A 66,566-nucleotide genomic window follows, 5' to 3' on the forward strand; every position below is an offset into this window, starting at 1 on the left:
GCGCGCCGTCGCCGTCTCTGTCGGGCTGTCTCCGTCGCTGTGCGCCGTATCCGTCACTGCGCGCCGTTGCCGTCTCCGTCGGGCTGTCTCCATTGCTTTGCGCCGTCTCCATCGCCACGCGCCGTCTCCGTCCTCGTCGGGCCGTCTCCGTCGCCGTCTCCGTCGCTGCGCGCCATCTCCGTCCTTGTCTCCGTCGGGCCATCTCCTTCGCTGCGCGCCGTCGCCGTCTTCGTCGGGCCATCTTCCTCTCCGCCGGGCTGTCTCCGTCGCCTCACGACGTGGCCGTCCCCTGCGGGCCGTCTCCGTCGGTCCGTCTCCGTTGCTGCGCGTCGTCTCCGTCGGGCCGTCTCCGTCGCTGCGCGCCGTCGCCGTCTCCGTTGGGCCGTCGCCGTCGGGCCGTCTCCGTCGCTGCGCGCCGTCGCCGTCTCCGTCGGGCCGTCGCCGTCGGGCCGTCTCCGTCGCTGCGCGCCGTCGCCGTCTCCGTCGGGCCGTCTCCGTCGGGCCGTCTCCATCGCCGTCGCTGCGCGCCGTCCCCGTCACTGCATGATGTCTCCGTCAGGACGTCTCCATCGGGACCTCTCCGTCGGGACCTCTCCTTGCTCTGTGATGTCTCTGTCGGGAAGTCTGCGTCAAAACGGCTCCTTCGCTCCATCGGACCTCTCTGTCGGGACCGCTCCGTCGGGACCTCTCCGTAGCTCCGTCTCGCCGTCTCCGTCGCGCCGTCTCCCTCTCCGTCGGGCCATCCCCATCGGGCCATCTCCGTCGCTGCGCGCCATCGCCGTCCCCGCCAGGCCGTCCCCGTCGGGCCGTTCCCGACGCTGCACGCTGTCTCCGTCCCCGTCGGGGCTTCTCCGTCGGGCCGTCTCCGTCGGGCCATCTCCGTCGCCGCGCGCCGTCTCCGTCGCTGCGGGCCGTCTCCGTCGGGCCGTCTCCGTCTCCGTCGATCCGTCCCCGTCCCCGTCGGGCCGTCCCCGTTGCTGTGCACCGTCGCCGTCCCCGTCGGGCCGTCCCCGTCGGGCCATCTCTGTCGCTGCGCGCAGTTGCCGTCCCCGCCAGGCCGTCCCCGTCGGGCCGTCCCCGACGCTGCACGCTGTCTCCGTCCCCGTCGGGTCTTCTCCGTCGGGCCATCTCCGTCGCTGCGCGCCGTCGCCGTCCCCGTTGGGCCGTCCCCGTCGCTGCGTGCCGTCGCCGTCGGGCCATCTCCGTCGGGCCGTCTCTGTCGCTGCGTGCCGTCGCCGTCTCCGTCGGGCCTTCCCAGTTGCTGCGCGCCGTCGCCGTCTCCGTCGGTCCGTCCCCGTCGGGCCGTCCCCGTCGCGCCATCCCCGTCGCTGCACGCCGTCGCCGTCCCCGTCGGGCCGTCTCCGTCGGGCCATCTCCGTCGCTGCGCGCCGTCACCATCTCCGTCGGGCCGTCTCCGTCGCTGTGCGCCGTCTCCGTCGGGCCGTCTCCGTCGCTGCGCGCCGTCGCTGTCACTGTGCGCCGTCTCTGTCGGGCCGTCTTCGTCGCTGCGCACTGTCTCCGTCGGGCCATCTCCGTCGCTGCGGGCCGTCTCCGTCGCTGCGGGCCGTCTCCGTCAGGCCGTCGCCGTCTCCCTCACTGCATGATGTCTCCGTCAGGACGTCTCCATCGGGACGTGATGTCTCCATTGGGACCTCTCCGTCGGGACCTCTCCTTGCTCTGTGATGTCTCTGTTGGGAAGTCTGTGTCGAAACGGCTCCTTCGCTCCATCGGACTTCTCTGTCGGGACCGCTCCGTCGGGACCTCTCCGTAGCACCGTCGCGCCGTCTCCCTCTCCGTCGGGCCGTCCCCGTCGGGCCATCTCTGTCGCTGCGCGCCGTCGCCGTCCCCGCCAGGCTTTCCCCGTCGGGCCGTCCCCGACGCTGCACGCTGTCTCCGTCCCCGTCGGGCCGTCTCCGTCGGGCCGTCTCCGTCGCTGCGCGCCGTCGCCGTCCCCGTCGGGCCGTCTCCGTCGCTGCGCGCCGTCGCCGTCCCCGTCGGGCCGTCTCCGTCGCTGCGCGCCGTCGCCGTCGGGCCGTCTCCGTCGCTGCGCGACGTCGCCGTCGGGCCATCTCCGTCGGGCCGTCTCTGTCGCTGCGTGCCGTCGCCGTCTCCATCGGGCCTTCCCAGTTGCTGCGCACCGTCGCCGTCTCCGTCGGGCCGTCCCCGTCGCTGCGCGCCGTCGCCGTCTCCATCGGGCTGTCTCCGTCGGGCCGTCCCCGTCGCTGCGCGCCGTCGCCGTCTCCGTCGAGCCATCCCCGTCGCTGCACGCCGTCGCCGTCTCCGTCGGGCCGTCTCCGTCGGACCGTCTCCGTCGCTGCGCGCCGTCTCTGTCGGGCCGTCTCCGTCACTGCGCGCCGTCGCTGTCACTGTGCGCCGTCTCTGTCGGGCCGTCTTCGTCGCTGCGCGCCGTCGCTGTCACTGTGCGCCGTCTGTCGGGCCGTCTTCGTCGCTGCGCGCTGTCTCCGTCGGGCCATCTCCGTCGCGGCGCGCCGTCTCCGTCGCTGCGGGCCGTCTCCGTCGGGCCGTCGCCGTCTCCCTCACTGCATGATGTCTCCGTCAGGACGTCTCCATGGGGACGTGATGTCTCCATCGGGACCTCTCCGTTGGGACCTCTCCTTGCTCTGTGATGTCTCTGTCGGGAAGTCTACGTCAAAAGGTTTCCTTCGCTCCATCGGACCTCTCTGTCGGGACCGCTCCGTCGGGACCTCTCCGTAGCTCCGTCGGGCCGTCCCCATTGGGCCGTCTCCGTCGGGCCGTCCCCGTCGCTGCGTGCCGTCGCCGTCCTCGTCGGGCCGTCACCGTCGGGCCATCTCTGTCGCTGCGTGCCGTAGCCGCGCGCCATCGCCGTCTCCGTCGGGCCGTCCCCGTCGGGCCGTCTCCGTCGCTGCGCGCCATCTCCCTCTCTGTCGGGCCGTCCCCGTCGGGCCGTCCCCGTCGGGCCGTCCCCGTCGCTGCGCGCCGTCGCCGTCCCCGTCGGGCCGTCCCCGTCGGGCCGTCCCCGTCGGGCCGTCCCCGTCGCTGCGTGCCGTCGCCGTCCCCGTCGGGCCGTCCCCGTTGGGCCGTCCCCATCGCTGCTCGCCGTCGCCGTCTCCGTCGGTCCGTCCCCGTCGGGCCGTCCCCGTTGGGCCGTGTCCGTCGCTGCGCGACGTCGCCGTCTCCGTCAGTCCGTCCCCGTCGGGCCGTCCCCGTTGGGCCGTGTCAGTCGCTGCACGCCGTCGCCGTCTCCATCGGGCCGTCCCCGTCGGGCCGTCTCCGTCGGGCCGTCTCCATCGCTGCGCGCCGTCGCCGTCCCCGTCGGGCCGTCCCCGTCGGGCCGTCTCCTTCGCTGCGCGCCATCGCCGTCTCCGTCGGGCCGTCTCCGTCGGGCCGTCCCCGTCGCTGCGTGCCGTCGCCGTCTCCATCGGGCCGTCCCAGTCGCTGCGCACCGTCGCCGTCTCCGTCGGGCCGTCCCTGTCGGGCCGTCCCCGTCGCTGCGCGCCGTCGCCGTCTCCGTCGGGCCGTCCCTGTCGGGCCGTCCCCGTCGCTGCGCGCCGTCGCCGTCTCCGTCGAGCCATCCCCGTCGCTGCACGCCGCCGCCATCTCCGTTGGGCCGTCTCCGTCGGGCCGTCTCCGTCGCTGCGCGCCGTCGCCGTCTCCGTCGGGCCGTCTCCGTCGGGCCGTCTCCATCGCCGTCGCTGCGCGCCGTCCCCGTCACTGCATGATGTCTCCGTCAGGACGTCTCCATCGGGACCTCTCCGTCGGGACCTCTCCTTGCTCTGTGATGTCTCTGTCGGGAAGTCTGCGTCAAAACGGCTCCTTCGCTCCATCGGACCTCTCTGTCGGGACCGCTCCGTCGGGACCTCTCCGTAGCTCCGTCTCGCCGTCTCCGTCGCGCCGTCTCCCTCTCCGTCGGGCCATCCCCATCGGGCCATCTCCGTCGCTGCGCGCCATCGCCGTCCCCGCCAGGCCGTCCCCGTCGGGCCGTTCCCGACGCTGCACGCTGTCTCCGTCCCCGTCGGGGCTTCTCCGTCGGGCCGTCTCCGTCGGGCCATCTCCGTCGCCGCGCGCCGTCTCCGTCGCTGCGGGCCGTCTCCGTCGGGCCGTCTCCGTCTCCGTCGATCCGTCCCCGTCCCCGTCGGGCCGTCCCCGTTGCTGTGCACCGTCGCCGTCCCCGTCGGGCCGTCCCCGTCGGGCCATCTCTGTCGCTGCGCGCAGTTGCCGTCCCCGCCAGGCCGTCCCCGTCGGGCCGTCCCCGACGCTGCACGCTGTCTCCGTCCCCGTCGGGTCTTCTCCGTCGGGCCATCTCCGTCGCTGCGCGCCGTCGCCGTCCCCGTTGGGCCGTCCCCGTCGCTGCGTGCCGTCGCCGTCGGGCCATCTCCGTCGGGCCGTCTCTGTCGCTGCGTGCCGTCGCCGTCTCCGTCGGGCCTTCCCAGTTGCTGCGCGCCGTCGCCGTCTCCGTCGGTCCGTCCCCGTCGGGCCGTCCCCGTCGCGCCATCCCCGTCGCTGCACGCCGTCGCCGTCCCCGTTGGGCCGTCTCCGTCGGGCCATCTCCGTCGCTGCGCGCCGTCACCATCTCCGTCGGGCCGTCTCCGTCGCTGTGCGCCGTCTCCGTCGGGCCGTCTCCGTCGCTGCGCGCCGTCGCTGTCACTGTGCGCCGTCTCTGTCGGGCCGTCTTCGTCGCTGCGCACTGTCTCCGTCGGGCCATCTCCGTCGCTGCGGGCCGTCTCCGTCGCTGCGGGCCGTCTCCGTCAGGCCGTCGCCGTCTCCCTCACTGCATGATGTCTCCGTCAGGACGTCTCCATCGGGACGTGATGTCTCCATTGGGACCTCTCCGTCGGGACCTCTCCTTGCTCTGTGATGTCTCTGTTGGGAAGTCTGTGTCGAAACGGCTCCTTCGCTCCATCGGACTTCTCTGTCGGGACCGCTCCGTCGGGACCTCTCCGTAGCACCGTCGCGCCGTCTCCCTCTCCGTCGGGCCGTCCCCGTCGGGCCATCTCTGTCGCTGCGCGCCGTCGCCGTCCCCGACGCTGCACGCTGTCTCCGTCCCCGTCGGGTCTTCTCCGTCGGGCCGTCCCCGTCGGGCCGTCCCCGTCGGGTCTTCTCCGTCGGGCCGTCCCCGTCGGGCCGTCGCCGTCGCTGCGCGCCGTCGCCGTCGGGCCGTCTCCGTCGCTGCGCGCCGTCGCCGTCGGGCCGTCTCCGTCGCTGCGCGCCGTCGCCGTCGGGCCGTCTCCGTCGCTGCGCGCCGTCGCCGTCGGGCCGTCTCCGTCGCTGCGCGCCGTCGCCGTCGGGCCGTCTCCGTCGCTGCGCGCCGTCGCCGTCGGGCCGTCTCCGTCGCTGCGCGCCGTCGCCGTCGGGCCGTCTCCGTCGCTGCGCGCCGTCGCCGTCGGGCCGTCTCCGTCGCTGCGCGCCGTCGCCGTCGGGCCGTCTCCGTCGCTGCGCGCCGTCGCCGTCGGGCCGTCTCCGTCGCTGCGCGCCGTCGCCGTCGGGCCGTCTCCGTCGCTGCGCGCCGTCGCCGTCGGGCCATCTCCGTCGGGCCGTCTCTGTCGCTGCGTGCCGTCGCCGTCTCCATCGGGCCTTCCCAGTTGCTGCGCACCGTCGCCGTCTCCGTCGGGCCGTCCCCGTCGCTGCGCGCCGTCGCCGTCTCCATCGGGCCGTCTCCGTCGGGCCGTCCCCGTCGCTGCGCGCCGTCGCCGTCTCCGTCGAGCCATCCCCGTCGCTGCACGCCGTCGCCGTCTCCGTCGGGCCGTCTCCGTCGGACCGTCTCCGTCGCTGCGCGCCGTCTCTGTCGGGCCGTCTCCGTCACTGCGCGCCGTCGCTGTCACTGTGCGCCGTCTCTGTCGGGCCGTCTTCGTCGCTGCGCGCCGTCGCTGTCACTGTGCGCCGTCTGTCGGGCCGTCTTCGTCGCTGCGCGCTGTCTCCGTCGGGCCATCTCCGTCGCGGCGCGCCGTCTCCGTCGCTGCGGGCCGTCTCCGTCGGGCCGTCGCCGTCTCCCTCACTGCATGATGTCTCCGTCAGGACGTCTCCATGGGGACGTGATGTCTCCATCGGGACCTCTCCGTTGGGACCTCTCCTTGCTCTGTGATGTCTCTGTCGGGAAGTCTACGTCAAAAGGTTTCCTTCGCTCCATCGGACCTCTCTGTCGGGACCGCTCCGTCGGGACCTCTCCGTAGCTCCGTCGGGCCGTCCCCATTGGGCCGTCTCCGTTGGGCCGTCCCCGTCGCTGCGTGCCGTCGCCGTCCTCGTCGGGCCGTCACCGTCGGGCCATCTCTGTCGCTGCGTACCGTAGCCGCGCGCCATCGCCGTCTCCGTCGGGCCGTCCCCGTCGGGCCGTCTCCGTCGCTGCGCGCCATCTCCCTCTCTGTCGGGCCGTCCCCGTCGGGCCGTCCCCGTCGGGCCGTCCCCGTCGGGCCGTCCCCGTCGCTGCGCGCCGTCGCCGTCCCCGTCGGGCCGTCCCCGTCGGGCCGTCCCCGTCGCTGCGTGCCGTCGCCGTCCCCGTCGGGCCGTCCCCGTCGGGCCGTCCCCGTCGCTGCGCGCCGTCGCCGTCCCCGTCGGGCCGTCGCCGTCCCCGTCGGGCCGTCCCCGTCGGCCGTCCCCGTCGCTGCGCGCCGTCGCCGTCCCCGTCGGGCCGTCCCCGTCGGGCCGTCCCCGTCGCTGCGCGCCGTCGCCGTCCCCGTCGGGCCGTCCCCGTCGGGCCGTCCCCGTCGCTGCGCGCCGTCGCCGTCCCCGTCGCTGCGCGCCGTCGCCGTCCCCGTCGGGCCGTCCCCGTCGGGCCGTCCCCGTCGCTGCGCGCCGTCGCCGTCCCCGTCGGGCCGTCCCCGTCGGGCCGTCCCCGTCGCTGCGCGCCGTCGCCGTCCCCGTCGGGCCGTCCCCGTCGGGCCGTCCCCGTCGCTGCGCGCCGTCGCCGTCCCCGTCGGGCCGTCCCCGTCGGGCCGTCGCCGTCGGGCCGTCCCCGTCGCTGCGCGCCGTCGCCGTCCCCGTCGGGCCGTCCCCGTCGGGCCGTCGCCGTCGGGCCGTCGCCGTCGCCGCGCGCCGTCGCCGTCCCCGTCGGGCCGTCCCCGTCGCCGCGCGCCGTCGCCGTCCCCGTCGGGCCGTCCCCGTCGCCGCGCGCCGTCGCCGTCCCCGTCGGGCCGTCCCCGTCGGGCCGTCCCCGTCGCCGCGCGCCGTCGCCGTCCCCGTCGGGCCGTCCCCGTCGGGCCGTCCCCGTCGCCGCGCGCCGTCGCCGTCCCCGTCGGGCCGTCCCCGTCGGGCCGTCCCCGTCGCCGCGCGCCGTCGCCGTCCCCGTCGGGCCGTCCCCGTCGCCGCGCGCCGTCGCCGTCCCCGTCGGGCCGTCCCCGTCGGGCCGTCCCCGTCGGGCCGTCCCCGTCGCTGCGCGCCGTCGCCGTCCCCGTCGGGCCGTCCCCGTCGCTGCGCGCCGTCGCCGTCCCCGTCGGGCCGTCCCCGTCGGGCCGTCCCCGTCGGGCCGTCCCCGTCGCTGCGCGCCGTCGCCGTCCCCGTCGGGCCGTCCCCGTCGCTGCGCGCCGTCGCCGTCCCCGTCGGGCCGTCCCCGTCGGGCCGTCCCCGTCGCCGCGCGCCGTCGCCGTCCCCGTCGCTGCGCGCCGTCGCCGTCCCCGTCGGGCCGTCCCCGTCGGGCCGTCCCCGTCGCCGCGCGCCGTCGCCGTCCCCGTCGGGCCGTCCCCGTCGCTGCGCGCCGTCGCCGTCCCCGTCGGGCCGTCCCCGTCGGGCCGTCCCCGTCGCCGCGCGCCGTCGCCGCGCGCCGTCGGGCCGTCCCCGTCGGGCCGTCCCCGTCGGGCCGTCCCCGTCGGGCCGTCCCCGTCCCCGTCGGGCCGTCCCCGTCCCCGTCGGGCCGTCCCCGTCCCCGTCGGGCCGTCCCCGTCGGGCCGTCCCCGTCGGGCCGTCCCCGTCGCCGCGCGCCGTCGCCGTCCCCGTCGGGCCGTCCCCGTCGCTGCGCGCCGTCGCCGTCCCCGTCGGGCCGTCCCCGTCGGGCCGTCCCCGTCGCCGCGCGCCGTCGCCGCGCGCCGTCGGGCCGTCCCCGTCGGGCCGTCCCCGTCGGGCCGTCCCCGTCGGGCCGTCCCCGTCGCTGCGCGCCGTCGCCGTCCCCGTCGGGCCGTCCCCGTCCCCGTCGGGCCGTCCCCGTCCCCGTCGGGCCGTCCCCGTCCCCGTCGGGCCGTCCCCGTCGGGCCGTCCCCGTCGGGCCGTCCCCGTCGCTGCGCGCCGTCGCCGTCCCCGTCGGGCCGTCCCCGTCTCTACGCGCCGTCGCCGTCCCCGTCGGGCCGTCCCCGTCGGGCCGTCCCCGTCCCCGTCGGGCCGTCCCCGTCGCTGCGCGACGTCCCCGTCCCCGTCGGGCCGTCCCCGTCGCTGCGCGACGTCCCCGTCCCCGTCGGGCCGTCCCCGTCGGGCCGTCCCCGTCCCCGTCGGGCCGTCCCCGTCCCCGTCCCCGTCGGGCCGTCCCCGTCCCCGTCGGGCCGTCCCCGTCGCTGCGCGCCGTCGCCGTCCCCGTCCCCGTCGGGCCGTCCCCGTCGGGCCGTCCCCGTCCCCGTCGGGCCGTCCCCGTCGCTGCGCGCCGTCGCCGTCGCCGTCCCCGTCGGGCCGTCCCCGTCGGGCCGTCCCCGTCGCTGCGCGCCGTCGCCGTCCCCGTCCCCGTCGGGCCGTCCCCGTCGGGCCGTCCCCGTCGCTGCGCGCCGTCGCCGTCCCCGTCCCCGTCGGGCCGTCCCCGTCGGGCCGTCCCCGTCGCTGCGCGCCGTCGCCGTCCCCGTCCCCGTCGGGCCGTCCCCGTCGGGCCGTCCCCGTCGGGCCGTCCCCGTCGCTGCGCGCCGTCGCCGTCCCCGTCGGGCCGTCCCCGTCGGGCCGTCCCCGTCGCTGCGCGCCGTCGCCGTCCCCGTCGGGCCGTCCCCGTCGGGCCGTCCCCGTCGCTGCGCGCCGTCGCCGTCCCCGTCGGGCCGTCCCCGTCTCTACGCGCCGTCGCCGTCCCCGTCGGGCCGTCCCCGTCGGGCCGTCCCCGTCCCCGTCGGGCCGTCCCCGTCGCTGCGCGCCGTCGCCGTCCCCGTCGGGCCGTCCCCGTCGGGCCGTCCCCGTCGCTGCGCGCCGTCGGGCCGTCCCCGTCGGGCCGTCCCCGTCGCTGCGCGCCGTCGCCGTCCCCGTCGGGCCGTCCCCGTCGGGCCGTCCCCGTCGCTGCGCGCCGTCGCCATCCCCGTCCCCGTCGGGCCGTCCCCGTCGGGCCGTCCCCGTCGGGCCGTCCCCGTCGGGCCGTCCCCGTCGCTGCGCGCCGTCGCCGTCCCCGTCCCCGTCGGGCCGTCCCCGTCGGGCCGTCCCCGTCGGGCCGTCCCCGTCGCGCCGTCCCCGTCGCGCCGTCCCCGTCGCGCCGTCCCCGTCGCTGCGCGCCGTCGCCGTCCCCGTCGCTGCGCGCCGTCGCCGTCCCCGTCGCTGCGCGCCGTCGCCGTCCCCGTCGGGCCGTCTCCGTCGCTGCGCGCCGTCGCCGTCGCCGTCGGGCCGTCGCCGTCGGGCCGTCCCCGTTGCCGCGCGCCGTCGCCGTCCCCGTCGGGCCGTCCCCGTCGGGCCGTCCCCGTCGCCGTCCCCGTCGGGCCGTCCCCGTCGTTGCGCGCCGTCGCCGTCCCCGTCGGGCCGTCCCCGTCGCTGCGCGCCGTCGCCGTCCCCGTCGGGCCGTCCCCGTCGCTGCGCGCCGTCGCCGTCCCCGTCGGGCCGTCCCCGTCGCTGCGCGCCGTCGCCGTCCCCGTCGGGCCGTCCCCGTCGGGCCGTCCCCGTCGCTGCGCGCCGTCGCCGTCCCCGTCGGGCCGTCCCCGTCGGGCCGTCCCCGTCGCTGCGCGCCGTCGCCGTCCCCGTCGGGCCGTCCCCGTCGGGCCGTCCCCGTCGCTGCGCGCCGTCGCCGTCCCCGTCGGGCCGTCCCCGTCGGGCCGTCCCCGTCGCTGCGCGCCGTCGCCGTCCCCGTCGGGCCGTCCCCGTCGGGCCGTCCCCGTCGCTGCGCGCCGTCGCCGTCCCCGTCGGGCCGTCCCCGTCGGGCCGTCCCCGTCGCTGCGCGCCGTCGCCGTCCCCGTCGGGCCGTCCCCGTCGGGCCGTCCCCGTCGCTGCGCGCCGTCGCCGTCCCCGTCGGGCCGTCCCCGTCGGGCCGTCCCCGTCGCTGCGCGCCGTCGCCGTCCCCGTCGGGCCGTCCCCGTCGGGCCGTCCCCGTCGCTGCGCGCCGTCGCCGTCCCCGTCGGGCCGTCCCCGTCGGGCCGTCCCCGTCGCTGCGCGCCGTCGCCGTCCCCGTCGGGCCGTCCCCGTCGGGCCGTCCCCGTCGCTGCGCGCCGTCGCCGTCCCCGTCGGGCCGTCCCCGTCGCTGCGCGCCGTCGCTGCGCGCCGTCGCCGTCCCCGTCGGGCCGTCCCCGTCGCTGCGCGCCGTCGCCGTCCCCGTCGGGCCGTCCCCGTCGCTGCGCGCCGTCGCTGCGCGCCGTCGCCGTCCCCGTCGGGCCGTCCCCGTCGCTGCGCGCCGTCGCCGTCCCCGTCGCTGCGCGCCGTCGCCGTCCCCGTCGGGCCGTCCCCGTCGCTGCGCGCCGTCGCCGTCCCCGTCGGGCCGTCCCCGTCGCTGCGCGCCGTCGCCGTCCCCGTCGCTGCGCGCCGTCGCCGTCCCCGTCGCTGCGCGCCGTCGCCGTCCCCGTCGGGCCGTCCCCGTCGCTGCGCGCCGTCGCCGTCCCCGTCGGGCCGTCCCCGTCGGGCCGTCCCCGTCGCTGCGCGCCGTCGGGCCGTCCCCGTCGGGCCGTCCCCGTCGCTGCGCGCCGTCGGGCCGTCCCCGTCGGGCCGTCCCCGTCGCTGCGCGCCGTCGGGCCGTCCCCGTCGGGCCGTCCCCGTCGCTGCGCGCCGTCGCCGTCCCCGTCGGGCCGTCCCCGTCGGGCCGTCCCCGTCGCTGCGCGCCGTCGCCGTCCCCGTCGGGCCGTCCCCGTCGGGCCGTCCCCGTCGCTGCGCGCCGTCGCCGTCCCCGTCGGGCCGTCCCCGTCGGGCCGTCCCCGTCGCTGCGCGCCGTCGGGCCGTCCCCGTCGGGCCGTCCCCGTCGCTGCGCGCCGTCGCCGTCCCCGTCGGGCCGTCCCCGTCGGGCCGTCCCCGTCGCTGCGCGCCGTCGCCGTCCCCGTCGGGCCGTCCCCGTCGGGCCGTCCCCGTCGCTGCGCGCCGTCGCCGTCCCCGTCGGGCCGTCCCCGTCGGGCCGTCCCCGTCGGGCCGTCCCCGTCGCTGCGCGCCGTCGCCGTCCCCGTCGGGCCGTCCCCGTCGGGCCGTCCCCGTCGCTGCGCGCCGTCGCCGTCCCCGTCGGGCCGTCCCCGTCGGGCCGTCCCCGTCGCTGCGCGCCGTCGCCGTCCCCGTCGGGCCGTCCCCGTCGGGCCGTCCCCGTCGCTGCGCGCCGTCGGGCCGTCCCCGTCGGGCCGTCCCCGTCGCTGCGCGCCGTCGCCGTCCCCGTCGGGCCGTCCCCGTCGGGCCGTCCCCGTCGCTGCGCGCCGTCGCCGTCCCCGTCGGGCCGTCCCCGTCGGGCCGTCCCCGTCGGGCCGTCCCCGTCGCTGCGCGCCGTCGCCGTCCCCGTCGGGCCGTCCCCGTCGGGCCGTCCCCGTCGGGCCGTCCCCGTCGCTGCGCGCCGTCGCCGTCCCCGTCGGGCCGTCCCCGTCGGGCCGTCCCCGTCGGGCCGTCCCCGTCGCTGCGCGCCGTCGCCGTCCCCGTCGGGCCGTCCCCGTCGGGCCGTCCCCGTCGCTGCGCGCCGTCGCCGTCCCCGTCGGGCCGTCCCCGTCGGGCCGTCCCCGTCGCTGCGCGCCGTCGCCGTCCCCGTCGGGCCGTCCCCGTCGGGCCGTCCCCGTCGCTGCGCGCCGTCGCCGTCCCCGTCGGGCCGTCCCCGTCGGGCCGTCCCCGTCGCTGCGCGCCGTCGCCGTCCCCGTCGGGCCGTCGCCGTCCCCGTCGGGCCGTCGCCGTCGGGCCGTCCCCGTCGCTGCGCGCCGTCGCCGTCCCCGTCGGGCCGTCGCCGTCGGGCCGTCCCCGTCGCTGCGCGCCGTCGCCGTCCCCGTCGGGCCGTCGCCGTCGGGCCGTCCCCGTCGCTGCGCGCCGTCGCCGTCCCCGTCGGGCCGTCGCCGTCGGGCCGTCGCCGTCGGGCCGTCCCCGTCGCTGCGCGCCGTCGCCGTCCCCGTCGGGCCGTCGCCGTCGGGCCGTCGCCGTCGGGCCGTCCCCGTCGCTGCGCGCCGTCGCCGTCCCCGTCGGGCCGTCCCCGTCGGGCCGTCGCCGTCGGGCCGTCCCCGTCGCTGCGCGCCGTCGCCGTCCCCGTCGGGCCGTCCCCGTCGGGCCGTCGCCGTCGGGCCGTCCCCGTCGCTGCGCGCCGTCGCCGTCCCCGTCGGGCCGTCCCCGTCGGGCCGTCCCCGTCGGGCCGTCCCCGTCGGGCCGTCCCCGTCGGGCCGTCCCCGTCGCTGCGCGCCGTCGCCGTCCCCGTCGGGCCGTCCCCGTCGGGCCGTCCCCGTCGGGCCGTCCCCGTCGGGCCGTCCCCGTCGCTGCGCGCCGTCGCCGTCCCCGTCGCTGCGCGCCGTCGCCGTCCCCGTCGGGCCGTCCCCGTCGGGCCGTCCCCGTCGCTGCGCGCCGTCGCCGTCCCCGTCGGGCCGTCCCCGTCGGGCCGTCCCCGTCGGGCCGTCCCCGTCGCTGCGCGCCGTCGCCGTCCCCGTCGGGCCGTCCCCGTCGGGCCGTCCCCGTCGCTGCGCGCCGTCGCCGTCCCCGTCGGGCCGTCGCCGTCGGGCCGTCCCAGTCGGGCCGTCCCCGTCGCTGCGCGCCGTCGCCGTCCCCGTCGGGCCGTCCCCGTCGGGCCGTCCCCGTCGCTGCGCGCCGTCGCCGTCCCCGTCGGGCCGTCCCCGTCGGGCCGTCCCCGTCGCTGCGCGCCGTCGCCGTCCCCGTCGGGCCGTCGCCGTCGGGCCGTCCCAGTCGGGCCGTCCCCGTCGCTGCGCGCCGTCGCCGTCCCCGTCGGGCCGTCCCCGTCGGGCCGTCCCCGTCGCTGCGCGCCGTCCCCGTCGGGCCGTCCCCGTCACTGCATGATGTCTCCGTCAGGACGTCTCCATCGGGACGTGATGTCTCCATCAGGACCTTTCCGTTGGGACCTCTCCTTGCTCTGTGATGTCTCTGTCGGGAAGTCTGCGTCGAAACGGCTCCTTCGCTCCATCGGACCTCTCTGTCGGGACCGCTCCGTCGGGACCTCTCCGTAGCTCCGTCGGGCCGTCTCTGTCGCGCCGTCTCCCTCTACGTCGGGCCGTCTCCGTGGGCCCGTCTGCGTCGCGCCGTCTCACAGAATCACAGAATCGTTTAGGTTGGAAGTGACCTCTGGAGATCATCTCGTCCAACCTCCCTTCTCAAGCAGGGTCACCTAGAGCATATTGCCCAGGATCACATCCAGACGGGTTTTGAATATCTCCAGCGAAGGAGACTCCACCACCCCTCTGGGCAACCTGTTCCAATGCTCTGTCACCCTCACAGTGAAGAAGTTTTTTCTCAGGTTCAGATGGAACTTCCTGTGGTTCAGTTTCTGCCCATTGCCTCTGGTCCTGTTGCTGGGCACCACGGAGAAGAGGCTGGCCTCATCCTCTTGACACTCCCCCTGCAGATACTTGTACACGTTGATGAGATCGCCTCTCAATCTTCTCTTCTCCAGGCTGAACAGGCCCAGCTCTTGCAGTCTTTCTTCCTAGGAGAGGTGCTCCAGCCCTCTAATCATCTTGGTAGCCCTCTGCTGGACTCTCTCCAGGAGTGCCATGTCTCTCTTGTCCTGGGGAGCCCAGAACTGGACACAGTACTCCAGGTGAGGCCTCACCAGGGCTGAATAGAGGGGCAGGATCACCTCCCTCGACCTGCTGGCAACACTCTGCCTAATGCACCCTAGGAGACCATTGGCCTTCTTGGCCACAAGGGCACACTGCTGGCTCATGTTTAACTTGTTGTCCACCAGCACTCCCAGGTCCTTCTCGGCAGAGCTACTTTCCAACAGGTCAACCCCCAGCCTGTACTGGTGCATGGGATTATTCCTGCCTAGGTGCAGGACCTTGCACTTGCCTTTGTTGAACTTCAGGAGGTTCCTCTCCGCCCACCTCTCCAGCCTGTCCAGGTCCCTCTGAATGGCAGCACAGTCTTCTGGTGTGTCAGCCACTCCCCCCAGTTTAGTATCATCAGCCAACTTGCTGAGGGTGCACTCTGTCCCTTCCTCCAGGTCATTGATGAATATATTGAACAAGACTGGGCCCAGGACTGACCCCTGGGGGACACCACTAGCCACAGGCCTCCAACTTGACTCTGCGCCATTCACCACAACCCTCTGAGCTCGGCCATCCAGCCAGTTCTCAAGCCACCTCACCGTCCACTCATCTAGCCCACACTTCCTGAGCATACCTAGGAGGATGTGATGGGAGACAGTGTCAAAAGCCTTGCTGAAGTCCCGGTAGACAACATCCACTGCTCTGCCCTCATCTACCCAGCCAGTCATTCTGTCATAGAAGGCTATCAGATTGGTCAAGCATGATTTCCCTTTGGTGAATCCATGCTGACTACTCCTGATCACCTTCTTGTCCTCCAGATGCTTAGTGAGGACCTCCAGGATGAGCTGTTCCATCACCTTTCCCGGGATGGAGGTGAGGCTGACAGGCCTGTAGTTTCCTGGCTCCTCCTTCTTGCCCTTTTTGAAGACTGGCGTGACATTGGCTTTCTTCCAGTCCTCAGGCACCTCTCCTGATCTCCAGGACCTTTCAAAGATGATGGAGAGAGGCCTAGCGATAACATCCGCCAGCTCCCTCAGCACTCGTGGGTGCATCCCATCGGGGCCCATGGATTTGTGGATGTCAAGTTTGGACAAAAGATCTCTAACCCGATCCTCCTCAACCAAGGGAGAGTCTTCCTTTCTCCAGCCTTCCTCTCTTGTCTCCAAGGTCTGGAATTCCTCAGGACTGGCCTTAGCAGTGAAGACAGAAGCAAAGAAGGCATTCAATAACTCTGCCTTCTCTGTATCCTTTGTCACCAGGGCACCCGCCCCTTTCAGCAGCGGGCCCACGTTTTCCCTAGTCTTCCTTTTGCTATTGATGTATTTGAAGAAGGCCTTCTTGTTGTCCTTGACATCCCTTGCCAGATTTAATTCCAACTGGGCCTTAGCCTTCCTTGTCGCATCCCTGCACGCTCTGACAACGTCCCTGTATTCCTCCCAAGTGGCCTGTCCCCTTTGCCACATTCTGTACACTTCCTTCTTCTGCTGGAGTTTGGCTTTGCTGAACTTCTTCCTCAGAGGGATGCACTGATCCTGAGCCTGGAGGAAGTGACGCTTGAATATTAACCAGCTCTCTTGGACCCCTCTTCCTTCTAGGGCCCTACCCCACGAGATTCCCCTAAGTAGGTCCCTCAAGAGGCCAAAGTCAGCTCTCCTGAAGTCCAGCGTTGCAATCCTACTCATTGCCCTGCTCCCTCCTCGCAGGATCCTGAACTCCACCATCTCATGGTCACTGCAGCCAAGGCTGCCCCCAACCTTCACATCTCCAACTAGACCTTCTTTGTTCGTTAGTACAAGGTCTAGCATTGCACCTCTCCTCGTTGGCGTCTCCACCACCTGGGTCAAGAAATTATCATCAATGCTCTGCAGGAACCTCTTTGACTGTTTGTGCCTAGCTGTGCTGTCTTCCCAACAGATGTCAGGGTGGTTGAAGTCTCCCATGAGAACCAGGGCCTGTGATCGTGAGGCTTCTTCCAGCTGTCTGTAGAAGGTCTCATCGACCACTTCCTCCTGATCAGGTGGCCTATAGCAAACCCCCACAACAGTGTCACCCATGTTACCCTGCCCTTTAATCCTTACCCATAGGCTCTCAACTTGCTCTTCATCCACCCCGAGGCAGAGCTCCATACATTCTAGTTGCTCGCTCACATAAAGAGCAACTCCACCACCTCGCCTTCCTGGCCTGTCTTTCCTAAAAAGCACATAGCCATCCATGACAGCATCCCAGTCATGTGAACTATCCCACCATGTCTCTGTCACTGCAATGAGATCATGGCCCTGCGACCGCACACAGATCTCTAACTCTTCCTGCTTATTCCCCATGCTGCGTGCATTGGTATACAGGCATTTGAGAGAGCCAGTCAAGCACACAGGCTTCCCAGAAGAGGAGCAAGAGGATCCTCCATAGCCATGTTGCATGCTGTCTCCCCTGGTTGTATGCACCCGCTGGAGGCATCCTGACTTGAACGGTGTTTTACTGACTCCCCTGCCACTATACCACTCCCCTTCCCCCATCTTGCCTAGTTTAAAGCCCTCCTTACCAGGCTGGCCAATCTGTTGGCAAAGACGCGCGTGCCCCGCTTGGTAAGGTGGATCCCGTCTCTCCCCATCAGCTGTTGATCTTCAAACAGGGTCCCATGGTCATAGAAACCAAAGCCCTGTTGCCAACACCAGCGGCGCAGCCAGCTGTTAACTTGGAAAATTCGTCTACTCCTCCTCCTGTCCTTTCCCCTCACAGGCAAGATTGAGGAGAAAACGACCTGGGCTCCCAGACCCTTGACCACCATTCCCAGAGCTCTGAAGTCCCGTTTGATGGTTTCCAGTTTGCCTTTCGTGTCATTAGCACCCACATGGAAGATCAGCAGAGGGTAGTAGTCTGATGCATGGACAAGCCTTGGCAGTCTTTCCACGACATCTCTTATTCGAGCCCCTGGCAGGCAGCAAACCTCTCTGGACAAGAGATCAGGTCGGCAGATAGGTGCCTCTGTCCCCTGCAGCAGGGAGTCACCCACAACAATCACTCGCCGTTTCTTCCGGGGGTTCCTGCACGGCACAGGGTCTGCCAGGCCAGTTGCCTCCCTTAGAGCCATGCCCAGCTCCTCCTCGGCTTGGAGGGCACTAAACTTGTTCTTCAAGGGTAAGTCTTGAGGAGGAGCAAGAGCCTTTCTCCTTCTGCGAGAGGTCACCAGCTTCCAGCCCTCTTCAACAGCGTTATGATGCACCTTTACACACGGTGCTGAGCCCTCTGACACCTCCGCTGCAGTCGGGGCAGGGGACTCCCGGAGCTGAACAATCTCCGAGAACACCCTGTCAATCTCCCGCTCATCCTCTCGGATGCTACGCAGCCTACTAACCTCCTCCTGTAACTCCTTTATCTGGTGACGCAACTGGTCAACCACAGCACACCTCACACAGGAGAGCTGTCTGTCAGCCCAGGCCTCGCGGAGAGGCCCCAGGCACTCCCCGCAGCCTGACACCTGCAGAGCTGCATCTGCTGTCTGAGGGTCTGTCTGGGTTGAGGCCTCAGACACAGCCAATGCAGAACCTCCCGCAGCCACTGGGGAACGTGCTCTGCAGCGTGTCATGACCATGCCCGGGGAAGGACACACCACTGTGCAAAATGGAGAGATGCCTTCTTTGCCTTCTGGCGCCCTTCTGCGCGAACTGCTGCGCAAACTGCTGCGTCTGTTCGCTGCCTCTGTTGGCTGCGCTCTGGGAGCTGTGCTCTAGGCCTGGCTCTTATATAGGCCTCTGCCTAGCAGTGACTCACAAGGGTGCTCGACCCACCCAATCAGGAGCCACCTGAAACAAAAGCCCCAACTCCCTCTGACCAGGGCAGCCCAGAGAGCTTGTTAGCAGCAGCCCCACCTAGCTAGAACTTCCCAGGAGAAGTGAAGTCAAGGCCCCCTGCAGGAGTCCTTGCCCAGCTCTCCCTTCCTGCTAGCAGCAAGCACCGTCTAGTTCCTCGGGGGTCCCCAGAAAGTCTCCACAACTTCCAACAAGGCCCACAAAAGGCCCAGGCAGAGCCCCGACACTGCTGCGCAAACTGCTGCATCTGTTCGCTGCCTCTGTTGGCTGTGCTCTGGGGGCTGCGCTCTAGGCCTGGCTCTTATATAGGCCTCTGCCTAGCAGTGACTCACAAGGGTGCTTGACCCACCCAATCAGGAGCCACCTGAAACAAAAGCCCCAACTCCCTCTGACCAGGGCAGCCCAGAGAGCTTGTTAGCAGCAGCCCCACCTAGCTAGAACTTCCCAGGAGAAGTGAAGTCAAGGCCCCCTGCAGGAGTCCTTGCCCAGCTCTCCCTTCCTGCTAGCAGCAAGCACCGTCTAGTTCCTCGGGGGTCCCCAGAAAGTCTCCACAACTTCCAACAAGGCCCACAAAAGGCCCAGGCAGAGCCCAGACACTGCTGCGCAAACTGCTGCATCTGTTCGCTGCCTCTGTTGGCTGCGCTCTGGGGGCTGCGCTCTAGGCCTGGCTCTTATATAGGCCTCTGCCTAGCAGTGACTCACAAGGGTGCTTGACCCACCCAATCAGGAGCCACCTGAAACAAAAGCCCCAACTCCCTCTGACCAGGGCAGCCCAGAGAGCTCGTTAGCAGCAGCCCCACCTAGCTAGAACTTCCCAGGAGAAGTTAAGTCAAGGTCCCCTGCAGGAGTCCTTGCCCAGCTCTCCCTTCCTGCTAGCAGCAAGCACTGTCTAGTTCCTCGGGGGTCCCCAGAAAGTCTCCACAACTTCCAACAAGGCCCACAAAAGGCCCAGGCAGAACCCAGACACTGCTGCGCAAACTGCTGCATCTGTTCGCTGCCTCTGTTGGCTGCGTCGCTTTCGGGCCGTCTCCGTCGCTGCGCGCCGTCTCCGTCGGGCCATTTCTGTCGCTGCGCAACCTCGCTGCGTGATGTCTCCGTTGGGACGTCTCTGTCGGGACATGATGTCTCCGTTGGGACCTCTCCGTCGGGTCTGTCTCTGTCGCTCCATCGGGACCGCTCCGTCGGGACCTCTCCGTAGCTCCGTCGGGACGTCCCCGTCGGGCCATCCCCGTCGGGCCGTCTCCGTAGCTCCGTCGGGCCGTCTCCGTCGGGCCGTCTCCGTCGCTGGGCGCCGTCGCCGTCTCCGTCGGGCCGTCTCCGTCGGGCTGTCTCCGTCGCTGCGCGCCGTCGCCGTCTCCATCGCTGCGCGCCGTCACCGTCTCCGTCGGGCCGTCTCCGTCGGGCCGTCTCCGTCGGGCCGTCTCCGTCGCTGCGCGCCGTCGCCGTCTCCGTCGGGCCGACTCCGTCACGACCTCTTCGTTGATCTGTCTGGAGCGCTCCGTCGTTCCGTCGGGCCGACTCCGTCACGACCTCTTCGTTGCTCCGTCGGGACGTCTCCGTCGCTCCGTCGGAACCTCTCAGTCGTGACCTCTCCGTCCGGACCTCTTAGTCGGGCTGCCTCCGTCGCTCCGCGATGTCTCCAGCGGGACGTCTCCGTCGCTCCGTCGCGACGTCTCCGTCGGGACCTCTCCTTGCTCCGTGATGTCTCCGTCGGGACGTCTCCGTCGGGACGTCTCTGTCACTCCGTCTGGCCGTCTCCGTCGCTGCGTGCCGTCTGCGTCGCTGTCGGGCCGTCTCCGTCGGGCCGTCTCCGTCGCTGTGCGCCGTCTCCGTCTCCGTCGCTGTGCGCCGTGTCCATCGCTGCGCGCCGTCGCCGTCTCCGTCGGGCCGTCCCCGTCGCTGCGCGCCATCGCCGTCCCCGTCGGGCCGTCCCCGTCGGGCCGTCGCCGTTGGGCCGTCTCTGTTGCTGCGCGCCGTCTCCGTTGGGCCGTCTCCGTCACTGCGCGCCCTCGCCGTCTCCGTCGGGCCGTCTCCGTCGGGCCGTCGCCGTCGCTGCGCGCCTCGCCGTCTCCGTCGGGCCATCTCCGTCGGGCCGTCGCCGTCGCTGCGCGCCTCGCCGTCTCCGTCGGGCCGTCTCCGTCCGGCCGTATCCGTCGCCGTCGGGCCGTCGCCGTCTCCGTCCGGCCGTATCCGTCGCTGCGTGCCGTCGCCGTCTCCGTCGGGCCGTATCCGTCGCTGCGCGCCGTCGCCGTCTCTGTCGGGCTGTCTCCGTCGCTGTGCGCCGTATCCGTCACTGCGCGCCGTTGCCGTCTCCGTCGGGCTGTCTCCATTGCTTTGCGCCGTCTCCATCGCCACGCGCCGTCTCCGTCCTCGTCGGGCCGTCTCCGTCGCCGTCTCCGTCGCTGCGCGCCATCTCCGTCCTTGTCTCCGTCGGGCCATCTCCTTCGCTGCGCGCCGTCGCCGTCTTCGTCGGGCCATCTTCCTCTCCGCCGGGCTGTCTCCGTCGCCTCACGACGTGGCCGTCCCCTGCGGGCCGTCTCCGTCGGTCCGTCTCCGTTGCTGCGCGTCGTCTCCGTCGGGCCGTCTCCGTCGCTGCGCGCCGTCGCCGTCTCCGTTGGGCCGTCGCCGTCGGGCCGTCTCCGTCGCTGCGCGCCGTCGCCGTCTCCGTCGGGCCGTCGCCGTCGGGCCGTCTCCGTCGCTGCGCGCCGTCGCCGTCTCCGTCGGGCCGTCTCCGTCGGGCCGTCTCCATCGCCGTCGCTGCGCGCCGTCCCCGTCACTGCATGATGTCTCCGTCAGGACGTCTCCATCGGGACCTCTCCGTCGGGACCTCTCCTTGCTCTGTGATGTCTCTGTCGGGAAGTCTGCGTCAAAACGGCTCCTTCGCTCCATCGGACCTCTCTGTCGGGACCGCTCCGTCGGGACCTCTCCGTAGCTCCGTCTCGCCGTCTCCGTCGCGCCGTCTCCCTCTCCGTCGGGCCATCCCCATCGGGCCATCTCCGTCGCTGCGCGCCATCGCCGTCCCCGCCAGGCCGTCCCCGTCGGGCCGTTCCCGACGCTGCACGCTGTCTCCGTCCCCGTCGGGGCTTCTCCGTCGGGCCGTCTCCGTCGGGCCATCTCCGTCGCCGCGCGCCGTCTCCGTCGCTGCGGGCCGTCTCCGTCGGGCCGTCTCCGTCTCCGTCGATCCGTCCCCGTCCCCGTCGGGCCGTCCCCGTTGCTGTGCACCGTCGCCGTCCCCGTCGGGCCGTCCCCGTCGGGCCATCTCTGTCGCTGCGCGCAGTTGCCGTCCCCGCCAGGCCGTCCCCGTCGGGCCGTCCCCGACGCTGCACGCTGTCTCCGTCCCCGTCGGGTCTTCTCCGTCGGGCCATCTCCGTCGCTGCGCGCCGTCGCCGTCCCCGTTGGGCCGTCCCCGTCGCTGCGTGCCGTCGCCGTCGGGCCATCTCCGTCGGGCCGTCTCTGTCGCTGCGTGCCGTCGCCGTCTCCGTCGGGCCTTCCCAGTTGCTGCGCGCCGTCGCCGTCTCCGTCGGTCCGTCCCCGTCGGGCCGTCCCCGTCGCGCCATCCCCGTCGCTGCACGCCGTCGCCGTCCCCGTCGGGCCGTCTCCGTCGGGCCATCTCCGTCGCTGCGCGCCGTCACCATCTCCGTCGGGCCGTCTCCGTCGCTGTGCGCCGTCTCCGTCGGGCCGTCTCCGTCGCTGCGCGCCGTCGCTGTCACTGTGCGCCGTCTCTGTCGGGCCGTCTTCGTCGCTGCGCACTGTCTCCGTCGGGCCATCTCCGTCGCTGCGGGCCGTCTCCGTCGCTGCGGGCCGTCTCCGTCAGGCCGTCGCCGTCTCCCTCACTGCATGATGTCTCCGTCAGGACGTCTCCATCGGGACGTGATGTCTCCATTGGGACCTCTCCGTCGGGACCTCTCCTTGCTCTGTGATGTCTCTGTTGGGAAGTCTGTGTCGAAACGGCTCCTTCGCTCCATCGGACTTCTCTGTCGGGACCGCTCCGTCGGGACCTCTCCGTAGCACCGTCGCGCCGTCTCCCTCTCCGTCGGGCCGTCCCCGTCGGGCCATCTCTGTCGCTGCGCGCCGTCGCCGTCCCCGCCAGGCTTTCCCCGTCGGGCCGTCCCCGACGCTGCACGCTGTCTCCGTCCCCGTCGGGTCTTCTCCGTCGGGCCGTCCCCGTCGGGCCGTCTCCGTCGCTGCGCGCCGTCGCCGTCCCCGTCGGGCCGTCTCCGTCGCTGCGCGCCGTCGCCGTCCCCGTCGGGCCGTCTCCGTCGCTGCGCGCCGTCGCCGTCCCCGTCGGGCCGTCTCCGTCGCTGCGCGACGTCGCCGTCGGGCCATCTCCGTCGGGCCGTCTCTGTCGCTGCGTGCCGTCGCCGTCTCCATCGGGCCTTCCCAGTTGCTGCGCACCGTCGCCGTCTCCGTCGGGCCGTCCCCGTCGCTGCGCGCCGTCGCCGTCTCCATCGGGCTGTCTCCGTCGGGCCGTCCCCGTCGCTGCGCGCCGTCGCCGTCTCCGTCGAGCCATCCCCGTCGCTGCACGCCGTCGCCGTCTCCGTCGGGCCGTCTCCGTCGGACCGTCTCCGTCGCTGCGCGCCGTCTCTGTCGGGCCGTCTCCGTCACTGCGCGCCGTCGCTGTCACTGTGCGCCGTCTCTGTCGGGCCGTCTTCGTCGCTGCGCGCCGTCGCTGTCACTGTGCGCCGTCTGTCGGGCCGTCTTCGTCGCTGCGCGCTGTCTCCGTCGGGCCATCTCCGTCGCGGCGCGCCGTCTCCGTCGCTGCGGGCCGTCTCCGTCGGGCCGTCGCCGTCTCCCTCACTGCATGATGTCTCCGTCAGGACGTCTCCATGGGGACGTGATGTCTCCATCGGGACCTCTCCGTTGGGACCTCTCCTTGCTCTGTGATGTCTCTGTCGGGAAGTCTACGTCAAAAGGTTTCCTTCGCTCCATCGGACCTCTCTGTCGGGACCGCTCCGTCGGGACCTCTCCGTAGCTCCGTCGGGCCGTCCCCATTGGGCCGTCTCCGTCGGGCCGTCCCCGTCGCTGCGTGCCGTCGCCGTCCTCGTCGGGCCGTCACCGTCGGGCCATCTCTGTCGCTGCGTGCCGTAGCCGCGCGCCATCGCCGTCTCCGTCGGGCCGTCCCCGTCGGGCCGTCTCCGTCGCTGCGCGCCATCTCCCTCTCTGTCGGGCCGTCCCCGTCGGGCCGTCCCCGTCGGGCCGTCCCCGTCGCTGCGCGCCATCTCCCTCTCTGTCGGGCCGTCCCCGTCGGGCCGTCCCCGTCGGGCCGTCCCCGTCGCTGCGTGCCGTCGCCGTCCCCGTCGGGCCGTCCCCGTCGGGCCGTCCCCGTCGGGCCGTCCCCGTCGCTGCGTGCCGTCGCCGTCCCCGTCGGGCCGTCCCCGTTGGGCCGTCCCCATCGCTGCTCGCCGTCGCCGTCTCCGTCGGTCCGTCCCCGTCGGGCCGTCCCCGTTGGGCCGTGTCCGTCGCTGCGCGACGTCGCCGTCTCCGTCAGTCCGTCCCCGTCCGGCCGTCCCCGTTGGGCCGTGTCAGTCGCTGCACGCCGTCGCCGTCTCCATCGGGCCGTCCCCGTCGGGCCGTCTCCGTCGGGCCGTCTCCATCGCTGCGCGCCGTCGCCGTCCCCGTCGGGCCGTCCCCGTCGGGCCGTCTCCTTCGCTGCGCGCCATCGCCGTCTCCGTCGGGCCGTCTCCGTCGGGCCGTCCCCGTCGCTGCGTGCCGTCGCCGTCTCCATCGGGCCGTCCCAGTCGCTGCGCACCGTCGCCGTCTCCGTCGGGCCGTCCCTGTCGGGCCGTCCCCGTCGCTGCGCGCCGTCGCCGTCTCCGTCGAGCCATCCCCGTCGCTGCACGCCGCCGCCATCTCCGTTGGGCCGTCTCCGTCGGGCCGTCTCCGTCGCTGCGCGCCGTCGCCGTCTCCGTCGGGCCGTCTCCGTCGGGCCGTCTCCATCGCCGTCGCTGCGCGCCGTCCCCGTCACTGCATGATGTCTCCGTCAGGACGTCTCCATCGGGACCTCTCCGTCGGGACCTCTCCTTGCTCTGTGATGTCTCTGTCGGGAAGTCTGCGTCAAAACGGCTCCTTCGCTCCATCGGACCTCTCTGTCGGGACCGCTCCGTCGGGACCTCTCCGTAGCTCCGTCTCGCCGTCTCCGTCGCGCCGTCTCCCTCTCCGTCGGGCCATCCCCATCGGGCCATCTCCGTCGCTGCGCGCCATCGCCGTCCCCGCCAGGCCGTCCCCGTCGGGCCGTTCCCGACGCTGCACGCTGTCTCCGTCCCCGTCGGGGCTTCTCCGTCGGGCCGTCTCCGTCGGGCCATCTCCGTCGCCGCGCGCCGTCTCCGTCGCTGCGGGCCGTCTCCGTCGCTGCGGGCCGTCTCCGTCTCCGTCGATCCGTCCCCGTCCCCGTCGGGCCGTCCCCGTTGCTGTGCACCGTCGCCGTCCCCGTCGGGCCGTCCCCGTCGGGCCATCTCTGTCGCTGCGCGCAGTTGCCGTCCCCGCCAGGCCGTCCCCGTCGGGCCGTCCCCGACGCTGCACGCTGTCTCCGTCCCCGTCGGGTCTTCTCCGTCGGGCCATCTCCGTCGCTGCGCGCCGTCGCCGTCCCCGTTGGGCCGTCCCCGTCGCTGCGTGCCGTCGCCGTCGGGCCATCTCCGTCGGGCCGTCTCTGTCGCTGCGTGCCGTCGCCGTCTCCGTCGGGCCTTCCCAGTTGCTGCGCGCCGTCGCCGTCTCCGTCGGTCCGTCCCCGTCGGGCCGTCCCCGTCGCGCCATCCCCGTCGCTGCACGCCGTCGCCGTCCCCGTTGGGCCGTCTCCGTCGGGCCATCTCCGTCGCTGCGCGCCGTCACCATCTCCGTCGGGCCGTCTCCGTCGCTGTGCGCCGTCTCCGTCGGGCCGTCTCCGTCGCTGCGCGCCGTCGCTGTCACTGTGCGCCGTCTCTGTCGGGCCGTCTTCGTCGCTGCGCACTGTCTCCGTCGGGCCATCTCCGTCGCTGCGGGCCGTCTCCGTCGCTGCGGGCCGTCTCCGTCGCTGCGGGCCGTCTCCGTCAGGCCGTCGCCGTCTCCCTCACTGCATGATGTCTCCGTCAGGACGTCTCCATCGGGACGTGATGTCTCCATTGGGACCTCTCCGTCGGGACCTCTCCTTGCTCTGTGATGTCTCTGTTGGGAAGTCTGTGTCGAAACGGCTCCTTCGCTCCATCGGACTTCTCTGTCGGGACCGCTCCGTCGGGACCTCTCCGTAGCACCGTCGCGCCGTCTCCCTCTCCGTCGGGCCGTCCCCGTCGGGCCATCTCTGTCGCTGCGCGCCGTCGCCGTCCCCGACGCTGCACGCTGTCTCCGTCCCCGTCGGGTCTTCTCCGTCGGGCCGTCGCCGTCGGGCCGTCTCCGTCGCTGCGCGCCGTCGCCGTCGGGCCGTCTCCGTCGCTGCGCGCCGTCGCCGTCGGGCCGTCTCCGTCGCTGCGCGCCGTCGCCGTCGGGCCGTCTCCGTCGCTGCGCGCCGTCGCCGTCGGGCCATCTCCGTCGGGCCGTCTCTGTCGCTGCGTGCCGTCGCCGTCTCCATCGGGCCTTCCCAGTTGCTGCGCACCGTCGCCGTCTCCGTCGGGCCGTCCCCGTCGCTGCGCGCCGTCGCCGTCTCCATCGGGCTGTCTCCGTCGGGCCGTCCCCGTCGCTGCGCGCCGTCGCCGTCTCCGTCGAGCCATCCCCGTCGCTGCACGCCGTCGCCGTCTCCGTCGGGCCGTCTCCGTCGGACCGTCTCCGTCGCTGCGCGCCGTCTCTGTCGGGCCGTCTCCGTCACTGCGCGCCGTCGCTGTCACTGTGCGCCGTCTCTGTCGGGCCGTCTTCGTCGCTGCGCGCCGTCGCTGTCACTGTGCGCCGTCTGTCGGGCCGTCTTCGTCGCTGCGCGCTGTCTCCGTCGGGCCATCTCCGTCGCGGCGCGCCGTCTCCGTCGCTGCGGGCCGTCTCCGTCGGGCCGTCGCCGTCTCCCTCACTGCATGATGTCTCCGTCAGGACGTCTCCATGGGGACGTGATGTCTCCATCGGGACCTCTCCGTTGGGACCTCTCCTTGCTCTGTGATGTCTCTGTCGGGAAGTCTACGTCAAAAGGTTTCCTTCGCTCCATCGGACCTCTCTGTCGGGACCGCTCCGTCGGGACCTCTCCGTAGCTCCGTCGGGCCGTCCCCATTGGGCCGTCTCCGTTGGGCCGTCCCCGTCGCTGCGTGCCGTCGCCGTCCTCGTCGGGCCGTCACCGTCGGGCCATCTCTGTCGCTGCGTGCCGTAGCCGCGCGCCATCGCCGTCTCCGTCGGGCCGTCCCCGTCGGGCCGTCTCCGTCGCTGCGCGCCATCTCCCTCTCTGTCGGGCCGTCCCCGTCGGGCCGTCCCCGTCGGGCCGTCCCCGTCGCTGCGCGCCGTCGCCGTCCCCGTCGGGCCGTCCCCGTCGGGCCGTCCCCGTCGCTGCGTGCCGTCGCCGTCCCCGTCGGGCCGTCCCCGTCGCTGCGCGCCGTCGCCGTCCCCGTCGGGCCGTCGCCGTCCCCGTCGGGCCGTCCCCGTCGGCCGTCCCCGTCGCTGCGCGCCGTCGCCGTCCCCGTCGGGCCGTCCCCGTCGGGCCGTCCCCGTCGCTGCGCGCCGTCGCCGTCCCCGTCGGGCCGTCCCCGTCGGGCCGTCCCCGTCGCTGCGCGCCGTCGCCGTCCCCGTCGGGCCGTCCCCGTCGGGCCGTCCCCGTCGCTGCGCGCCGTCGCCGTCCCCGTCGGGCCGTCCCCGTCGGGCCGTCCCCGTCGCTGCGCGCCGTCGCCGTCCCCGTCGGGCCGTCCCCGTCGGGCCGTCCCCGTCGCTGCGCGCCGTCGCCGTCCCCGTCGGGCCGTCCCCGTCGGGCCGTCGCCGTCGGGCCGTCCCCGTCGCTGCGCGCCGTCGCCGTCCCCGTCGGGCCGTCCCCGTCGGGCCGTCGCCGTCGGGCCGTCGCCGTCGCCGCGCGCCGTCGCCGTCCCCGTCGGGCCGTCCCCGTCGCCGCGCGCCGTCGCCGTCCCCGTCGGGCCGTCCCCGTCGGGCCGTCCCCGTCGCCGCGCGCCGTCGCCGTCCCCGTCGGGCCGTCCCCGTCGCCGCGCGCCGTCGCCGTCCCCGTCGGGCCGTCCCCGTCGGGCCGTCCCCGTCGCCGCGCGCCGTCGCCGTCCCCGTCGGGCCATCCCCGTCGCCGCGCGCCGTCGCCGTCCCCGTCGGGCCGTCCCCGTCGGGCCGTCCCCGTCGGGCCGTCCCCGTCGCTGCGCGCCGTCGCCGTCCCCGTCGGGCCGTCCCCGTCGCTGCGCGCCGTCGCCGTCCCCGTCGGGCCGTCCCCGTCGGGCCGTCCCCGTCGGGCCGTCCCCGTCGGGCCGTCCCCGTCGCTGCGCGCCGTCGCCGTCCCCGTCGGGCCGTCCCCGTCGCTGCGCGCCGTCGCCGTCCCCGTCGGGCCGTCCCCGTCGGGCCGTCCCCGTCGCCGCGCGCCGTCGCCGTCCCCGTCGGGCCGTCCCCGTCGGGCCGTCCCCGTCGCCGCGCGCCGTCGCCGTCCCCGTCGGGCCGTCCCCGTCGCTGCGCGCCGTCGCCGTCCCCGTCGGGCCGTCCCCGTCGGGCCGTCCCCGTCGCCGCGCGCCGTCGCCGCGCGCCGTCGGGCCGTCCCCGTCGGGCCGTCCCCGTCGGGCCGTCCCCGTCGGGCCGTCCCCGTCGCTGCGCGCCGTCGCCGTCCCCGTCGGGCCGTCCCCGTCCCCGTCGGGCCGTCCCCGTCGGGCCGTCCCCGTCGGGCCGTCCCCGTCGCTGCGCGCCGTCGCCGTCCCCGTCGGGCCGTCCCCGTCTCTACGCGCCGTCGCCGTCCCCGTCGGGCCGTCCCCGTCGGGCCGTCCCCGTCCCCGTCGGGCCGTCCCCGTCGCTGCGCGACGTCCCCGTCCCCGTCGGGCCGTCCCCGTCGGGCCGTCCCCGTCCCCGTCGGGCCGTCCCCGTCGCTGCGCGACGTCCCCGTCCCCGTCGGGCCGTCCCCGTCGCTGCGCGCCGTCGCCGTCCCCGTCCCCGTCGGGCCGTCCCCGTCGGGCCGTCCCCGTCCCCGTCGGGCCGTCCCCGTCGCTGCGCGCCGTCGCCGTCCCCGTCCCCGTCGGGCCGTCCCCGTCGGGCCGTCCCCGTCGCTGCGCGCCGTCGCCGTCCCCGTCCCCGTCGGGCCGTCCCCGTCGGGCCGTCCCCGTCGCTGCGCGCCGTCCCCGTCCCCGTCGGGCCGTCCCCGTCGGGCCGTCCCCGTCGCTGCGCGCCGTCCCCGTCCCCGTCGGGCCGTCCCCGTCGGGCCGTCCCCGTCGCTGCGCGCCGTCGCCGTCCCCGTCGGGCCGTCCCCGTCGGGCCGTCCCCGTCGCTGCGCGCCGTCGCCGTCCCCGTCGGGCCGTCCCCGTCTCTACGCGCCGTCGCCGTCCCCGTCGGGCCGTCCCCGTCGGGCCGTCCCCGTCCCCGTCGGGCCGTCCCCGTCGCTGCGCGCCGTCGCCGTCGGGCCGTCCCCGTCGCTGCGCGCCGTCGGGCCGTCCCCGTCGGGCCGTCCCCGTCGCTGCGCGCCGTCGCCGTCCCCGTCGGGCCGTCCCCGTCGGGCCGTCCCCGTCGGGCCGTCCCCGTCGCTGCGCGCCGTCACCATCCCCGTCCCCGTCGGGCCGTCCCCGTCGGGCCGTCCCCGTCGGGCCGTCCCCGTCGCTGCGCGCCGTCGCCGTCCCCGTCCCCGTCGCGCCGTCCCCGTCGCGCCGTCCCCGTCGCGCCGTCCCCGTCGCGCCGTCCCCGTCGCTGCGCGCCGTCCCCGTCGCGCCGTCCCCGTCGCTGCGCGCCGTCGCCGTCCCCGTCGCTGCGCGCCGTCGCCGTCCCCGTCGCTGCGCGCCGTCGCCGTCCCCGTCGGGCCGTCTCCGTCGCTGCGCGCCGTCGCCGTCGCCGTCGGGCCGTCGCCGTCGGGCCGTCCCCGTTGCCGCGCGCCGTCGCCGTCCCCGTCGGGCCGTCCCCGTCGGGCCGTCCCCGTCGCCGTCCCCGTCGGGCCGTCCCCGTCGCTGCGCGCCGTCGCCGTCCCCGTCGGGCCGTCCCCGTCGCTGCGCGCCGTCGCCGTCCCCGTCGGGCCGTCCCCGTCGCTGCGCGCCGTCGCCGTCCCCGTCGGGCCGTCCCCGTCGGGCCGTCCCCGTCGCTGCGCGCCGTCGCCGTCCCCGTCGGGCCGTCCCCGTCGGGCCGTCCCCGTCGCTGCGCGCCGTCGCCGTCCCCGTCGGGCCGTCCCCGTCGGGCCGTCCCCGTCGCTGCGCGCCGTCGCCGTCCCCGTCGGGCCGTCCCCGTCGGGCCGTCCCCGTCGCTGCGCGCCGTCGCCGTCCCCGTCGGGCCGTCCCCGTCGGGCCGTCCCCGTCGCTGCGCGCCGTCGCCGTCCCCGTCGGGCCGTCCCCGTCGCTGCGCGCCGTCGCTGCGCGCCGTCGCCGTCCCCGTCGGGCCGTCCCCGTCGCTGCGCGCCGTCGCTGCGCGCCGTCGCCGTCCCCGTCGGGCCGTCCCCGTCGCTGCGCGCCGTCGCCGTCCCCGTCGCTGCGCGCCGTCGCCGTCCCCGTCGGGCCGTCCCCGTCCCCGTCGGGCCGTCCCCGTCGCTGCGCGCCGTCGCCGTCCCCGTCGCTGCGCGCCGTCGGGCCGTCCCCGTCGGGCCGTCCCCGTCGCTGCGCGCCGTCGGGCCGTCCCCGTCGGGCCGTCCCCGTCGCTGCGCGCCGTCGGGCCGTCCCCGTCGGGCCGTCCCCGTCGCTGCGCGCCGTCGGGCCGTCCCCGTCGGGCCGTCCCCGTCGCTGCGCGCCGTCGCCGTCCCCGTCGGGCCGTCCCCGTCGGGCCGTCCCCGTCGCTGCGCGCCGTCGCCGTCCCCGTCGGGCCGTCCCCGTCGGGCCGTCCCCGTCGCTGCGCGCCGTCGCCGTCCCCGTCGGGCCGTCCCCGTCGGGCCGTCCCCGTCGCTGCGCGCCGTCGCCGTCCCCGTCGGGCCGTCCCCGTCGGGCCGTCCCCGTCGCTGCGCGCCGTCGCCGTCCCCGTCGGGCCGTCGCCGTCCCCGTCGGGCCGTCGCCGTCGGGCCGTCGCCGTCGGGCCGTCGCCGTCGCTGCGCGCCGTCGCCGTCCCCGTCGGGCCGTCCCCGTCGCTGCGCGCCGTCGCCGTCCCCGTCGGGCCGTCGCCGTCGGGCCGTCCCCGTCGCTGCGCGCCGTCGCCGTCCCCGTCGGGCCGTCGCCGTCGGGCCGTCGCCGTCGCTGCGCGCCGTCGCCGTCCCCGTCGGGCCGTCGCCGTCGGGCCGTCGCCGTCGGGCCGTCCCCGTCGCTGCGCGCCGTCGCCGTCCCCGTCGGGCCGTCGCCGTCCCCGTCGGGCCGTCGCCGTCGGGCCGTCGCCGTCGGGCCGTCCCCGTCGCTGCGCGCCGTCGCCGTCCCCGTCGGGCCGTCGCCGTCGGGCCGTCGCCGTCGGGCCGTCCCCGTCGCTGCGCGCCGTCGCCGTCCCCGTCGGGCCGTCCCCGTCGGGCCGTCGCCGTCGGGCCGTCCCCGTCGCTGCGCGCCGTCGCCGTCCCCGTCGGGCCGTCCCCGTCGGGCCGTCCCCGTCGGGCCGTCCCCGTCGCTGCGCGCCGTCGCCGTCCCCGTCGGGCCGTCCCCGTCGGGCCGTCCCCGTCGGGCCGTCCCCGTCGGGCCGTCCCCGTCGCTGCGCGCCGTCGCCGTCCCCGTCGGGCCGTCCCCGTCGGGCCGTCCCCGTCGGGCCGTCCCCGTCGGGCCGTCCCCGTCGCTGCGCGCCGTCGCCGTCCCCGTCGGGCCGTCCCCGTCGGGCCGTCCCCGTCGGGCCGTCCCCGTCGGGCCGTCCCCGTCGCTGTGCGCCGTCGCCGTCCCCGTCGGGCCGTCCCCGTCGGGCCGTCCCCGTCGCTGCGCGCCGTCGCCGTCCCCGTCGGGCCGTCGCCGTCGGGCCGTCCCAGTCGGGCCGTCCCCGTCGCTGCGCGCCGTCGCCGTCCCCGTCGGGCCGTCCCCGTCGGGCCGTCCCCGTCGCTGCGCGCCGTCCCCGTCGGGCCGTCCCCGTCACTGCATGATGTCTCCGTCAGGACGTCTCCATCGGGACGTGATGTCTCCATCAGGACCTTTCCGTTGGGACCTCTCCTTGCTCTGTGATGTCTCTGTCGGGAAGTCTGCGTCGAAACGGCTCCTTCGCTCCATCGGACCTCTCTGTCGGGACCGCTCCGTCGGGACCTCTCCGTAGCTCCGTCGGGCCGTCTCTGTCGCGCCGTCTCCCTCTACGTCGGGCCGTCTCCGTGGGCCCGTCTGCGTCGCGCCGTCTCACAGAATCACAGAATCGTTTAGGTTGGAAGTGACCTCTGGAGATCATCTCGTCCAACCTCCCTTCTCAAGCAGGGTCACCTAGAGCATATTGCCCAGGATCACATCCAGACGGGTTTTGAATATCTCCAGCGAAGGAGACTCCACCACCCCTCTGGGCAACCTGTTCCAATGCTCTGTCACCCTCACAGTGAAGAAGTTTTTTCTCAGGTTCAGATGGAACTTCCTGTGGTTCAGTTTCTGCCCATTGCCTCTGGTCCTGTTGCTGGGCACCACGGAGAAGAGGCTGGCCTCATCCTCTTGACACTCCCCCTGCAGATACTTGTACACGTTGATGAGATCGCCTCTCAATCTTCTCTTCTCCAGGCTGAACAGGCCCAGCTCTTGCAGTCTTTCTTCCTAGGAGAGGTGCTCCAGCCCTCTAATCATCTTGGTAGCCCTCTGCTGGACTCTCTCCAGGAGTGCCATGTCTCTCTTGTCCTGGGGAGCCCAGAACTGGACACAGTACTCCAGGTGAGGCCTCACCAGGGCTGAATAGAGGGGCAGGATCACCTCCCTCGACCTGCTGGCAACACTCTGCCTAATGCACCCTAGGAGACCATTGGCCTTCTTGGCCACAAGGGCACACTGCTGGCTCATGTTTAACTTGTTGTCCACCAGCACTCCCAGGTCCTTCTCGGCAGAGCTACTTTCCAACAGGTCAACCCCCAGCCTGTACTGGTGCATGGGATTATTCCTGCCTAGGTGCAGGACCTTGCACTTGCCTTTGTTGAACTTCAGGAGGTTCCTCTCCGCCCACCTCTCCAGCCTGTCCAGGTCCCTCTGAATGGCAGCACAGTCTTCTGGTGTGTCAGCCACTCCCCCCAGTTTAGTATCATCAGCCAACTTGCTGAGGGTGCACTCTGTCCCTTCCTCCAGGTCATTGATGAATATATTGAACAAGACTGGGCCCAGGACTGACCCCTGGGGGACACCACTAGCCACAGGCCTCCAACTTGACTCTGCGCCATTCACCACAACCCTCTGAGCTCGGCCATCCAGCCAGTTCTCAAGCCACCTCACCGTCCACTCATCTAGCCCACACTTCCTGAGCATACCTAGGAGGATGTGATGGGAGACAGTGTCAAAAGCCTTGCTGAAGTCCCGGTAGACAACATCCACTGCTCTGCCCTCATCTACCCAGCCAGTCATTCTGTCATAGAAGGCTATCAGATTGGTCAAGCATGATTTCCCTTTGGTGAATCCATGCTGACTACTCCTGATCACCTTCTTGTCCTCCAGATGCTTAGTGAGGACCTCCAGGATGAGCTGTTCCATCACCTTTCCCGGGATGGAGGTGAGGCTGACAGGCCTGTAGTTTCCTGGCTCCTCCTTCTTGCCCTTTTTGAAGACTGGCGTGACATTGGCTTTCTTCCAGTCCTCAGGCACCTCTCCTGATCTCCAGGACCTTTCAAAGATGATGGAGAGAGGCCTAGCGATAACATCCGCCAGCTCCCTCAGCACTCGTGGGTGCATCCCATCGGGGCCCATGGATTTGTGGATGTCAAGTTTGGACAAAAGATCTCTAACCCGATCCTCCTCAACCAAGGGAGAGTCTTCCTTTCTCCAGCCTTCCTCTCTTGTCTCCAAGGTCTGGAATTCCTCAGGACTGGCCTTAGCAGTGAAGACAGAAGCAAAGAAGGCATTCAATAACTCTGCCTTCTCTGTATCCTTTGTCACCAGGGCACCCGCCCCTTTCAGCAGCGGGCCCACGTTTTCCCTAGTCTTCCTTTTGCTATTGATGTATTTGAAGAAGGCCTTCTTGTTGTCCTTGACATCCCTTGCCAGATTTAATTCCAACTGGGCCTTAGCCTTCCTTGTCGCATCCCTGCACGCTCTGACAACGTCCCTGTATTCCTCCCAAGTGGCCTGTCCCCTTTGCCACATTCTGTACACTTCCTTCTTCTGCTGGAGTTTGGCCAGGAGTTCCTTGCTCATCCATGCAGGTCTCCTGCCCGCTTTGCTGAACTTCTTCCTCAGAGGGATGCACTGATCCTGAGCCTGGAGGAAGTGACGCTTGAATATTAACCAGCTCTCTTGGACCCCTCTTCCTTCTAGGGCCCTACCCCACGAGATTCCCCTAAGTAGGTCCCTCAAGAGGCCAAAGTCAGCTCTCCTGAAGTCCAGCGTTGCAATCCTACTCATTGCCCTGCTCCCTCCTCGCAGGATCCTGAACTCCACCATCTCATGGTCACTGCAGCCAAGGCTGCCCCCAACCTTCACATCTCCAACTAGACCTTCTTTGTTCGTTAGTACAAGGTCTAGCATTGCACCTCTCCTCGTTGGCGTCTCCACCACCTGGGTCAAGAAATTATCATCAATGCTCTGCAGGAACCTCTTTGACTGTTTGTGCCTAGCTGTGCTGTCTTCCCAACAGATGTCAGGGTGGTTGAAGTCTCCCATGAGAACCAGGGCCTGTGATCGTGAGGCTTCTTCCAGCTGTCTGTAGAAGGTCTCATCGACCACTTCCTCCTGATCAGGTGGCCTATAGCAAACCCCCACAACAGTGTCACCCATGTTACCCTGCCCTTTAATCCTTACCCATAGGCTCTCAACTTGCTCTTCATCCACCCCGAGGCAGAGCTCCATACATTCTAGTTGCTCGCTCACATAAAGAGCAACTCCACCACCTCGCCTTCCTGGCCTGTCTTTCCTAAAAAGCACATAGCCATCCATGACAGCATCCCAGTCATGTGAACTATCCCACCATGTCTCTGTCACTGCAATGAGATCATGGCCCTGCGACCGCACACAGATCTCTAACTCTTCCTGCTTATTCCCCATGCTGCGTGCATTGGTATACAGGCATTTGAGAGAGCCAGTCAAGCACACAGGCTTCCCAGAAGAGGAGCAAGAGGATCCTCCATAGCCATGTTGCATGCTGTCTCCCCTGGTTGTATGCACCCGCTGGAGGCATCCTGACTTGAACGGTGTTTTACTGACTCCCCTGCCACTATACCACTCCCCTTCCCCCATCTTGCCTAGTTTAAAGCCCTCCTTACCAGGCTGGCCAATCTGTTGGCAAAGACGCGCGTGCCCCGCTTGGTAAGGTGGATCCCGTCTCTCCCCATCAGCTGTTGATCTTCAAACAGGGTCCCATGGTCATAGAAACCAAAGCCCTGTTGCCAACACCAGCGGCGCAGCCAGCTGTTAACTTGGAAAATTCGTCTACTCCTCCTCCTGTCCTTTCCCCTCACAGGCAAGATTGAGGAGAAAACGACCTGGGCTCCCAGACCCTTGACCACCATTCCCAGAGCTCTGAAGTCCCGTTTGATGGTTTCCAGTTTGCCTTTCGTGTCATTAGCACCCACATGGAAGATCAGCAGAGGGTAGTAGTCTGATGCATGGACAAGCCTTGGCAGTCTTTCCACGACATCTCTTATTCGAGCCCCTGGCAGGCAGCAAACCTCTCTGGACAAGAGATCAGGTCGGCAGATAGGTGCCTCTGTCCCCTGCAGCAGGGAGTCACCCACAACAATCACTCGCCGTTTCTTCCGGGGGTTCCTGCACGGCACAGGGTCTGCCAGGCCAGTTGCCTCCCTTAGAGCCATGCCCAGCTCCTCCTCGGCTTGGAGGGCACTAAACTTGTTCTTCAAGGGTAAGTCTTGAGGAGGAGCAAGAGCCTTTCTCCTTCTGCGAGAGGTCACCAGCTTCCAGCCCTCTTCAACAGCGTTATGATGCACCTTTACACACGGTGCTGAGCCCTCTGACACCTCCGCTGCAGTGGGGACAGGGGACTCCCGGAGCTGAACAATCTCCGAGAACACCCTGTCAATCTCCCGCTCATCCTCTCGGATGCTACGCAGCCTACTAACCTCCTCCTGTAACTCCTTTATCTGGTGACGCAACTGGTCAACCACAGCACACCTCACACAGGAGAGCTGTCTGTCAGCCCAGGCCTCGCGGAGAGGCCCCAGGCACTCCCCGCAGCCTGACACCTGCAGAGCTGCATCTGCTGTCTGAGGGTCTGTCTGGGTTGAGGCCTCAGACACAGCCAATGCAGAACCTCCCGCAGCCACTGGGGAACGTGCTCTGCAGCGTGTCATGACCATGCCCGGGGAAGGACACACCACTGTGCAAAATGGAGAGATGCCTTCTTTGCCTTCTGGCGCCCTTCTGCGCGAACTGCTGCGCAAACTGCTGCGTCTGTTCGCTGCCTCTGTTGGCTGCGCTCTGGGAGCTGTGCTCTAGGCCTGGCTCTTATATAGGCCTCTGCCTAGCAGTGACTCACAAGGGTGCTCGACCCACCCAATCAGGAGCCACCTGAAACAAAAGCCCCAACTCCCTCTGACCAGGGCAGCCCAGAGAGCTTGTTAGCAGCAGCCCCACCTAGCTAGAACTTCCCAGGAGAAGTGAAGTCAAGGCCCCCTGCAGGAGTCCTTGCCCAGCTCTCCCTTCCTGCTAGCAGCAAGCACCGTCTAGTTCCTCGGGGGTCCCCAGAAAGTCTCCACAACTTCCAACAAGGCCCACAAAAGGCCCAGGCAGAGCCCCGACACTGCTGCGCAAACTGCTGCATCTGTTCGCTGCCTCTGTTGGCTGTGCTCTGGGGGCTGCGCTCTAGGCCTGGCTCTTATATAGGCCTCTGCCTAGCAGTGACTCACAAGGGTGCTTGACCCACCCAATCAGGAGCCACCTGAAACAAAAGCCCCAACTCCCTCTGACCAGGGCAGCCCAGAGAGCTTGTTAGCAGCAGCCCCACCTAGCTAGAACTTCCCAGGAGAAGTGAAGTCAAGGCCCCCTGCAGGAGTCCTTGCCCAGCTCTCCCTTCCTGCTAGCAGCAAGCACCGTCTAGTTCCTCGGGGGTCCCCAGAAAGTCTCCACAACTTCCAACAAGGCCCACAAAAGGCCCAGGCAGAGCCCAGACACTGCTGCGCAAACTGCTGCATCTGTTCGCTGCCTCTGTTGGCTGCGCTCTGGGAGCTGCGCTCTAGGCCTGGCTCTTATATAGGCCTCTGCCTAGCAGTGACTCACAAGGGTGCTTGACCCACCCAATCAGGAGCCACCTGAAACAAAAGCCCCAACTCCCTCTGACCAGGGCAGCCCAGAGAGCTCGTTAGCAGCAGCCCCACCTAGCTAGAACTTCCCAGGAGAAGTTAAGTCAAGGTCCCCTGCAGGAGTCCTTGCCCAGCTCTCCCTTCCTGCTAGCAGCAAGCACTGTCTAGTTCCTCGGGGGTCCCCAGAAAGTCTCCACAACTTCCAACAAGGCCCACAAAAGGCCCAGGCAGAACCCAGACACTGCTGCGCAAACTGCTGCATCTGTTCGCTGCCTCTGTTGGCTGCGTCGCTTTCGGGCCGTCTCCGTCGCTGCGCGCCGTCTCCGTCGGGCCATTTCTGTCGCTGCGCAACCTCGCTGCGTGATGTCTCCGTTGGGACGTCTCTGTCGGGACATGATGTCTCCGTTGGGACCTCTCCGTCGGGTCTGTCTCTGTCGCTCCATCGGGACCGCTCCGTCGGGACCTCTCCGTAGCTCCGTCGGGACGTCCCCGTCGGGCCGTCCCCGTCGGGCCGTCTCCGTAGCTCCGTCGGGCCGTCTCCGTCGGGCCGTCTCCGTCGCTGGGCGCCGTCGCCGTCTCCGTCGGGCCGTCTCCGTCGGGCTGTCTCCGTCGCTGCGCGCCGTCGCCGTCTCCATCGCTGCGCGCCGTCACCGTCTCCGTCGGGCCGTCTCCGTCGGGCCGTCTCCGTCGCTGCGCGCCGTCGCCGTCTCCGTCGGGCCGACTCCGTCACGACCTCTTCGTTGATCTGTCTGGAGCGCTCCGTCGTTCCGTCGGGCCGACTCCGTCACGACCTCTTCGTTGCTCCGTCGGGACGTCTCCGTCGCTCCGTCGGAACCTCTCAGTCGTGACCTCTCCGTCCGGACCTCTTAGTCGGGCTGCCTCCGTCGCTCCGCGATGTCTCCAGCGGGACGTCTCCGTCGCTCCGTCGCGACGTCTCCGTCGGGACCTCTCCTTGCTCCGTGATGTCTCCGTCGGGACGTCTCCGTCGGGACGTCTCTGTCACTCCGTCTGGCCGTCTCCGTCGCTGCGTGCCGTCTGCGTCGCTGTCGGGCCGTCTCCGTCGGGCCGTCTCCGTCGCTGTGCGCCGTCTCCGTCTCCGTCGCTGTGCGCCGTGTCCATCGCTGCGCGCCGTCGCCGTCTCCGTCGGGCCGTCCCCGTCGCTGCGCGCCATCGCCGTCCCCGTCGGGCCGTCCCCGTCGGGCCGTCGCCGTTGGGCCGTCTCTGTTGCTGCGCGCCGTCTCCGTTGGGCCGTCTCCGTCACTGCGCGCCCTCGCCGTCTCCGTCGGGCCGTCTCCGTCGGGCCGTCGCCGTCGCTGCGCGCCTCGCCGTCTCCGTCGGGCCATCTCCGTCGGGCCGTCGCCGTCGCTGCGCGCCTCGCCGTCTCCGTCGGGCCGTCTCCGTCCGGCCGTATCCGTCGCCGTCGGGCCGTCGCCGTCTCCGTCCGGCCGTATCCGTCGCTGCGTGCCGTCGCCGTCTCCGTCGGGCCGTATCCGTCGCTGCGCGCCGTCGCCGTCTCTGTCGGGCTGTCTCCGTCGCTGTGCGCCGTATCCGTCACTGCGCGCCGTTGCCGTCTCCGTCGGGCCGTCTCCATTGCTTTGCGCCGTCTCCATCGCCACGCGCCGTCTCCGTCCTCGTCGGGCCGTCTCCGTCGCCGTCTCCGTCGCTGCGCGCCATCTCCGTCCTTGTCTCCGTCGGGCCATCTCCTTCGCTGCGCGCCGTCGCCGTCTTCGTCGGGCCATCTTCCTCTCCGCCGGGCTGTCTCCGTCGCCTCACGACGTGGCCGTCCCCTGCGGGCCGTCTCCGTCGGTCCGTCTCCGTTGCTGCGCGTCGTCTCCGTCGGGCCGTCTCCGTCGCTGCGCGCCGTCGCCGTCTCCGTTGGGCCGTCGCCGTCGGGCCGTCTCCGTCGCTGCGCGCCGTCGCCGTCTCCGTCGGGCCGTCTCCGTCGGGCCGTCTCCATCGCCGTCGCTGCGCGCCGTCCCCGTCACTGCATGATGTCTCCGTCAGGACGTCTCCATCGGGACCTCTCCGTCGGGACCTCTCCTTGCTCTGTGATGTCTCTGTCGGGAAGTCTGCGTCAAAACGGCTCCTTCGCTCCATCGGACCTCTCTGTCGGGACCGCTCCGTCGGGACCTCTCCGTAGCTCCGTCTCGCCGTCTCCGTCGCGCCGTCTCCCTCTCCGTCGGGCCATCCCCATCGGGCCATCTCCGTCGCTGCGCGCCATCGCCGTCCCCGCCAGGCCGTCCCCGTCGGGCCGTTCCCGACGCTGCACGCTGTCTCCGTCCCCGTCGGGGCTTCTCCGTCGGGCCGTCTCCGTCGGGCCATCTCCGTCGCCGCGCGCCGTCTCCGTCGCTGCGGGCCGTCTCCGTCGGGCCGTCTCCGTCTCCGTCGATCCGTCCCCGTCCCCGTCGGGCCGTCCCCGTTGCTGTGCACCGTCGCCGTCCCCGTCGGGCCGTCCCCGTCGGGCCATCTCTGTCGCTGCGCGCAGTTGCCGTCCCCGCCAGGCCGTCCCCGTCGGGCCGTCCCCGACGCTGCACGCTGTCTCCGTCCCCGTCGGGTCTTCTCCGTCGGGCCATCTCCGTCGCTGCGCGCCGTCGCCGTCCCCGTTGGGCCGTCCCCGTCGCTGCGTGCCGTCGCCGTCGGGCCATCTCCGTCGGGCCGTCTCTGTCGCTGCGTGCCGTCGCCGTCTCCGTCGGGCCTTCCCAGTTGCTGCGCGCCGTCGCCGTCTCCGTCGGTCCGTCCCCGTCGGGCCGTCCCCGTCGCGCCATCCCCGTCGCTGCACGCCGTCGCCGTCCCCGTCGGGCCGTCTCCGTCGGGCCATCTCCGTCGCTGCGCGCCGTCACCATCTCCGTCGGGCCGTCTCCGTCGCTGTGCGCCGTCTCCGTCGGGCCGTCTCCGTCGCTGCGCGCCGTCGCTGTCACTGTGCGCCGTCTCTGTCGGGCCGTCTTCGTCGCTGCGCACTGTCTCCGTCGGGCCATCTCCGTCGCTGCGGGCCGTCTCCGTCGCTGCGGGCCGTCTCCGTCAGGCCGTCGCCGTCTCCCTCACTGCATGATGTCTCCGTCAGGACGTCTCCATCGGGACGTGATGTCTCCATTGGGACCTCTCCGTCGGGACCTCTCCTTGCTCTGTGATGTCTCTGTTGGGAAGTCTGTGTCGAAACGGCTCCTTCGCTCCATCGGACTTCTCTGTCGGGACCGCTCCGTCGGGACCTCTCCGTAGCACCGTCGCGCCGTCTCCCTCTCCGTCGGGCCGTCCCCGTCGGGCCATCTCTGTCGCTGCGCGCCGTCGCCGTCCCCGCCAGGCTTTCCCCGTCGGGCCGTCCCCGACGCTGCACGCTGTCTCCGTCCCCGTCGGGTCTTCTCCGTCGGGCCGTCTCCGTCGGGCCATCTCCGTCGCTGCGCGCCGTCGCCGTCCCCGTCGGGCCGTCTCCGTCGCTGCGCGACGTCGCCGTCGGGCCATCTCCGTCGGGCCGTCTCTGTCGCTGCGTGCCGTCGCCGTCTCCGTCGGGCCTTCCCAGTTGCTGCGCACCGTCGCCGTCTCCGTCGGGCCGTCCCCGTCGCTGCGCGCCGTCGCCGTCTCCATCGGGCTGTCTCCGTCGGGCCGTCCCCGTCGCTGCGCGCCGTCGCCGTCTCCGTCGAGCCATCCCCGTCGCTGCACGCCGTCGCCGTCTCCGTCGGGCCGTCTCTGTCGGACCGTCTCCGTCGCTGCGCGCCGTCTCTGTCGGGCCGTCTCCGTCACTGCGCGCCGTCGCTGTCACTGTGCGCCGTCTCTGTCGGGCCGTCTTCGTCGCTGCGCGCCGTCGCTGTCACTGTGCGCCGTCTGTCGGGCCGTCTTCGTCGCTGCGCGCTGTCTCCGTCGGGCCATCTCCGTCGCGGCGCGCCGTCTCCGTCGCTGCGGGCCGTCTCCGTCGGGCCGTCGCCGTCTCCCTCACTGCATGATGTCTCCGTCAGGACGTCTCCATGGGGACGTGATGTCTCCATCGGGACCTCTCCGTTGGGACCTCTCCTTGCTCTGTGATGTCTCTGTCGGGAAGTCTACGTCAAAAGGTTTCCTTCGCTCCATCGGACCTCTCTGTCGGGACCGCTCCGTCGGGACCTCTCCGTAGCTCCGTCGGGCCGTCCCCATTGGGCCGTCTCCGTCGGGCCGTCCCCGTCGCTGCGTGCCGTCGCCGTCCTCGTCGGGCCGTCACCGTCGGGCCATCTCTGTCGCTGCGTGCCGTAGCCGCGCGCCATCGCCGTCTCCGTCGGGCCGTCCCCGTCGGGCCGTCTCCGTCGCTGCGCGCCATCTCCCTCTCTGTCGGGCCGTCTCCGTCGGGCCGTCCCCGTCGGGCCGTCCCCGTCGCTGCGCGCCGTCGCCGTCCCCGTCGGGCCGTCCCCGTCGGGCCGTCCCCGTCGGGCCGTCCCCGTCGCTGCGTGCCGTCGCCGTCCCCGTCGGGCCGTCCCCGTTGGGCCGTCCCCATCGCTGCTCGCCGTCGCCGTCTCCGTCGGTCCGTCCCCGTCGGGCCGTCCCCGTTGGGCCGTGTCCGTCGCTGCGCGACGTCGCCGTCTCCGTCAGTCCGTCCCCGTCCGGCCGTCCCCGTTGGGCCGTGTCAGTCGCTGCACGCCGTCGCCGTCTCCATCGGGCCGTCCCCGTCGGGCCGTCTCCGTCGGGCCGTCTCCATCGCTGCGCGCCGTCGCCGTCCCCGTCGGGCCGTCCCCGTCGGGCCGTCTCCTTCGCTGCGCGCCATCGCCGTCTCCGTCGGGCCGTCTCCGTCGGGCCGTCCCCGTCGCTGCGTGCCGTCGCCGTCTCCATCGGGCCGTCCCAGTCGCTGCGCACCGTCGCCGTCTCCGTCGGGCCGTCCCTGTCGGGCCGTCCCCGTCGCTGCGCGCCGTCGCCGTCTCCGTCGAGCCATCCCCGTCGCTGCACGCCGCCGCCATCTCCGTTGGGCCGTCGCCGTCGGGCCGTCTCCGTCGCTGCGCGCCGTCGCCGTCTCCGTCGGGCCGTCTCCGTCGGGCCGTCTCCATCGCCGTCGCTGCGCGCCGTCCCCGTCACTGCATGATGTCTCCGTCAGGACGTCTCCATCGGGACCTCTCCGTCGGGACCTCTCCTTGCTCTGTGATGTCTCTGTCGGGAAGTCTGCGTCAAAACGGCTCCTTCGCTCCATCGGACCTCTCTGTCGGGACCGCTCCGTCGGGACCTCTCCGTACCTCCGTCTCGCCGTCTCCGTCGCGCCGTCTCCCTCTCCGTCGGGCCATCCCCATCGGGCCATCTCCGTCGCTGCGCGCCATCGCCGTCCCCGCCAGGCCGTCCCCGTCGGGCCGTTCCCGACGCTGCACGCTGTCTCCGTCCCCGTCGGGGCTTCTCCGTCGGGCCGTCTCCGTCGGGCCATCTCCGTCGCCGCGCGCCGTCTCCGTCGCTGCGGGCCGTCTCCGTCGGGCCGTCTCCGTCTCCGTCGATCCGTCCCCGTCCCCGTCGGGCCGTCCCCGTTGCTGTGCACCGTCGCCGTCCCCGTCGGGCCGTCCCCGTCGGGCCATCTCTGTCGCTGCGCGCAGTTGCCGTCCCCGCCAGGCCGTCCCCGTCGGGCCGTCCCCGACGCTGCACGCTGTCTCCGTCCCCGTCGGGTCTTCTCCGTCGGGCCATCTCCGTCGCTGCGCGCCGTCGCCGTCCCCGTTGGGCCGTCCCCGTCGCTGCGTGCCGTCGCCGTCGGGCCATCTCCGTCGGGCCGTCTCTGTCGCTGCGTGCCGTCGCCGTCTCCGTCGGGCCTTCCCAGTTGCTGCGCGCCGTCGCCGTCTCCGTCGGTCCGTCCCCGTCGGGCCGTCCCCGTCGCGCCATCCCCGTCGCTGCACGCCGTCGCCGTCCCCGTCGGGCCGTCTCCGTCGGGCCGTCTCCGTCGCTGCGCGCCGTCACCATCTCCGTCGGGCCGTCTCCGTCGCTGTGCGCCGTCTCCGTCGGGCCGTCTCCGTCGCTGTCACTGTGCGCCGTCTCTGTCGGGCCGTCTTCGTCGCTGCGCACTGTCTCCGTCGGGCCATCTCCGTCGCTGCGGGCCGTCTCCGTCGCTGCGGGCCGTCTCCGTCAGGCCGTCGCCGTCTCCCTCACTGCATGATGTCTCCGTCAGGACGTCTCCATCGGGACGTGATGTCTCCATTGGGACCTCTCCGTCGGGACCTCTCCTTGCTCTGTGATGTCTCTGTCGGGAAGTCTGTGTCGAAACGGCTCCTTCGCTCCATCGGACTTCTCTGTCGGGACCGCTCCGTCGGGACCTCTCCGTAGCACCGTCGCGCCGTCTCCCTCTCCATCGGGCCGTCCCCGTCGGGCCATCTCTGTCGCTGCGCGCCGTCGCCGTCCCCGCCAGGCTTTCCCCGTCGGGCCCTCCCCGACGCTGCACGCTGTCTCCGTCCCCGTCGGGTCTTCTCCGTCGGGCCGTCTCCGTCGGGCCATCTCCGTCGCTGCGCGCCGTCGCCGTCCCCGTCGGGCCGTCTCCGTCGCTGCGCGACGTCGCCGTCGGGCCATCTCCGTCGGGCCGTCTCTGTCGCTGTGTGCCGTCGCCGTCTCCGTCGGGCCTTCCCAGTTGCTGCGCACCGTCGCCGTCTCCGTCGGGCCGTCCCCGTCGGGCCGTCCCCGTCGCTGCGCGCCGTCGCCGTCTCCGTCGGGCTGTCTCCGTCGGGCCGTCCCCGTCGCTGCGCGCCGTCGCCGTCTCCGTCGAGCCATCCCCGTCGCTGCACGCCGTCGCCGTCTCCGTCGGGCCGTCTCCGTCGGACCGTCTCCGTCGCTGCGCGCCGTCTCTGTCGGGCCGTCTCCGTCACTGCGCGCCGTCGCTGTCACTGTGCGCCGTCTCTGTCGGGCCGTCTTCGTCGCTGCGCGCCGTCGCTGTCACTGTGCGCCGTCTGTCGGGCCGTCTTCGTCGCTGCGCGCTGTCTCCGTCGGGCCATCTCCGTCGCGGCGCGCCGTCTCCGTCGCTGCGGGCCGTCTCCGTCGGGCCGTCGCCGTCGGGCCGTCGCCGTCTCCCTCACTGCATGATGTCTCCGTCAGGACGTCTCCATGGGGACGTGATGTCTCCATCGGGACCTCTCCGTTGGGACCTCTCCTTGCTCTGTGATGTCTCTGTCGGGAAGTCTACGTCAAAAGGTTTCCTTCGCTCCATCGGACCTCTCTGTCGGGACCGCTCCATTGGGACCTCTCCGTAGCTCCGTCGGGCCATCCCCATTGGGCCGTCTCCGTCGGGCCGTCCCCGTCGCTGCGTGCCGTCGCCGTCCTCGTCGGGCCGTCACCGTCGGGCCATCTCTGTCGCTGCGTGCCGTAGCCGCGCGCCATCGCCGTCTCCGTCGGGCCGTCCCCGTCGGGCCGTCTCCGTCGCTGCGCGCCATCTCCCTCTCCGTCGGGCCGTCTCCGTCGGGCCGTCCCCGTCGGGCCATCCCCGTCGCTGCGCGCCGTCGCCGTCTCCGTCGGGCCGTCCCCATCGGGCCGTCCCCGTCGCTGCGCGCCGTCGCCGTCTCCGTCGGGCCGTCCCCGTCGGGCCGTACCCGTCGCTGCGTGCCGTCGCCGTCCCCGTCGGGCCGTCCCCGTCGGGCCGTCCCCATCGCTGCTCGCCGTCGCCGTCTCCGTCGGTCCGTCCCCGTCGGGCCGTCCCCGTTGGGCCGTGTCCGTCGCTGCGCGACGTCGCCGTCTCCGTCAGTCCGTCCCCGTCCGGCCGTCCCCGTTGGGCCGTGTCAGTCGCTGCACGCCGTCGCCGTCTCCATCGGGCCGTCCCCGTCGGGCCGTCCCCGTCGGGCCGTCTCCTTCGCTGCGCGCCATCGCCGTCTCCGTCGGGCCGTCTCCGTCGGGCCGTCCCCGTCGCTGCGTGCCGTCGCCGTCTCCGTCGGGCCGTCCCTGTCGGGCCGTCCCCGTCGCCGTCTCCGTCGGGCCGTCCCTGTCGGGCCGTCCCCGTCGCTGCGCGCCGTCGCCGTCTCCGTCGAGCCATCCCCGTCGCTGCACGCCGCCGCCATCTCCGTTGGGCCGTCTCCGTCGGGCCGTCTCCGTCGCTGCGCGCCGTCGCCATCTCCGTCGGGCCGTCTCCGTCGGGCCGTCTCCGTCGCTGCGCGCCGTCGCTGTCACTGTGCGCCGTCTCTGTCGGGCCGTCTTCGTCGCTGCGCGCTGTCTCCGTCGGGCCATCTCCGTCGCGGCGCGCCGTCTCCGTCGCGGCGCGCCGTCTCCATCGGGCCGTCGCCGTCGGGCCGTCGCCGTCTCCCTCACTGCATGATGTCTCCGTCAGGACGTCTCCATGGGGACGTGATGTCTCCATTGGGACCTCTCTGTCGGGACCTCTCCTTGCTCTGTGATGTCTCTGTCGGGAAGTCTGTGTCGAAACGGCTCCTTTGCTCCATCGGACCTCTCTGTCGGGACCGCTCCGTCGGGACCTCTCCGTAGCTCCATCGCACCGTCTCCCTCTCCGTCGGGCCGTCCCCATCGGGCCGTCTCCGTCGGGCCGTCCCGGTCGGGCCGTCTCCGTCGCTGCGCGCCGTCGCCGTCGGGCCGTCTCCATCGGGCCGTCTCCGTCGCTGCGTGCCGTCGCCGTCTCAGTCGGGCCATCCCCGTCGGGCCGTCTCTGTCGGGCCGTGTCCGTCGCTGCACGCCGTCGCCGTCGCCGTCTCCGTCGGTCCGTCCCCGTCGGGCCGTCCCCGTTGGGCCGTGTCAGTCGCTGCGCGCCGTCGCCGTCTCCGTCGGGCCGTCTCCGTCGGGCCGTCCCCGTCGGGCCGTCCCCGTCGGGCCGCCCCGTCGGGCCGTCTCCTTAGCTGCGCGCCATCGCCGTCTCCGTCGGGCCGTCTCCGTCGGGCCGTCCCCGTCGCTGCGTGCCGTCGCCGTCTCCGTCGGGCCGTCCCCGTCGGGCCGTCCCCGTCGCTGCGCACCGTCGTCGTCTCCGTCGAGCCATCCCCGTCGCTGCACGCCGTCGCCGTCTCCGTCGGGCCGTCTCCGTCGGGCCGTCTCCGTCGCTGCGCACCGTCGCCGTCTCCGTCGGGCCGTCCCCGTCGGGCCGTCCCCATCGGGCCGTCCCCGTCTCTGCGCGCCGTCTCCGTCGAGCCATCCCCGTCGCTGCGCGCCGTCGCCGTCTCCGTCGGGCCGTCTCCGTCGCTGCGCGCCGTCGCCGTCGGGCTGTCTCCTTCGCTGCGCGCCGTCGCTGTCACTGTGCGCCGTCTCTGTCGGGCCGTCTTTGTCGCTGCGCGCCGTCGCTGTCACTGTGCGCCGTCTGTCGGGCCGTCTTCGTCGCTGCGCGCTGTCTCCGTCGGGCCATCTCCGTCGCGGCGCGCCGTCTCCGTCGCTGCGGGCCGTCTCCGTCGGGCCGTTGCCGTCGGGCCGTCGCCGTCTCCCTCACTGCATGATGTCTCCGTCAGGACGTCTCCATGGGGACGTGATGTCTCCATCGGGACCTCTCCGTCGGGACCTCTCCTTGCTCTGTGATGTCTCTGTCGGGAAGTCTACGTCAAAAGGTTTCCTTCGCTCCATCGGACCTCTCTGTCGGGACCGCTCCATTGGGACCTCTCCGTAGCTCCGTCGGGCCGTCCCCATTGGGCCGTCTCCGTCGCCGTCCTCGTCGGGCCGTCCCCGTCGCTGCGTGCCGTCGCCGTCCTCGTCGGGCCGTCACCGTCGGGCCGTCTCTGTCGCTGCGTGCCGTAGCCGCGCGCCATCGCCGTCTCCGTCGGGCCGTCCCCGTCGGGCCGTCTCCGTCGCTGCGCGCCATCTCCCTCTCTGTCGGGCCGTCTCCGTCGGGCCGTCCCCGTCGGGCCGTCCCCGTCGCTGCGCGCCGTCGCCGTCCCCGTCGGGCCGTCCCCGTCGGGCCATCCCCGTCGGGCCGTACCCGTCGCTGCGTGCCGTCGCCGTCCCCGTCGGGCCGTCTCCGTCGGGCCGTCCCCATCGCTGCGCGCCGTCGCCGTCTCCGTCGGTCCGTCCCCGTCGGGCCGTCCCCGTTGGGCCGTGTCCGTCGCTGCGCGCCGTCGCCGTCTCCGTCAGTCCGTCCCCGTCCGGCCGTCCCCGTTGGGCCGTGTCAGTCGCTGCACGCCGTCGCCGTCTCCATCGGGCCGTCCCCGTCGGGCCGTCTCCGTCGGGCCGTCTCCATCGCTGCGCGCCGTCGCCGTCCCCGTCGGGCCGTCCCCGTCGGGCTGTCTCCTTCGCTGCGCGCCATCGCCGTCTCCGTCGGGCCGTCCCCGTCGGGCCGTCTCCGTCGCTGCGCGCCGTCGCCGTCGGGCCGTCTCCGTCGGGCCGTCCCCGTCGCTGCGTGCCGTCGCCGTCTCCGTCGGGCCGTCCCAGTCGCTGCGCACCGTCGCCGTCTCCGTCGGGCCGTCCCTGTCGGGCCGTCCCCGTCGCTGCGCGCCGTCGCCGTCTCCGTCGAGCCATCCCCGTCGCTGCACGCCGCCGCCATCTCCGTTGGGCCGTCTCCGTCGGGCCGTCTCTGTCGCTGCGCGCCGTCGCCATCTCCGTCGGGCCGTCTCCGTCGGGCCGTCTCCGTCGCTGCGCGCCGTCGCTGTCACTGTGCGCCGTCTCTGTCGGGCCGTCTTCGTCGCTGCGCGCTGTCTCCATCGGGCCGTCGCCGTCGGGCCGTCGCCGTCTCCCTCACTGCATGATGTCTCCGTCAGGACGTCTCCATGGGGATGTGATGTCTCCATTGGGACCTCTCTGTCGGGACCTCTCCTTGCTCTGTGATGTCTCTGTCGGGAAGTCTGTGTCGAAACGGCTCCTTTGCTCCATCGGACCTCTCTGTCGGGACCGCTCCGTCGGGACCTCTCCGTAGCTCCATCGCACCGTCTCCCTCTCCGTCGGGCCGTCCCCATCGGGCCGTCTCCGTCGGGCCGTCCCCGTCGCTGCGTGCCGTCGCCGTCTCCGTCGGGCCTTCCCAGTCGCTGCGCACCGTCGCCGTCTCCGTCGGGCCGTCCCCGTCGGGCCGTCCCCGTCGCTGCGCGCCGTCGCCGTCTCCGTCGGGCCGTCTCCGTCGGGCCGTCCCCGTCGCTGCGCGCCGTCGCCGTCTCCGTCGAGCCATCCCCGTCGCTGCGCGCCGTCCCCGTCTCCGTCGAGCCATCCCCGTCGCTGCACGCCGTCGCCGTCTCCGTCGGGCCGTCTCCGTCGGGCCGTCTCCGTCGGACGGTCTCCGTCGCTGCGCGCCGTCTCTGTCGGGCCGTCTCCGTCGCTGCGCGCCGTCGCCGTCCCCGTCGGGCCGTCCCCGTCGGGCCGTCCCCGTCGCTGCGTGCCGTCGCCGTCCCCGTCGGGCCGTCCCCGTCGGGCCGTCCCCATCGCTGCGCGCCGTCGCCGTCTCCGTCGGTCCGTCCCCGTCGGGCCGTCCCCGTTGGGCTGTGTCCGTCGCTGCGCGCCGTCGCCGTCTCCGTCAGTCCGTCCCCGTCAGGTCGTCCCCGTTGGGCCGTGTCAGTCGCTGCACGCCGTCGCCGTCTCCATCGGGCCGTCCCCGTCGGGCCGTCCCCGTCGGGCCGTCTCCTTCGCTGCGCGCCGTCGCCGTCCCCGTCGGGCCGTCCCCGTCGGGCCGTCCCCGTCGGGCCGTCTCCTTCGCTGCGCGCCGTCGCCGTCCCCGTCGGGCCGTCCCCGTCGGGCCGTCTCCTTCGCTGCGCGCCATCGCCGTCTCCGTCGGGCCGTCCCCGTCGGGCCGTCTCCGTCGCTGCGCGCCGTCGCCGTCGGGCCGTCTCCGTCGGGCCGTCCCCGTCGCTGCGTGCCGTCGCCGTCTCCGTCGGGCCGTCCCCGTCGCTGCGCACCGTCGCCGTCTCCGTCGGGCCGTCCCTGTCGGGCCGTCCCCGTCGCTGCGCGCCGTCGCCGTCTCCGTCGAGCCATCCCCGTCGCTGCATGCCGCCGCCATCTCCGTTGGGCCGTCTCCGTCGGGCCGTCTCCGTCGCTGCGCGCCGTCGCCATCTCCGTCGGGCCGTCTCCGTCGGGCCGTCTCCGTCGCTGCGCGCCGTCGCTGTCACTGTGCGCCGTCTCTGTCGGGCCGTCTTCGTCGCTGCGCGCTGTCTCCGTCGGGCCATCTCCGTCGCGGCGCGCCGTCTCCGTCGCGGCGCGCCGTCTCCGTCGGGCCGTCGCCGTCTCCCTCACTGCATGATGTCTCCGTCAGGACGTCTCCATGGGGATGTGATGTCTCCATTGGGACCTCTCTGTCGGGACCTCTCCTTGCTCTGTGATGTCTCTGTCGGGAAGTCTGTGTCGAAACGGCTCCTTTGCTCCATCGGACCTCTCTGTCGGGACCGCTCCGTCGGGACCTCTCCGTAGCTCCATCGCACCGTCTCCCTCTCCGTCGGGCCGTCCCCATCGGGCCGTCTCCGTCGGGCCGTCCCCGTCGGGCCGTCTCCGTCGCTGCGCGCCGTCCCCGTCGGGCCGTCTCCGTCGGGCCGTCTCCGTCGCTGCGTGCCGTCGCCGTCTCCGTCGGGCCTTCCCAGTCGCTGCGCACCGTCGCCGTCTCCGTCGGGCCGTCCCCGTCGGGCCGTCCCCGTCGCTGCGCGCCGTCGCCGTCTCCGTCGGGCCGTCTCCGTCGGGCCGTCCCCGTCGCTGCGCGCCGTCGCCGTCTCCGTCGAGCCATCCCCGTCGCTGCGCGCCGTCGCCGTCTCCGTCGGGCCGTCTCCGTCGGGCCGTCTCCGTCGGACCGTCTCCGTCGCTGCGCGCCGTCTCTGTCGGGCCGTCTCCGTCACTGCACGCCGTCGATGTCACTGTGCGCCGTCTCTGTCGGGCCGTCTTCGTCGCTGCGCGCTGTCTCCGTCGGGCCATCTCTGTCGGGCCGTCTCCGTCACTGCGTGCCGTCGCTGTCACTGTGCGCCGTCTCTGTCGGGCCGTCTTCGTCGCTGCGCGCTGTCTCCGTCGGGCCATCTCTGTCGCGGCGCGCCGTCTCCGTCGCGGCGGGCCGTCTCCGTCGGGCCGTCGCCGTCGGGCCGTCGCCGTCTCCCTCACATTGCATGATGTCTACGTCAGGACGTCTCCATGGGGACGTGATGTCTCCATCGGGACCTCTCTGTCGGGACCTCTCCTTGCTCTGTGATGTCTCTGTCTGGAAGTCTGTGTCGAAACGGCTCCTTCGCTCCATCGGACCTCTCTGTCGGGACCGCTCCGTCGGGACCTCTCCGTAGCTCCGTCGCGCCGTCTCCCTCTCCGTCGGGCCGTCCCCGTCGGGCCGTGTCCGTCGCTGCGCGCCGTCGCCGTCCCCGCCAGGCTTTCCCCGTCGGGCCGTTCCCGACGCTGCACGCTGTCTCCGTCCCCGTCGGGGCTTCTCCGTCGGGCCGTCTCCGTCGCGCCGTCTTCGTCGCTGCGCGTCGTCGCCGTCTCCGTCGCGCCGCCTTCGTCGCTGCGCGCCGTCTCCGTCGCTGCGCGCCGCCTCGGTCCCTGACTCCGTCCTCGTCTCCTTCTCTGCGCGCCGTCTCCGTCCTCGTCCCCGTCGGGCCGTCTCCGTCGCTGCGCGCTGTCGCCGTCGGGCCGTCTCCGTCAGGCCGTCCCAGTCAATGCGCGCCGTCGCCGTCTCCGTCGGGCCCTCCCAGTCGCTGCGCACCGTCGCCGTCTCCGTCGGGCCGTCCCCGTCGGGCCGTCTCCGTCGGGCCGTCTCCATCGCTGCGCGCCGTCGCCGTCCCCGTCGGGCCGTCCCCGTCGGGCCGTCTCCTTCGCTGCGCGCCATCGCCGTCTCCGTCGGGCCGTCCCCGTCGGGCCGTCTCCGTCGCTGCGCGCCGTCGCCGTCGGGCCGTCTCCGTCGGGCCGTCCCCGTCGCTGCGTGCCGTCGCCGTCTCCGTCGGGCCGTCCCAGTCGCTGCGCACCGTCGCCGTCTCCGTCGGGCCGTCCCCGTCGGGCCGTCCCCGTCGCTGCGCGCCGTCGCCGTCTCCGTCGAGCCATCCCCGTCGCTGCACGCCGCCGCCATCTCCGTTGGGCCATCTCCGTCGGGCCGTCTCCGTCGCTGCGCGCCGTCGCCATCTCCGTCGGGCCGTCTCCGTCGGGCCGTCTCCGTCGCTGCGCGCCGTCGCTGTCACTGTGCGCCGTCTCTGTCGGGCCGTCTTCGTCGCTGCGCGCTGTCTCCGTCGGGCCATCTCCGTCGCGGCGCGCCGTCTCCGTCGCGGCGCGCCGTCTCCATCGGGCCGTCGCCGTCGGGCCGTCGCCGTCTCCCTCACTGCATGATGTCTCCGTCAGGACGTCTCCATGGGGACGTGATGTCTCCATCGGGACCTCTCCGACAGGACCTCTCCTTGCTCTGTGATGTCTCTGTCGGGAAGTCTGTGTCGAAACGGCTCCTTTGCTCCATCGGACCTCTCTGTCGGGACCGCTCCGTCGGGACCTCTCCGTAGCTCCATCGCACCGTCTCCCTCTCCGTCGGGCCGTCCCCATCGGGCCGTCCCCGTCGGGCCGTCTCCGTCGCTGCGTGCCGTCGCCGTCTCCGTCGGGCCTTCCCAGTCGCTGCGCACCGTCGCCGTCTCCGTCGGGCCGTCCCCGTCGGGCCGTCCCCGTCGCTGCGCGCCGTCGCCGTCTCCGTCGGGCCGTCTCCGTCGGGCCGTCCCCGTCGCTGCGCGCCGTCGCCGTCTCCGTCGAGCCATCCCCGTCGCTGCACGCCGTCGCCGTCTCCGTCGGGCCGTCTCCGTCGGACCGTCCCCGTCGCTGCGCGCCGTCTCTGTCGGGCCGTCTCCGTCACTGCGCGCCGTCGCTGTCACTGTGCACCGTCTCTGTCGGGCCGTCTTCGTCGCTGCGCGCTGTCTCCGTCGGGCCATCTCTGTCGGGCCGTCTCCGTCACTGCGTGCCGTCGCTGTCACTGTGCGCCGTCTCTGTCGGGCCGTCTTCGTCGCTGCGCGCTGTCTCCGTCGGGCCATCTCTGTCGCGGCGCGCCGTCTCCGTCGCGGCGGGCCGTCTCCGTCGGGCCGTCGCCGTCGGGCCGTCGCCGTCTCCCTCACTGCATGATGTCTCCGTCAGGACGTCTCCATGGGGACGTGATGTCTCCATCGGGACCTCTCTGTCGGGACCTCTCCTTGCTCTGTGATGTCTCTGTCGGGAAGTCTGTGTCGAAACGGCTCCTTCGCTCCATCGGACCTCTCTGTCGGGACCGCTCCGTCGGGACCTCTCCGTAGCTCCGTCGCGCCGTCTCCCTCTCCGTCGGGCCGTCCCCGTCGGGCCGTGTCCGTCGCTGCGCGCCGTCGCCGTCCCCGCCAGGCTTTCCCCGTCGGGCCGTTCCCGACGCTGCACGCTGTCTCCGTCCCCGTCGGGGCTTCTCTGTCGGGCCGTCTCCGTCGCTGCGTACCGTCGCCGTCTCCGTCGAGCCATCCCCGTCGCTGCGCGCTGTCGCCGTCTCCGTCGGGCCACCTCCGTCGGGCCGTCGCCGTTGCCGTCTCCGTCGGGCCACCTCCGTCGGGCCGTCACCGTTGCCGTCTCCGTCGGGCCGTCTCCGTCGGGCCGCCTCCGTCGCTGCGCGCCGTCGCCGTCTCCGTCGCGCCGCCTTCGTCGCTGCGCGCCGTCTCCGTCGCTGCGCGCCGTCTCCGTCCCTGACTCCGTCCTCGTCTCCTTCTCTGCGCGCCGTCTCCGTCCTCGTCCCCGTCGGGCCGTCTCCGTCGCTGCGCGCCGTCGCCGTCGGGCCGTCTCCGTCGGTCCGTCCCAGTCAATGCGCGCCGTCGCCGTCTCCATCGGGCCGTCCCAGTCGCTGCGCACCGTCGCCGTCTCCGTCGGGCCGTCCCCGTCGAGCCGTCCCCGTCGCTGCGCGCCGTCACCGTCTCTGTCGAGCCATCCCCGTCGCTACACGCCGTCGCCGTCTCCGTTGGGCCGTCTCCGTCGGGCCGTCTCCATCTCCGTCGGGCCGTCTCCGTCGGGCCGTCCCATTCACTGCGCGCCGTCGCCGTCTCCGTCGGGCCGTCCCAGTCGCTGCGCACCGTCGCCGTCTCCGTCGGGCCGTCCCCGTCGCTGCGCGCCGTCGCCGTCTCCGTCGGGCCGTCCCCGTCGCTGCGCGCCGTCGCCGCGCGCCGTCGCCGTCTCTGTCGAGCCATCCCCGTCGCTACATGCCTTCGCCGTCTCCGTCGGGCCGTCTCCGTCGGGCCGTCTCCATCTCCGTCGGGCCGTATCCATCGGGCCGTCTCCGTCGCTGCGCACCGTCGCTGTCGCTGCGCGCCGTCTCTGTCGGGCCGTCTTCGTCGCTGCGCGCTGTCTCCGTCGGGCCATCTCTGTCGGGCCGTCTCCGTTACTGCGTGCCGTCGCTGTCACTGTGCGCCGTCTCTGTCGGGCCGTCTTCGTCGCTGCGCGCTGTCTCCGTCGGGCCATCTCTGTCGCGGCGCGCCGTCTCCGTCGCGGCGGGCCGTCTCCGTCGGGCCGTCGCCGTCGGGCCGTCGCCGTCTCCCTCACTGCATGATGTCTCCGTCAGGACGTCTCCATGGGGACGTGATGTCTCCATCGGGACCTCTCTGTCGGGACCTCTCCTTGCTCTGTGATGTCTCTGTCGGGAAGTCTGTGTCGAAACGGCTCCTTCGCTCCATCGGACCTCTCTGTCGGGACCGCTCCGTCGGGACCTCTCCGTAGCTCCGTCGCGCCGTCTCCCTCTCCGTCGGGCCGTCCCCGTCGGGCCGTGTCCGTCGCTGCGCGCCGTCGCCGTCCCCGCCAGGCTTTCCCCGTCGGGCCGTTCCCGACGCTGCACGCTGTCTCCGTCCCCGTCGGGACTTCTCCGTCGGGCCGTCTCCGTCGCGCCGTCTTCGTCGCTGCGCGCCGTCGCCGTCTCCGTCGGGCCGCCTTCGTCGCTGCGCGCCGTCTCCGTCGCTGCGCGCCGTCTCCGTCCCTGACTCCGTCCTCGTCTCCTTCTCTGCGCGCCGTCTCCGTCCTCGTCCCCGTCGGGCCGTCTCCGTCGCTGCGCGCCGTCGCCGTCGGGCCGTCTCCGTCGGGCCGTCCCAGTCAATGCGCGCCGTCGCCGTCTCCGTCGGGCCGTCCCAGTCGCTGCGCACCGTCGCCGTCTCTGTCGGGCCGTCCCCGTCGGGCCGTCCCCGTCGCTGCGCGCCGTCGCCGTCTCTGTCGAGCCATCCCCGTCGCTACACGCCGTCGCCGTCTCCGTCGGGCCGTCTCCGTCGGGCCGTCTCCATCTCCGTCGGGCCGTCTCCGTCGGGCCGTCCCATTCACTGCGCGCCGTCGCCGTCTCCGTCGGGCCGTCCCAGTCGCTGCGCACCGTCGCTGTCTCCGTCGGTCCGTCCCCGTCGCTGCGCGCCGTCGCCGCGCGCCGTCGCCGTCTCTGTCGAGCCATCCCCGTCGCTACACGCCTTCGCCGTCTCCGTCGGGCCGTCTCCGTCGGGCCGTCTCCATCTCCATCGGGCCGTATCCGTCGGGCCGTCTCCGTCGCTGCGCACCGTCGCTGTCGCTGCGCGCCGTCTCTGTCGGGCCATCTTCGTCGCTGCGCGCTGTCTCCGTCGCGCCATCTCCGTCGCGGCGCGCCGTCTCCGTCGCTGCGGGCCGTCTCCGTCGGGCCGTCGCCGTCGGGCTGTCGCCGTCTCCCTCACTGCATGATGTCTCCGTCAGGACGTCTCCATGGGGACGTGATGTCTCCATTGGGACCTCTCCATCGGGACCTCTCCTTGCTCTGTGATGTCTCTGTCGGGAAGTCTGCGTCAAAACGGCTCCTTCGCTCCATCGGACCTCTCTGTCGGGACCGCTCCGTCGGCCGTCTCCGTCGCGCCGTCTCCCTCTCCGTCGGGCCATCCCCATCGGGCCATCTCCGTCGCTGCGCGCCATCGCCGTCCCCGCCAGGCCGTCCCCGTCGGGCCGTTCCCGACGCTGCACGCTGTCTCCGTCCCCGTCGGGGCTTCTCCGTCGGGCCGTCTCCGTCGGGCCATCTCCGTCGCCGCGCGCTGTCTCCGTCGGGCCGTCTCCGTCCCCGTCGGGCCGTCCCCGTTGCTGTGCACCATCGCCGTCCCCGTCGGGCCGTCCCCGTCGGGCCATCTCTGTCGCTGCGCGCCGTTGCCGTCCCCGCCAGGCCGTCCCCGTCGGGCCGTCCCCGACGCTGCACGCTGTCTCCGTCCCCGTCGGGTCTTCTCCGTCGGGCCGTCTCCGTCGGGCCATCTCCGTTGCCGCAGGCCGTCTCCGTTGGGCCGTCTCTGTCTGCGTCGGGCCATCGCCGTCGCCGTCGGGCCGTCGCCGTCAGGCCGTCGCCGTCGCCGCGCGCCGTCCCCGTCACTGCATGATGTCTCCGTCAGGACGTCTCCATCGGGACGTGATGTCTCCATCGGGACCTCTCCGTTGGGACCTCTCCTTGCTCTGTGATGTCTCTGTCGGGAAGTCTACGTCAAAACGTTTCCTTCGCTCCATTGGAGCTCTCTGTCGGGACCGCTCCGTTGGGACCTCTCCGTAGCTCCGTCGGGCCGTCTCCATCGCGCCGTCTCCCTCTCCGTCGGGCCGTCTCCGTCGCTGCGCGCCGTCGCTGTCACTGTGCGCCGTCTCCGTCGGGCCGTCTCCGTCTCTGTCGAGCCGTCTTCGTCGCTGCGCGCCGTCTCCGTCGGGCCATTTCTGTCGCTGCGCAACCTCGCTGCGTGATGTCTCCGTTGGGATGTCTCTGTCGGGACATGATGTCTCCGTTGGGACCTCTCCGTCGGGTCTGTCTCCGTCGCTCCATCAAGACCGCTCCGTCGGGACCTCTCCGTAGCTCCGTCGGGACGTCTCCGTCGGGCCGTGGGGACATCTCCGTCGCTCCGTCGGAACCTCTCATTCGCGACCTCTCTGTCGGGACCTCTCCGTCGGGACCGCGCCGTAGGGCCGTCTCCGTCGCTGCGCGCCGTCTCCGTCGCAAACTCTCCGTCGCGAAATCTCCGTCGGGCCGTCTCCGTCTCCGTGGGGCCGTCTCCGTCGCCACCTCTCCGTCAGGCCAACTCTGTCACGACCTCTTTGTCGCTCCGTCGGGCCGTCTCCGTCGCCGCGCGCCGTCACCGTCTCCGTCGGGCATTCTCCGTCGGGCCGTCTCCGTCGCTGCGCGCCGTCGCCCTCTCCGTCTCCGTTGGGCCGTCTCCATTGGGCCGTCTCCGTCGGGCCGTCCCCGTCGCTGCGCGCCGTCGCTGCGCGCCCTCGCCGTCTCCGTCGGGCCGTCTCCGTCGGGCCGTCCCCGTTGCTGCGCACCGTCGCTGTCCCCGTCGGGCCGTCCCCGTCGGGCCGTCCCCGTCGGGCCATCTCTGTCGCTGCGCGCCGTCGCCGTCCCCGCCAGGCCGTCCCCATCGGGCCGTCCCCGACGCTGCACGCTGTCTCCGTCCCCGTCGGGGCTTCTCCGTCGGGCCGTCTCCGTCGGGCCATCTCCGTCGCCGCGCGCCGTCTCCGTCGCTGCGGGCCGTCTCCGTTGGGCCGTCTCCGCCTCCGTCGATCCGTCCCCGTCCCCGTCGGGCCGTCCCCGTTGCTGCGCACCGTCGCCGTCCCCGTCGGGCCGTCCCCGTCGGGCCATCTCTGTCGCTGCGCGCCGTCGCCGTCCCCGCCAGGCCGTCCCCGTCGGGCCGTCCCCGATGCTGCACACTGTCTCCGTCCCCGTCGGGTCTTCTCCGTCGGGCTGTCTCCGTCGGGCCATCTCCGTCGCGGCGCGCCATCGCCGTCGCTGCGGGCCGTCGCCGTCGGACCGTCGCCGCGCGACGTCTCCCTCACTGCATGATGTCTCCGTCAGGACGTCTCCATCGGGACGTGATGTCTCCATCGGGACCTCTCCGTCGGGACCTCTCCTTGCTCTGTGATGTCTCTGTCGGGAAGTCTGTGTCGAAACGGCTCCTTTGCTCCATCGGACCTCTCTGTCGGGACCGCTCCGTCGGGACCTCTCCGTAGCTCCGTCGCGCCGTCTCCCTCTCCGTCGGGCCGTCCCCGTCGGGCCATCTCTGTCGCTGCGCGCCGTCGCCGTCCCCGCCAGGCTTTCCCCGTCGGGCCATTCCCAACGCTGCACGCTGTCTCCGTCCCCGTCGGGTCTTCTCCGTCGGGCCGTCTCCGTCGGGCCATCTCTGTCGCGGCGCGCCGTCCCCGTCGCCGTCGGGCCGTCGCCGTCAGGCCGTCGCCGTCACCGCGCGCCGTCCCCGTCACTGCATGATGTCTCCATCAGGACGTCTCCATCGGGACGTGATGTCTCCATCAGGACCTTTCCGTCGGGACCTCTCCTTGCTCTGTGATGTCTCTGTCGGGAAGTCTGCGTCGAAACGGCTCCTTCGCTCCATCGGACCTCTCTGTCGGGACCGCTCCGTCGGGACCTCTCCGTAGCTCCGTCGGGCCGTCTCCGTCGGGCCGTCTCCGTCCCTGCGCGCCGTCGCCGTCCCCGTCGGGCCGTCTCCGTCGCTGCTCGCCGTCGCCATCTCCGTCGCGCCGTCTCCCTCTCCGTCGGCCCGTCTCCGTCGCGCCGTCTCCGTCGCTGTAGGGCTGTCTCCGTCGCTGCGCGCCGTCTCCGTCGGGCCATTTCCGTCGCTGCGCGACGTCGCTGCGTGATGTCTCTGTCGGGACATGATGTCTCCGTTGGGACGTCTCTGTCGGGACATGATGTCTCCGTTGGGACCTCTCCGTCGGGTCTGTCTCCGTCGCTCCGTTGGGACCTCTCCGTCGGGTCTGTCTCCGTCGCTCCGTTGGGACCGCTCCGTCGGGACCTCTCCGTAGCTCCGTCGGGACGTCTCCGTCGGGCCGTCCCCGTCGGGCCGTCTCCGTAGCTCCGTCGGGCCGTCTCCGTCGGGCCGTCTCCGTCGGGCCGTCTCCGTCGCTGCGCGCCGTCGCCGTCTCCATCGCTGCGCGCCGTCGCCGTCTCCGTCGGGCCGTCTCCGTCGCTGCGCGCCGTCGCCGTCTCCGTCGGGCCGACTCCGTCACGACCTCTTCGTTGATCTGTCTGGAGCGCTCCGTCGTTCCGTCGGGCCGACTCCGTCACGACCTCTTCGTTGCTCCGTCGGGACGTCTCCGTCGCTCCGTCGGAACCTCTCAGTCGTGACCTCTCCGTCGGGACCTCTTAGTCGGGCTGCCTCCGTCGCTCCGCGATGTCTCCATCGGGACGTCTCCGTCGCTCCGTCGCGACGTCTCCGTCGGGACCTCTCCTTGCTCCGTGATGTCTCCATCGGGACGTCTCCGTCGGGACGTCTCTGTCACTCCGTCGGGCCGTCTCCGTCGCTGCGTGCCGTCTGCGTCGCTGTCGGGCCGTCTCCGTCTCCGTCGGGCCGTCTCCGTCGCTGTGCGCCGTGTCCATCGCTGCGTGCCGTCGCCGTCTCCGTCGGGCCGTCCCCGTCGCTGCGCGCCATCGCCGTCCCCGTCGGGCCGTCCCCGTCGGGCCGTCGCCGTTGGGCCGTCTCTGTTGCTGCGCGCCGTCTCCGTTGGGCCGTCTCCGTCACTGCGCGCCCTCGCCGTCTCTGTCGGGCCGTCCCCGTCGGGCCGTCGCCGTTGGGCCGTCTCTGTTGCTGCGCGCCGTCTCCGTTGGGCCGTCTCCGTCACTGCGCGCCCTCGCCGTCTCCGTCGGGCCGTCCCCGTTGGGCCGTGTCCGTCGCTGCGCGCCGTCGCCGTCTCCGTCGGTCCGTCCCCGTCGGGCCGTCCCCGTTGGGCCGTGTCCGTCGCTGCGCGCCGTCGCCGTCTCCGTCGGTCCGTCCCCGTCGGGCCGTCCCCGTTGGGCCGTGTCCGTCGCTGCGCGCCGTCGCCGTCCCCGTCGGGCCGTCCCCGTCGGGCTGTCCCCGTTGGGCTGTCTCCGTCGCTGCGCGCCGTCGCCGTCTCCGTCGGGCCGTCCCCATCGGGCCGTCCCCGTCAGTCCGTCCCCATCGGGCCGTCTCCGTCGCTGCGCGCCGTCGCCGTCTCCGTCGGTCCGTCCCCGTCGGGCCGTCTCCGTCGCTGCGCGCCGTCGCCATCGGGCCCTCTCCGTCGGGCCGTCTCCGTCGGGCCGTCTCCGTCGCTGCGTACCGTCGCCGTCTCCGTCGAGCCATCCCCGTCGCTGCACGCCGTCGCCGTCTCCGTCGAGCCATCCCCGTCTCCGTCGCGCCGTCTCCCTCTCCGTTGGGCCGTCCCCGTCGAGCCATCCCCGTCGCTGCGCGCCGTCGCCGTCCCCGCCAGGCTTTCCCCGTCGGGCCGTTCCCGACGCTACACGCTGTCTCCGTCCCCGTCGGGGCTTCTCTGTCGGGCCGTCTCCGTCGCGCCGTCTTCGTCGCTGCGCGCCGTCTCCGTCGCTGCGCGCCGTCTCCGTCCCTGACTCCGTCCTCGTCTCCTTCTCTGCGCGCCGTCTCCGTCCTCGTCCCCGTCGGGCCGTCTCCGTCGCTGCGCGCCGTCGCCGTCGGGCCGTCTCCGTCGGGCCGTCCCAGTCAATGCGCGCCGTCGCCGTCTCCATCGGGCCGTCCCAGTCGCTGCGCACCGTCGCCGTCTCCGTCGGGCCGTCCCCGTCGGGCCGTCCCCGTCGCTGCGCGCCGTCACCGTCTCTGTCGAGCCATCCCCGTCGCTACACGCCGTCGCCGTCTCCGTCGGGCCGTCTCCGTCGGGCCGTCTCCATCTCCGTCGGGCCGTCTCCGTCGGGCCGTCCCAGTCACTGCGCGCCGTCGCCGTCTCCGTCGGGCCGTCCCAGTCGCTGCGCACCGTCGCCGTCTCCGTCCGGCCGTCCCCGTTGCTGCGCGCCGTCGCCGCGCGCCGTCGCCGTCTCTGTCGAGCCATCCCCGTCGCTACACGCCTTCGCCGTCTCCGTCAGGCCGTCTCCGTCGGGCCGTCTCCATCTCCGTCGGGCCGTATCCATCGGGCCGTCTCCGTCGCTGCGCACCGTCGCTGTCGCTGCGCGCCGTCTCTGTCGGGCCGTCTTCGTCGCTGCGCGCTGTCTCCGTCGGGCCATCTCTGTCGGGCCGTCTCCGTTACTGCGTGCCGTCGCTGTCACTGTGCGCCGTCTCTGTCGGGCCGTCTTCGTCGCTGCGCGCTGTCTCCGTCGGGCCATCTCTGTCGCGGCGCGCCGTCTCCGTCGCGGCGGGCCGTCTCCGTCGGGCCGTCGCCGTCGGGCCGTCGCCGTCTCCCTCACTGCATGATGTCTCCGTCAGGACGTCTCCATGGGGACGTGATGTCTCCATCGGGACCTCTCTGTCGGGACCTCTCCTTGCTCTGTGATGTCTCTGTCGGGAAGTCTGTGTCGAAACGGCTCCTTCGCTCCATCGGACCTCTCTGTCGGGACCGCTCCGTCGGGACCTCTCCGTAGCTCCGTCGCGCCGTCTCCCTCTCCGTCGGGCCGTCCCCGTCGGGCCGTGTCCGTCGCTGCGCGCCGTCGCCGTCCCCGCCAGGCTTTCCCCGTCGGGCCGTTCCCGACGCTGCACGCTGTCTCCGTCCCCGTCGGGACTTCTCCGTCGGGCCGTCTCCGTCGCGCCGTCTTCGTCGCTGCGCGCCGTCGCCGTCTCCGTCGCGCCGCCTTCGTCGCTGCGCGCCGTCTCCGTCGCTGCGCGCCGTCTCCGTCCCTGACTCCGTCCTCGTCTCCTTCTCTGCGCGCCGTCTCCGTCCTCGTCCCCGTCGGGCCGTCTCCGTCGCTGCGCGCCGTCGCCGTCGGGCCGTCTCCGTCGGGCCGTCCCAGTCAATGCGCGCCGTCGCCGTCTCCGTCGGGCCGTCCCAGTCGCTGCGCACCGTCGCCGTCTCTGTCGGGCCGTCCCCGTCGGGCCGTCCCCGTCGCTGCGCGCCGTCGCCGTCTCTGTCGAGCCATCCCCGTCGCTACACGCCGTCGCCGTCTCCGTTGGGCCGTCTCCGTCGGGCCGTCTCCATCTCCGTCGGGCCGTCTCCGTCGGGCCGTCCCATTCACTGCGCGCCGTCGCCGTCTCCGTCGGGCCGTCCCAGTCGCTGCGCACCGTCGCTGTCTCCGTCGGTCCGTCCCCGTCGCTGCGCGCCGTCGCCGCGCGCCGTCGCCCTCTCTGTCGAGCCATCCCCGTCGCTACACGCCTTCGCCGTCTCCGTCGGGCCGTCTCCGTCGGGCCGTCTCCATCTCCATCGGGCCGTATCCGTCGGGCCGTCTCCGTCGCTGCGCACCGTCGCTGTCGCTGCGCGCCGTCTCTGTCGGGCCATCTTCGTCGCTGCGCGCTGTCTCCGTCGCGCCATCTCCGTCGCGGCGCGCCGTCTCCGTCGCTGCGGGCCGTCTCCGTCGGGCTGTCGCCGTCTCCCTCACTGCATGATGTCTCCGTCAGGACGTCTCCATGGGGACGTGATGTCTCCATTGGGACCTCTCCATCGGGACCTCTCCTTGCTCTGTGATGTCTCTGTCGGGAAGTCTGCGTCAAAACGGCTCCTTCGCTCCATCGGACCTCTCTGTCGGGACCGCTCCGTCGGCCGTCTCCGTCGCGCCGTCTCCCTCTCCGTCGGGCCATCCCCGTCGGGCCATCTCCGTCGCTGCGCGCCATCGCCGTCCCCGTCGGGCCGTTCCCGACGCTGCACGCTGTCTCCGTCCCCGTCGGGGCTTCTCCGTCGGGCCGTCTCCGTCGGGCCATCTCCGTCGCCGCGCGCTGTCTCCGTCGGGCCGTCTCCGTCCCCGTCGGGCCGTCCCCGTTGCTGTGCACCATCGCCGTCCCCGTCGGGCCGTCCCCGTCGGGCCATCTCTGTCGCTGCGCGCCGTTGCCGTCCCCGCCAGGCCGTCCCCGTCGGGCCGTCCCCGACGCTGCACGCTGTCTCCGTCCCCGTCGGGTCTTCTCCGTCGGGCCGTCTCCGTCGGGCCATCTCCGTTGCCGCAGGCCGTCTCCGTTGGGCCGTCTCTGTCTGCGTCGGGCCATCGCCGTCGCCGTCGGGCCGTCGCCGTCAGGCCGTCGCCGTCGCCGCGCGCCGTCCCCGTCACTGCATGATGTCTCCGTCAGGACGTCTCCATCGGGACGTGATGTCTCCATCGGGACCTCTCCGTTGGGACCTCTCCTTGCTCTGTGATGTCTCTGTCGGGAAGTCTTCGTCAAAACGTTTCCTTCGCTCCATTGGAGCTCTCTGTCGGGACCGCTCCGTTGGGACCTCTCCGTAGCTCCGTCGGGCCGTCTCCATCGCGCCGTCTCCCTCTCCGTTGGGCCGTCTCCGTCGCTGCGCACCGTCGCTGTCACTGTGCGCCGTCTCCGTCGGGCCGTCTCCGTCTCTGTCGAGCCGTCTTCGTCGCTGCGCGCCGTCTCCGTCGGGCCATTTCTGTCGCTGCGCAACCTCGCTGCGTGATGTCTCCGTTGGGATGTCTCTGTCGGGACATGATGTCTCCGTTGGGACCTCTCCGTCGGGTCTGTCTCCGTCGCTCCATCAAGACCGCTCCGTCGGGACCTCTCCGTAGCTCCGTCGGGACGTCTCCGTCGGGCCGTGGGGACATCTCCGTCGCTCCGTCGGAACCTCTCATTCGCGACCTCTCTGTCGGGACCTCTCCGTCGGGACCGCGCCGTAGGGCCGTCTCCGTCGCTGCGCGCCGTCTCCGTCGCAAACTCTCCGTCGCGAAATCTCCGTCGGGCCGTCTCCGTCTCCGTGGGGCCGTCTCCGTCGCCACCTCTCCGTCAGGCCAACTCTGTCACGACCTCTTTGTCGCTCCGTCGGGCCGTCTCCGTCGCCGCGCGCCGTCACCGTCTCCGTCGGGCATTCTCCGTCGGGCCGTCTCCGTCGCTGCGCGCCGTCGCCCTCTCCGTCTCCGTTGGGCCGTCTCCATTGGGCCGTCTCCGTCGGGCCGTCCCCGTCGCTGCGCGCCGTCGCTGCGCGCCCTCGCCGTCTCCGTCGGGCCGTCTCCGTCGGGCCGTCCCCGTTGCTGCGCACCGTCGCTGTCCCCGTCGGGCCGTCCCCGTCGGGCCGTCCCCGTCGGGCCATCTCTGTCGCTGCGCGCCGTCGCCGTCCCCGCCAGGCCGTCCCCATCGGGCCGTCCCCGACGCTGCACGCTGTCTCCGTCCCCGTCGGGGCTTCTCCGTCGGGCCGTCTCCGTCGGGCCATCTCCGTCGCCGCGCGCCGTCTCCGTCGCTGCGGGCCGTCTCCGTTGGGCCGTCTCCGCCTCCGTCGATCCGTCCCCGTCCCCGTCGGGCCGTCCCCGTTGCTGCGCACCGTCGCCGTCCCCGTCGGGCCGTCCCCGTCGGGCCATCTCTGTCGCTGCGCGCCGTCGCCGTCCCCGCCAGGCCGTCCCCGTCGGGCCGTCCCCGATGCTGCACACTGTCTCCGTCCCCGTCGGGTCTTCTCCGTCGGGCTGTCTCCGTCGGGCCATCTCCGTCGCGGCGCGCCATCGCCGTCGCTGCGGGCCGTCGCCGTCGGGCCGTCGCCGCGCGACGTCTCCCTCACTGCATGATGTCTCCGTCAGGACGTCTCCATCGGGACGTGATGTCTCCATCGGGACCTCTCCGTCGGGACCTCTCCTTGCTCTGTGATGTCTCTGTCGGGAAGTCTGTGTCGAAACGGCTCCTTTGCTCCATCGGACCTCTCTGTCGGGACCGCTCCGTCGGGACCTCTCCGTAGCACCGTCGCGCCGTCTCCCTCTCCGTCGGGCCGTCCCCGTCGGGCCATCTCCGTCGCTGCGCGCCGTCGCCGTCCCCGCCAGGCTTTCCCCGTCGGGCCATTCCCAACGCTGCACGCTGTCTCCGTCCCCGTCGGGTCTTCTCCGTCGGGCCGTCTCCGTCGGGCCATCTCCGTCGCTGCGCGCCGTCCCCGTCGCCGTCGGGCCGTCGCCGTCAGGCCGTCGCCGTCACCGCGCGCCGTCCCCGTCACTGCATGATGTCTCCATCAGGACGTCTCCATCGGGACGTGATGTCTCCATCAGGACCTTTCCGTCGGGACCTCTCCTTGCTCTGTGATGTCTCTGTCGGGAAGTCTGCGTCGAAACGGCTCCTTCGCTCCATCGGACCTCTCTGTCGGGACCGCTCCGTCGGGACCTCTCCGTAGCTCCGTCGGGCCGTCTCCGTCGGGCCGTCTCCGTCCCTGCGCGCCGTCGCCGTCCCCGTCGGGCCGTCTCCGTCGCTGCTCGCCGTCGCCATCTCCGTCGCGCCGTCTCCCTCTCCGTCGGCCCGTCTCCGTCGCGCCGTCTCCGTCGCTGTAGGGCTGTCTCCGTCGCTGCGCGCCGTCTCCGTCGGGCCATTTCCGTCGCTGCGCGACGTCGCTGCGTGATGTCTCTGTCGGGACATGATGTCTCCGTTGGGACGTCTCTGTCGGGACATGATGTCTCCGTTGGGACCTCTCCGTCGGGTCTGTCTCCGTCGCTCCGTTGGGACCTCTCCGTCGGGTCTGTCTCCGTCGCTCCGTTGGGACCGCTCCGTCGGGACCTCTCCGTAGCTCCGTCGGGACGTCTCCGTCGGGCCGTCCCCGTCGGGCCGTCTCCGTAGCTCCGTCGGGCCGTCTCCGTCGGGCCGTCTCCGTCGGGCCGTCTCCGTCGGGCCGTCTCCGTCGCTGCGCGCCGTCGCCGTCTCCGTCGGGCCGTCTCCGTCGCTGCGCGCCGTCGCCGTCTCCGTCGGGCCGACTCCGTCACGACCTCTTCGTTGATCTGTCTGGAGCGCTCCGTCGTTCCGTCGGGCCGACTCCGTCACGACCTCTTCGTTGCTCCGTCGGGACGTCTCCGTCGCTCCGTCGGAACCTCTCAGTCGTGACCTCTCCGTCCGGACCTCTTAGTCGGGCTGCCTCCGTCGCTCCGCGATGTCTCCATCGGGACGTCTCCGTCGCTCCGTCGCGACGTCTCCGTCGGGACCTCTCCTTGCTCCGTGATGTCTCCATCGGGACGTCTCCGTCGGGACGTCTCTGTCACTCCGTCGGGCCGTCTCCGTCGCTGCGTGCCGTCTGCGTCGCTGTCGGGCCGTCTCCGTCTCCGTCGGGCCGTCTCCGTCGCTGTGCGCCGTGTCCATCGCTGCGTGCCGTCGCCGTCTCCGTCGGGCCGTCCCCGTCGCTGCGCGCCATCGCCGTCCCCGTCGGGCCGTCCCCGTCGGGCCGTCGCCGTTGGGCCGTCTCTGTTGCTGCGCGCCGTCTCCGTTGGGCCGTCTCCGTCACTGCGCGCCCTCGCCGTCTCCGTCGGGCCGTCCCCGTCGGGCCGTCGCCGTTGGGCCGTCTCTGTTGCTGCGCGCCGTCTCTGTTGGGCCGTCTCCGTCACTGCGCGCCCTCGCCGTCTCCGTCGGGCCGTCCCCGTTGGGCCGTGTCCGTCGCTGCGCGCCGTCGCCGTCTCCGTCGGTCCGTCCCCGTCGGGCCGTCCCCGTTGGGCCGTGTCCGTCGCTGCGCGCCGTCGCCGTCTCCGTCGGTCCGTCCCCGTCGGGCCGTCCCCGTTGGGCCGTGTCCGTCGCTGCGCGCCGTCGCCGTCCCCGTCGGGCCGTCCCCGTCGGGCTGTCCCCGTTGGGCTGTCTCCGTCGCTGCGCGCCGTCGCCGTCTCCGTCGGGCCGTCCCCATCGGGCCGTCCCCGTCAGTCCGTCCCCATCGGGCCGTCTCCGTTGCTGCGCGCCGTCGCCGTCTCCGTCGGTCCGTCCCCGTCGGGCCGTCTCCGTCGCTGCGCGCCGTCGCCATCGGGCCCTCTCCGTCGGGCCGTCTCCGTCGGGCCGTCTCCGTCGCTGCGTACCGTCGCCGTCTCCGTCGAGCCATCCCCGTCGCTGCACGCCGTCGCCGTCTCCGTCGAGCCATCCCCGTCTCCGTCGCGCCGTCTCCCTCTCCGTTGGGCCGTCCCCGTCGAGCCATCCCCGTCGCTGCGCGCCGTCGCCGTCCCCGCCAGGCTTTCCCCGTCGGGCCGTTCCCGACGCTACACGCTGTCTCCGTCCCCGTCGGGTCTTCTCCGTCGGGCCGTCTCCGTCGGGCCATCTCCGTTGCCGCGGGCCGTCTCCGTCGGGCCGTCTCCGTCTGCGTCGGGCCATCGCCGTCGCCGTCGGGCCGTTGCCGTCGGGCCGTCGCCGTCAGGCCGTCGCCGTCGCCGCGCGCCGTCCCCGTCACTGCATGATGTCTCCATCAGGACGTCTCCATCGGGACGTGATGTCTCCATCAGGACCTTTCCGTCGGGACCTCTCCTTGCTCTGTGATGTCTCTGTTGGGAAGTCTGCGTCGAAACGGCTCCTTCGCTCCATCGGACCTCTCTGTCGGGACCGCTCCGTCGGGACCTCTCCGTAGCTCCGTCGGGCCGTCTCTGTCGCGCCGTCTCCCTCTCCGTCGGGCCGTCTCCGTGGGCCCGTCTGCGTCGCGCCGTCTCCGTCGCTTTCGGGCCGTCTCCGTCGCTGCGCGCCGTCTCCGTCGGGCCATTTCTGTCGCTGCGCAACCTCGCTGCGTGATGTCTCCGTTGGGACGTCTCTGTCGGGACATGATGTCTCCGTTGGGACCTCTCCGTCGGGTCTGTCTCCGTCGCTTCATCGGGACCGCTCCGTCGGGACCTCTCCGTAGCTCCGTCGGGCCGTCTCCATCGCGCCGTCTCCCTCTCCGTCGGGCCGTCTCCGTCGCTGCGCGCCGTCGCTGTCACTGTGCGCCGTCTCCGTCGGGCCGTCTCCGTCTCTGTCGAGCCGTCTTCGTCGCTGCGCGCCGTCTCCGTCGGGCCATTTCTGTCGCTGCGCAACCTCGCTGTGTGATGTCTCCGTTGGGACGTCTCTGTCGGGACATGATGTCTCCGTTGGGACCTCTCCGTCGGGTCTGTCTCCGTCGCTCCATCGGGACCGCTCCGTCGGGACCTCTCCGTAGCTCCGTCGGGCCATCTCCGTTGGGCCGTCTCCGTCGCTGCGCACCGTCGCCGTCTCCGTCGGGCCGTCCCCGTCGGGCCGTCTCCGTCAGGCGGTGTCCGTCGCTGCGCGCCGTGGCCGTCCCCGTTGGGCCGTCGCCGTCGGGCCGTCCCTGTCGGGCCGTGTCCGTCGCTGCGTGCCGTCGCCGTCTCCGTCGGGCCGTCCCCGTCGGGCCGTCTCCGTCGGGCCGTCTCCATCGCTGCGCGCCGTCGCCGTCTCCATCGGGCCGTCCCCGTCGGGCCATGTCCGTCGGGCCGTCTCCTTCGCTGCGCGCCGTCGCCGTCTCCGTCGGGCCATCCCTGTCGCTGCACGCCGTCGCCGTCTCCGTCGGGCCGTCCCCGTCGGGCCGTCTCCATCGCTGCGCGCCGTCGCCGTCTCCATCGGGCCGTCCCCGTCGGGCCATGTCCGTCGGGCCGTCTCCTTCGCCGCGCACCGTCGCTGTCTCCGTCGAGCCATCCCTGTCGCTGCACGCCGTCGCCGTCTCCGTCGGGCCGTCTCCGTCGGGCCGTCTCCGTCGCTGCACGCCGTCGCCGTCTCCGTCGGGCCGTCTCCGTTGGGCCGTCTCCGTCGCTGCGCGCCGTCGCCATCTCCGTCGCGCCGTCTCCGTCGGGCCGTCTCCGTCGCTGCGCGCCGTCGCCATCTCCGTCGGGCCGTCTCCGTCGCTGCGCGCCGTCGCCGTCGGGCCGTCTCCGTCGCTGCGCGCCGTCGCTGTCACTGTGCGCCGTCTCTGTCGGGCCGTCTTCGTCGCTGCGCGCTGTCTCCGTCGGGCCATCTCCGTCGCGGCGCGCCGTCTCCGTCGGGCCGTCGCCGTCGGGCCGTCGCCGTCTCCCTCACTGCATGATGTCTCCGTCAGGACGTCTCCATGGGGACGTGATGTCTCCATCGGGACCTCTCCGACAGGACCTCTCCTTGCTCTGTGATGTCTCTGTCGGGAAGTCTGTGTCGAAACGGCTCCTTTGCTCCATCGGACCTCTCTGTCGGGACCGCTCCGTCGGGACCTCTCCGTAGCTCCGTCGCGCCGTCTCCCTCTCCGTCGGGCCGTCCCCGTCGGGCCATCTCCGTCGCTGCGCGCCGTTGCCGTCCCCGCCAGGCTTTCCCCGTCGGGCCGTTCCCGATGCTGCACGCTGTCTCCGTCCCCGTCGGGTCTTCTCCGTCGGGCCGTCTCCGTCGGGCCATCTCCGTTGCCGCGGGCCGTCTCCGTTGGGCCGTCTCCGTCTGCGTCGGGCCATCGCCGTCTCCGTCGGTCCATCCCCGTCGGGCC

This window comes from Struthio camelus, chromosome 1 (genome assembly GCF_040807025.1).
Source record: "Struthio camelus isolate bStrCam1 chromosome 1, bStrCam1.hap1, whole genome shotgun sequence".
Classification (NCBI taxonomy): domain Eukaryota; kingdom Metazoa; phylum Chordata; class Aves; order Struthioniformes; family Struthionidae; genus Struthio; species Struthio camelus.